Source organism: Dipteris shenzhenensis, chromosome 2 (genome assembly GCF_047967505.1).
Source record: "Dipteris shenzhenensis isolate YYH24624 ecotype China chromosome 2, Dip_SZ_1.0, whole genome shotgun sequence".
In the NCBI taxonomy this organism is placed as follows: Eukaryota; Viridiplantae; Streptophyta; class Polypodiopsida; order Gleicheniales; family Dipteridaceae; genus Dipteris; species Dipteris shenzhenensis.
This window is the reverse complement of record NC_141597.1, coordinates 28,879,282-28,951,370: the sequence shown is the minus strand read 5'-3', so window position 1 is coordinate 28,951,370 and position 72,089 is coordinate 28,879,282. Positions and strand designations below refer to the sequence as shown.

The 72,089-nt window shown below is 43.3% G+C and overlaps 1 protein-coding gene across 6 annotated transcripts; it reads right to left on the bottom strand.

The window, feature by feature from the left end:
- Positions 1 to 17,880: 17,880 nt before the first annotated feature.
- On the bottom strand, positions 17,881 to 66,885 carry LOC147904585 (putative WD repeat-containing protein C2A9.03). Of its 6 annotated transcripts, none has more exons than XM_087387381.1 (11): positions 66,423 to 66,885; positions 65,759 to 65,828; positions 42,875 to 43,058; positions 37,451 to 37,618; positions 37,134 to 37,220; positions 22,802 to 22,939; positions 22,561 to 22,677; positions 22,364 to 22,455; positions 22,155 to 22,260; positions 21,884 to 21,970; positions 17,881 to 18,637 (listed from the first exon to the last, which is right to left on the bottom strand). In XM_087387381.1, the coding sequence occupies exons 3-11, from the start codon at positions 43,016 to 43,018 to the stop codon at positions 18,224 to 18,226; spliced, it is 1,353 nt and encodes a 450-aa protein (XP_087243507.1). In that variant the 5' UTR covers positions 43,019 to 43,058; positions 65,759 to 65,828; positions 66,423 to 66,885; the 3' UTR covers positions 17,881 to 18,223. The 6 variants fall into 6 exon arrangements, with proteins under 6 accessions (XP_087243507.1, XP_087243512.1, XP_087243533.1 ...); XM_087387386.1 differs by having other exon boundaries at positions 65,759 to 65,820; XM_087387394.1 differs by lacking the exon at positions 65,759 to 65,828 and having other exon boundaries at positions 17,882 to 18,637; positions 66,423 to 66,594; positions 66,720 to 66,884.
- Between the last annotated feature and the right edge of the window lie 5,204 nt (positions 66,886 to 72,089).

Genomic DNA, 72,089 nt, shown 5'->3' with positions numbered 1-72,089 from the left:
TAGCATTGCAATGGCAAAATGTGTGGAAACCTAGTATTATGGATCAACATTTCATCACCACTATGTCGAGAGTTGCCTCACTCCATGGAATTCGGTAAGTCCCCTCACAATCAAGTTGGATCTTAAATGACTCCTTCCTATTGTAAATATTTTAAATTCCTCTTGAAGCATTCAAGAAAAAGAGTTTCCTGTTCCTTTTAAACCTAAGATCTTACTACGGTTTATACAAAGATATTGCTAGGAGATTTGAAGTTTAGTATTAAAAAGCTAACGGCTGCTAAAGTTTTTCAGTTGAGATTTGACAAAGATAGATGCAAAGTGCTAAAAGTTGAGAAAATAGCTTTTATGTTTTGACCTTTTGTGGCTAGATAATTAACACCTTGACATGGATTCTAAAAAGAAAAGATACACAATGGTCGTGAGTGTTGAAGATGTTTTGCGATAGATTTTCTTTTAGATAATGTGTACATCACAATATGTGATTCTTTGTTTCAATAAATAATAGGAATCCCTATGGGCACTAATTGTGCTGTCTTTAGCAAACTTTTATATTTTCACTTATGAATTTGAGTTTATGCAACATCCTATTTCTATCAATACCTACCCTATCATTTTACATAAGCTTAGCCAAGTTAGGCGTTTTATAGATGATTTATTTGTACTAGATGTTCTTGACTTTCAAGATTTTATGTACAAAGATGCTTGTGCTTTTGGAGGAGGAATCTATCTTCGTGACTCTTGTAAACTTAACTGTACTTCAAGAGGGGATTCTTGTGTTTTCTTAGATCTTAGACTCTCTCAATATGCCATAGGATTAGAGGTTGATATATCTGATAAACGTGGACAACCTAAATATAGTGTTTTACACATTATAAAAATGCCTCACATTGACTCAACATTTTTTATTTGGCAAAAGATAAAGTCATTTCTTCCCAATTCCATAGATTTTCCCCCCTTTATACAACTAAGGAGTCTTTTACAACTCAATATAGTAATTTATTATACAAGAGGTATAATCCAAGAAAAATAATGAAAAAGGTACGCACAATCTTAGATGACGCTTTAAAAGGTTATTATCACTAGCTTCCCTACCTTGTGATTTTGTGCGATATCCTAAAACCTCACCACAACCAATCATTACCACTATGGAAAAGTAGGCCTCTAGATGACATATATGTTTGGTGGATTATTCACATTAACTAGTGGTTGGCTATATACACCTAGAGTGGAAGGATAAATAAGCACATAATATAATTAGTGAAGTTGGGAGGAGAGTGAATAATGTCTTCTCATGTGCATTGTGCTCTATTCTCCCCAAGCTACTACTACTCTTTGGTTTCGCATAGGACAACCCTTTGATCTTTTGAAAGGCTTGCACTTTTATCTCATAAGAGTAGCATTAGTGATTAGCCAAGTTTTACTCAACTCTAGATAGTATGCTAAACAATCAACTTGAAGATTATATCTTGCACATGATTTTGGCAAGCTAGTGAAGCACTTTTAGAAAGTTTTTGAAGCCATCATGACATCACGTGTGGGGATATTGTTGGAAAGATCACTACTAAGCTTAGGAGGAAAATGACACAATAATAATAAAAATTTAAACATTTATTAATAGAAAAAGGTTTGGGTGTAGCCCTACGAGTAGTTTCCAAGCGTTAGTCTTATGGCATATCATTTGCAACTAGAATCAAACTCATAAAGACCACTTTTCTTGAACTTACCTCCCATAGCCAATGCACAAATCCATAAACCAACCTTAGTCATTGATACAATCTCCTCTACCTCCAACCCTACTAGATTCCTATGCTAAAAAGTTACCAAATTTATGCAACAATTGGCTGAGTGCAAACGTTGCCCTCTAATCAACTGCCATATAAAAGCAAGGGAAGAGAAACCCTACTATATCTCCCAGCCAACAATGATAGAACCAACCCTGCAGAGATAGAACTGGTGCTAGTGTCCAGTAATCCTTATGGCAGCATGTAGCTTGAACCAAACTCTCTTAAAGGGCGAAGGAAGCAGTTTGATTTACAAGACTGTTATAAAAAATTAAGATTCTTTTAAGAGAACTACAAAGGTAAATTTTGACAATATGAGTAGCCTACCAATAGTAAAAAAAAGCCCACTGACTCAAAGCACAATGAGAGGCATTACCACTTCGTGTGAAAAAAATCCCTTAATGATGAAAATGACCTTATTTGCTTTCCAACGCAAGAACATGGGGCATATATTGTTCACAATGCCACTTCTTTTCAACAAATTCTAATACTTGGACAATGGATTGGTCTTTTCCATGTACAACTTAAGAGAGGGAAGTGAAGGTTAAGTTGAACTTGATGTGCTGGTTGCACTCTCGATGTATAGACTCATGCGGACATTATTTTTATATTTTCAAAATTTTCATTTTTAGTTTAGTTGCCATCATAAGAAATAAAAAGTCTATTTCAATAAATGTCTTGTATATTCACCCTCATTGAAATTCAAGCAATGAAGCTTCTTCTTCTTCATTATAATGATATGTGTGCACTCCTCTCTTTTTCTTCTTGCTCACTCCCACCATCTCTGCCCTACCATGGACATTGCGAAAACCATTTGAGGTTCTTTGGGTAAAGGAATCATGATTACAAATCCACTTAATCCATTATATGCATACCATATATGCTCCCCACCATTAGAATCAATGAATCATGGTCTCTAATACAAATCATGGTCCCGCAGTATTGATATCAATGAATTGAAAGGAGAGGTGAGAGTAGCATCTAGCAACTTACAAAGTACCATACATGCTACGTTGTATGTCCTCCTAAAACTATTTAGTGGCCTCGTGAGTCATCCATGCTTCCTCTCCCACCCACCAAGTCATCCTAAGGGGACGAGGGTGACTAAAGTAGATCATGCACATGTAACATGATGTATACATGTGGCGACGTGCATGATAATCTACCATAAGCACTTATAGCACGCTAGATGTGGGTTATCTTTTGGCTATTTTCCTTATTTTCTTTCACCATCGAGTCCATTTAATTTCCCCATCAAGGAATTAACATTAGGGAGGGTCGTTAATCTGGTAGCCTTGAACTTTACATAAGTACATACCCTCACCTGACTAGTTTGAGCACCCATATTTTTCCTAGGATTATGATCATCACATCTTTTTATTTTTCTACTATTGACAAGCCACTACATAGAGCCCCAAAAACCCAATATGCACATGTAGTCCTTGTGAGTACCTTGCAATAGTAATAAATTTTTTTAACAAAGTGATTGCACATTACCATATCTATCTAGAGGGACCAAACTCTTATAACAACATATACCTTCTAGGCTGCTACATGAGCCAACCTACATGTCACCATAGGACCTCCTAGCTTGGTTACTCATGTCTATTCTCTCTTGGATATCCAAATGGGACAAGGGGATGAGAGGAGCTATATGCTACTAGTTGTTACACCTTCTATGTCTTCATCATGATCCATCCCATAACCAAGTTTCTTACCATTCAAAGCCAACATTTGTACATTTTTCATATTTGTCATTCAAAACATATTTTCCATAGGCACTAAAAGGAATAGATTGTTGATTAAATTGGATTCCATAGTTTCCTAATTAGCTCCTTAGTCAAGGATTCTTGTTTCATCATCATCCATGCCATCAGGAAGTCTCATGGTAATATTTCATGTCAAGGGTGCATCTGTAGTGTGGAGGGCTAAATATTTCACTTCAAGGGTACTTGGTGTATAGGAGGGCTAAATATTTTCTAAAGAAGGCTACAGTGATGGAAGGGTACCAAACCATTTATGATGATGGGAAGCATAGTTGTTAGTGCCATTTTAACATTACACTCCATTTTGATCCATGGATGGCCCCCCTTTGGTTACGTTTTAACCACTACTACTCTGGAATCCACATCTAAGAGGCACTATAAAGAGGGTATAAATATTCAAAGTAAGTACTAGACTATCTATATTGGATCTAGCTAAAGCATGGAGATGCTCCACTTCATGCTCGATGCCAACTTAATGTTTCATGCCTTATTGAATAAAGGCTATGTATTTGGAGTGTAAGCAGTGTGACTGCTTTGAAAGAATAGTAAGATAATTGAAGGAGATTTATATATATTTACACATTGATACAAAGTTATTATCAACCTATGGGATATGAAATGTAAGGTTGATTCCATGTCTAATGCATTTTAATACCTTGAGCCATGTTTGACCCTCTAAGATTAAGCATTTTAGAAAGGGGACATGGTGTCAAAGTGAATGGAAAATTTCCTATATTGCATCATCATTGTGCAAGATAAGTTGTATTATATTCTACATCTCACAAGCCCCAAGTGATTTTGGTTGATATTTCCTCATATCTTAGGAGTGGTGATTCCCTTTAAGCATGATATGATGGAAGGTGGTTTTATGGTTCCACCTTGGACTAACACGCATGAATGTGCATGAGTGTGGGCCCTATCATGCTTCATGAATGATGGGACCCACACCCATCATGGAGATGGACCACTTCATGCTCGATGCCAACTTAATGCTTCATGCCTTGTTGAATGAAGGCTATGTATTTGGAGTGTAAGTGGTGTGACTTCTTTGAAAGAATGAAGGAGATTTATATTTATTTCCGCATTGATACAAGGTTATTATCAACCTAGGGAATCTAAAATGTGAGTTTGATTCCATGTCTCATGCATTTTAATCCCTTGAGGCATGTTTGACCCTCCAAGATCAAGCATTTTAGAAAGGGGACATGGAGTCAAATTGAATGGAAAATTTCCTATATTGCATCAACATTGTGCAAGATAAGTTGTATTATATTCTACATCTCACAAGCCCCAAGTGATTTTGGTCGATATTTCGTCATATAGAAGGTGGTTTTATGGTTCCACCTTGGACTAACACGCATGAATGTGCATGGGTGTGGGCCCCATCATGCTTCATGCCATCACCAAGTATTTTTCCATTGGGATCCCTAGTTGTTCTCTTTCACCACCTTTCATCCAAAAATAGCTTTGGAGCATAAGTTCATGTGGAATTGCAAAGTGAGGAGATGGTCAACTTGAGTCTTACCTTGTCCCAGTTGGACTAAAATTGGCTTTAAAGTGCTTTTAATTTAGGCTCCATACCACCCACATTTCATGATTCCTAGATCTCTTACTTCATAGTGCATAAAGGTGCATACAAGAGTGTTGTCTTGAAAAGAAGGGTAAATGATGAGAAGGGGTCACACATGATTCCACCTTGAACTCCATCAACTTTCACATTTCCATCAAGTCTCATACCATTGGCTATAGGGGTCTTTATATAAAACTACCCACCCATCCTCATTCATACAAATGGGTGATTGAAAACCCTTGGTTTTGTAAGTAGATCACTCAAAAACCCCGGGGGCCCCCCCAAAGTTTTCATGGAGTGGGACACATCGATTTCATGCCACCATAAACTTTCAACTATCACTAAAGCCCTCAATGGCGCTTTACACAAATTTTCATCTATAAAAGACATTTAGACCTTCATTGGATACCACTATAAAGAGCCTAGGAAGGTTAGCCAATGTGCTTGCCTAATTCCCTCTAAAGCACATATCACATATTATTCCATGCCATCACTTATTCACGTTTTACTTGAGCTCTTTTCTAAATTCAAGTAAAGGGTAACTAGGGATCATGAGGGGGACGATGCCTTTAAGAAAAGTAGGTTGGGTTTTCACATGGTTCCACCTTGCACCTAGTTCCATCTTGCACGTGATGTTCTTTATGTAGATATGGCCTAATTATACTAGCCATCACTTTTCAATGCATGCTCCTATCATGTGCTTTCAAGGCCTATAACAAAAACCTCTTGATACATTTTTTTGGAAATTTATGAGTCCTGTAATGTGTATAAGATCAATTATATAAATGTTTCATTGTATATATGGACCTATCCTCATAAAATTTAGCAAAGTGTACCTATATAACTAATTCAAATTTCTAATCCTTTTTACCTAATTTATAATTCTATATAATGTATATTAAAGAGATATCACCTTTGTTAACTCACATGATATGATACATATATCAGGAGTAATTGTCTCATTGCATCATATATCATGTCATTGCCAAGTTTCCTGCTAGTTTCACTAGGCCAACTGGTACCTTCATCAATGAAAGACATTCAAAGCTTACATTTAAGAAAGTGAAAGGAGAAGAGAGACATGGGTCCCAATCTAACCTAGAAAAAAGGTAGCTCTTTAGGTCCTTTACACTCATTTGACAACTTTATGGTCTTTACCCACCCACTATGGCCAATTTAGTGAAAAGTGTTCTGAGATGTGTCAAAAAACCTAAAGCAAATCATGGCTGGTTGAATTGGGAGGCCAAATATATTCTAGTACTTGAAAGGCCTTGGTATGATCTCAACACCATCAAGGCATGGGTTTTTGTTGACACTATTTTCCAAACTTCATAGTTTTCACCCAACCCATATGGCCAATTAGTGAAAAATTGGTACAACTGTGTGAAAAATTGCTAACAAATACATGTGGTGGTTGAAATGGATAAGGAGAATGGAAAGTGGTTAATCTACCTTAAGATTCAAATAGATAAAAACCTAAAATATTCGAGTTTTTTGCTCAAATTTATGGTTTTTATCCAGCTAAGTAAATGAAGAATGACCCAATGGTATGGAGAAGGATACAAAAAGGCCATGGAAGGTTTGAATTACCAAACCAATCTAGGAAATTTAGTGAAACATGGCCCCAATAGTGTAAGAAATGCTAAAAACTACCATAATGGGGAGGGAAAATGGATTCTAGTAGTTAAATTGCCTTAGGCCAAGATCAATTCAATAAATAGGGATTTATGCTCTCTTTTCCTAGCTACCATCCTATATGGCTCGGTAACTGAAAAATTTCCCCAATTGTGTGAAAAGTGCTAAGACCATGGTTGGGTTAACTTGGGAGGAAAATGGATTTTGATAATTAAATGGCCTTGGTCCAAGATCAATTACATCACGTTGTAAGCCTTGCACACTCATTGCCTAACTTTATGGTCTTTACATATCCCATATGGCCAATTTATTAAAAATTGGTGTGTGTGGAAAGTGCTAAAACAGACAATGGGTAGTTGAGTTATGAGCTCAAATGGAGGCCATTTGTGAACCTAACTTGGGCTAATATCAATTCTTTGAAGGAATAGACCCTTGTACACTATTTTTTCAACTTTATCATCTTTACCCACATGCCAATTTAATGAAAAGTGGCCCTACTTATGTAAAAAGTGCTAGAAAAGAAAATGGATTGTGGAATTAGGTCGAGTCCATTTTATTAGTGAGGCAACGAGATCAATTCCATGACTTGTTGGTTTCCTTTTCTCCTTTCCTGACTTCATGGTTTCTGCTTGCTCATTTCCCAACTTCATGGCTTTTACCTAACCACATGCAGTCATTTTAGTGAGACATGGACCCCAGTGGTATAAAATTAGTCTAAAAAGACCACAATTGGTTGAATCTATAAGCTTTTGGTCATCATATGTTAGGCTGTTTATACTCCTGGTCCAAAATCAATGCCTTTATATACCACATAAGCGGATTGAATTAAGAAGTGGCCCATTGGTGTGAAAAGTGCTAAAAAGACTATGTTGTTTGAATTGGAGAGGGAAAATGGAATCCACCTATTAAATTTCTTGAGCCAATATTGATTCCATGATGCCTAGGTCCATGCTTACTCGTTTCCTATATTCATGGTATTTACCTAGCCCATATCGCCAATTTAGAAGGAACCCGTTGGAAGGGAGGATTAGGATCTTGTACCAACTCCATATGGCCATTCAAAAAAAATTACTTGAGTGATGTGGAAAATGCTAAAAAAAGGCCATGATTGGTTGGATTAGGAGGAGAGGTCAATTACAATGACTAGATAGCCTTGTTTCAACTCATTTATTTCAAGACATAGGTCATTGCACACCTATTAACCCAACTTCATGGTTTTTCTCCATATTTTATGCCAATTTAGTAAAAAATGGCACTAGTGTTGTGAAAAGTTCCATAAAAGATTATGGTTGCTTGAATGGGGGGGGTGGGGGGTGGGGGAGGCAAATACCATATGGTCAATTTGATGAAAAATGGCCCTATGTGAGCAAAAGGGTGTGAGCAAGAAGGAGAGCAACATAGTCAGTTGTATTGCAAGAGATAGTGAACAACATACAAAACTAGGGGTTTCGTCAAAGTGACAAAACCCTAACCAACCCAACCACTAAATACTAATTGTAGTTGGGTATCCTAAATACGGTTAGGGGGAAAAACCTCTAATGAGGGAAAAGTGCCCCTAACCCACTTATTAGTCATACATTGGTCACTACCATGAATTATGGTGATAATTCCAACACCCTCCTGCAGTGCCAATGTGATGATGTACAAGGAAAAGATCAATCACCAAAAGGAGATAAGTTGAGAGCATTGTGGAATGCCTCAAACTTCTCACATGGAAATGCTTTGGTGAAGATGTCTGCAACATTGTCATGTGTGGAGACATATGATCGTACTGATCTCCCCTGCATGCAACTTCTCTCTAACATAATGATAATGAACCTCAATGTGCTTTGTACGGGCATGAAACGCAGGATTCTTGGCAACTGCAATAGCACTTTGACTATCAGTGAGAATAGGACAAGGACCCTCCAATGCTACATGAAGATCAGAAGATCAACCACTAAACGATGCAACCAAACACACTCAACTATTGCTGTGAAAGCTGCCCTGTACTCAGCTTCACATGAGGATGTAGCCACTGTAGATTGTTTCTTACTCAACCAAGAAATGCAACAACACCCAAAAAGAAACAATTACCACTAGTGGATTGCCTTGTGTCATAATCTCTAGCCCAATCTGAGTTACTCTAAGCACGCATCTGCAAGTCACTCCCCAGGAAACATCAAGCCATAAGCCTTAGTGCCTTGCAAGTAACCGAAAATGCATTTTACAGCTTGCCAATGCATAGTCTTTGGGTTGTGCATATATCTGCTCACTTTTGTGAAACTGCAAACTAAAATATTAGGATGAGTATTACACAGATAAATGAGGCATCCAATAGGCTGGCTGTAAAGTGTGGCATCAACCAGTTCACCTCCATCATACATAGTTAGTTTTAGCCTTGACTCCATGGGAGTGACTATGGGCTTACAATCATGCATCCTGAACTGATCCAAAAGCTTCTGCACATACTTGGATTGAGACATAATGATGCCACATCTCTCTTGTATGAACTGGATCCCCAAATAGAAATGAAGTACATATCAAATGTGGATCTCAACTTAGCCTTGAAATCTATAATTATTCCTTCATTAGAACTGGTGAGCAAAAGCATGCCATCTACATAAAGAATGATGACCAAAATATCTTGATGTAGAGGGTACTTTCAGTTGGACTATTAGTGAGCCTCTTGCTGGTCAGAAAGGCATCAATCTTCGAATACCAAGCTCGTGGAGCTTGTTTCAGCCCATACAAAGCCTTATTCAGCTTGCATACTTTATGGGCTGCACCTGACACCTCAAAATCAAGAGGTTGCTTCACATAAACCTCTTCCAACCAGTATTCATTAAGGAAAGCTATTTTTATATCCAACTAATGTACATGCCAATCAAAATGTGTAGCCATGGCAACTGATAATAGTCATCCTGGAAGTAGGAGCAAAATTCTCCTCATAATCAATGCCCTTTTTTTGAGCATAACCTTTTGCAACCAGCCTTGCTTTGTACCTATCAATAGACCGATCGGGCATCCTTCCCTAGTGGGCAAATCCACAAGATTCCAAGTCTAGTTCTTATCAATGGATTGCAACTCATCCTTCATGGCATTCATCCAATGCACATTATCCTGAGCCTCCTCAAAAGAGTTAGGCTCTTCTTCATCCAAAAGTGCACCAATAAAAATTGAATCCATAAAATGTGATCCCTCTTCATGTCTGGATGCACTACGAGTTCTGCCAGGCAAAGGAGCATTAAGCTTACTCTCGTTGAGAGTTTGGAGCAACCAATGAGGAACTGATTTGGCAGCCTAAATTTATGTCCTTTCCTATCTAGCCACATCTTCCACTGCATGTGGAGGAATGGGATTAGCCTGGGGCTGAATTGGGGCATGTGGAACAGGAGGGGCTAGCTATATATCCTGAATTTTCAGAAGGCATATTAGCAGGAGAACCCAAAGCAAGAGGTAATATATCTTCAAAGACATCATCTAATGTAGAAGAAATGGGCACATTAAATTAAGCTTATGTATGTGCTGAATTTTTTGAAAATATGACATCTCTGCTAACAAAAATCTTGCGTAAAGCAGGATTGTAGAGATGGTAACCTTTGCTCTCTGCACTATACTCAACAAATATGCACTTAATTGCCTTGTCGGATAGCGTATGTCGGAATTCAAAAGGCACATGGGCACAGGCAACACATCCAAAGACACAAAAATTATCACTAAAGTCTTTCTGCCATGCCAAACTTCATAAGGAGCTTTTGTTGACAAAGCCTTAGTGGGAGCCCGATTCAGAACATAGTTGGCATACATGAGACCTTCAAGCCAAAACCGGTGAGGCAAATTTTTGTTTGTAAGCATGCATCTATCCATCTCCATAAGAGTTTGATTTTTCTACTCAGCTTTGCCATTTTGCTGAGGGTTAAGCCTCACTGTAAGCTGATGTGTGATGCCCTTCTCTTTTAAATAAGCTTCAAATTCATGAGACATATACTCCCCCCCTCTATTTGTGTGTAGAATTTGAACTATGAGGCCTGTTTCATTTTCAACCTTGGCAACAAAGTGTCGAAAATGCTTAAACACATCTGGTGTTTTCTTCAAACCATAAACCCAAGTGTAGTTTGAGTATTCATCAATAAATGTGACATAATCGAGATGACTACCTAATGCAAGAGTCCTCATGGGACCACATACATCACTATGAATGAGCTGTAATTTTCGAACATCTCATACTGCACCATCCTTCTTAAAGGGAAGCCTGTGCATCTTCCCAAGTATGCACCCTTCACAAGCATGAGGGGGAAGAGTCTCCAAAGGAGGCAAAGCATTAACCATAGAATGTTTTTGAAGTGTCATCAAGCTGCCATAACTCATATGCCCATATCTAGCATGCCATAACTCCGCGTTCTACATAGCAACAGTGGGAATAGAAACTGCAAGTGCATCATCTAGTCTTTTCTAAAAAACATCAAGCTGAAAAAGAACACAAAACAACGTGCCAGATAGTCTCAAATCATAGTCACCTTCCTTATCTCGGACTGCGCACTTGTCATCTTCAAAGACAACCTGAAATCCCCTTTTATTGAGAGTGGACACTAAAAGCAAATTCTTCTTGATTTCAAGTACAAAAAGCATATCATGAATTTTGAAATTTGTGCCATCTGTGGTTGTAAGTACAATCTCACCAATGCCACGAATGGAATACGAAGATTCATTTGGACAAGAGAACCTTTTTCCAGTGGGTGATGGATGTAGAGAATCAAACAAACACTTCCTGGAAGTGATATGTTTGATGGCACCACTATCAAAGCACCAATTATTCAATGTCTTAGTGACATTGAAAGCACATGAACTCTTAGAAAGATCATAACTGCAAGTCAGAAAAGCATTAGATTCATCCTCAAAAGTGGCTATAATATCTGGAGCAATCACCTGAAAATAAGGACTACTCATCTTCCACTAAGTTGGCTGAAGCATCACAACTATCATGTGCATGAGGAGCTGAATCTGTGTGACAATCATATCAGAATCCTTTTTTTTCCCTTGGCAATTCTTTTCTTGCATTTCTCGATGTAGTGACCCGGCTTCTTGCAATAATGATAAACACCCTTTCTCTTGGGCTTCTCTGCAACATCATTCTTAGCCTTGTGAGAAGGCAGTCTAGAATCATCTTTATGTTGATGTGAAGGATGATTTGCATGCTGCTTATGCTGCCCCTTCCCTTTGGGCTTGAATTTCAAAAGCATCGCATGTTCACTAGCTCGTGAAGCCATGTTCTTTCTGGTTTGTTCTTCCTGCAAAAACAAAAGTCCTATCAACTCATGAAAAGTGAGAGGGTTGCCAACCCCCCTCAATGACAAATTCAATGAGGTGTGAAAGCCAAGATAAGACTTAGGAAGAGAATTCAGAGTGGTAGTGACCATCTTTGAATCTGGAATGATCTCATCAATATTCAACAATTGCTTTCTCAAATCCTAAAGTTTAGTGAGGTGCTCAAACATAGTCACCCTCATCCATATGAGTATGAGTCAACTCTCTCTTCAAGAATGAGACCCTAACATCATTGCGGACTGAAAACACACTCTCAAAGGGTCTTGCATGACCAAATGTGTAATATGATAAACCTTTTGACAGAAAGGGAGGTAGCTGAAAGTGCTAGTGCATCACATGAATCCCACCTTTTCTAATCCTGTGAAGGAGCCACCATTGCAGTAGTTGCTGCACCTAGCACTTGTCTTGCACCTTGAGCCTGTCCTCTACTCCTTCCTCCACCTTGGAGTGGCAGGTGCACCCACATTCTGTGGCCGTGGTTCATCCCCATTGACATAGTCCCATAAGTGTTTGCCAACTAGGATATTGCAAACCATAAAACTCCATATTGTACCATCCAACTTATCCTCCTGTGTGAGAACTCCAAACACTTCATTGGGATTGTTCTGGGCCATATCTGCCAAAGAAAATGTAGCAGATACCAACAAAAAAATGAAGATGCACAACACAAATCCTTGCTAGGATATTGATGCAAACTGCCCACTTCTGAAAAAACAACCAATCAATGGCTCAAAATGCAATAGCGCACAAGCATAAATTCAGTGGATCTCTTTGCAAAACACCTGCAAAAATCCAAAAGCCCCAAATATAGGAAAATGGGTGTCCAAAACCAAAGGACAGCTTGTTGTCTCAACCTATCAAAGGCTCAAAATGCACCCAAATGTCCTGCAAATGCCAAAAACTCCCAAAATGACACTGCAAAAAATGGCATATGTCTACAACTCACTCAATCTGAGTCCAAAACTACCTACAAAGTGTCCAAACTCCTTGTACAATGAGAAATTACAGCCCAATCACAAAAGCCCCAATTTCTATAGGAAATTTGCAATCAAAAGAGGGCAAATTTCCCCAAAGCCCCAAAATTGCAATTCTCCTGCAAAAGGCAAACACTACCCCAAATGCAAATCAATCACTGGCCCAAATGCAAAATTGCTTCTGTGCCAGGCACCTGCATCAATGTGTGAACAAGTTATATGGCTAGCAACTGAACTGGCTGATACGGACGGCAGAGATTTTTGTACGACGTTGTACGATAAGCTGATGCATTACGAAAGATGTGCGACAAGCTATATGTTGAACAAGTACGGATGCCTATACGGACGACAGTAGAGCTCAAGAACGTATGGAGCGACATATGGATGTATGGACGATGATATGTACGGATGATATATGGGAAGCAGCAGTAGTTGTATGGACAACAAGGATGTATGGCGTATAAACGCTTTGCACAAAGGTCACCGTATGCAAATGACGACGGGTTGGCTAGGGACTCGTGGATGCAGGATGTACAACCAGCACGAGAGCGGGTGATTGATTGGCAATGAACAAAACCTGCTGTGATACCAAATGTAAGCAAAAGGGTGTGAGCAGAAAAGAGAGCAACATCAATTGTATTGCAAGAGATAGTGAACAACATACAAAACTAGGGGTTTTTGTCAAAGTTACAAAACCCTAACTAACCCAACCACTAACTACTAACTATAGTTGGGAATCGTAACTACGATTTGGGGAAAAAAGCTCTAATGAGGGAAAAGTGCCCCTAACCCACTTATTAGTCATACATTGGTCACTGCCATGAATTATGGCGATAATTCCAACACCCTAGTGGTGTAAAACTTAGAAAAAAATATCATGCTTGGTTGAAATGGCGATTCCATTGGCCAAAACACTTAGTCAAAGTTTAATTTCATAATGGAGTTAGTCTGTTTGCACTCATTTTCCAAATTCAACATTTTTAACATCAATTTAGTGAAAAAGGCCTTGATAGTGTGACAAAAGCTAAGTAAAGACCTTGATTGTTTGAATTGGGAGGTAGAATGGAATTGAGTGGCTTAAGTTCGTGGACCAAGCTTAATTACATTAAGGATTAGTTCTTGCATGCACATTGCTTGACCAATCTAGTGGAAAATGGCCCAAATAGTATGAAAACAATTACAAAGAAGGACCATTATTGGTCGAAATAGTGGGAGCCATGGGGGAAAGAGGAATTGGATGGTTAAATGGATGCATCCAAGCTCAATTCCATGAACTCTTATGGTGTTGCACACTCTTTGCCCAATGCCATGGCCTTTACCCACCCCATATTGCCAATTTAGTGAAAATGCCCCAATGGTGTGGGAATCATGGAATTGGGAAGCTAAATAGATTACACCGGTTTGCATGGACTTATTTCATGCTCAATTCCATCATACCATAGGACCCTTCACGTTCTTTGCCCAAATGCATGGCATAAGCCACATAGTCAATTAGTGAAAAATGGTGTTAGTGGCGTGAAAAGCGATAAAAAGGATCATGGTGGTGGATTACAATAGTCATATTTTCCTATGCAAGCTCATTCATAAAAAATACTAGGTCCTAACATCATGGCCTTTACTAATGCCATAAGGCCAACTTAGTGAAAACTAGCCTTGAGTGGTGTGAAAAGTGCTTAAAAAGACTATGGTTGGTTGAATTACGTAGGCAAATTAAATGGCATTAGGCCATGCTCACTTCCATGACGTCTTATGGCCTTGCACACTTGCTGTTAAGTTTTATGCCCATACTATCTAGCCAATTTATTAAAAAATGTCTCGAATGATGTTAAAAGTGCTAAAAAAGGAGTTTGTGGATTGAATTGAGGGGAATAAATCAACCCCACTAGTTTAATGGCTTTGGAGCAAGTGCAATTTCTTGCAATTAGGTCCTTGCATCATCATTGCCTAGCTTTATGGTCTTTACCCACCCCATATGACCATTTACAACCCTACATGGTGTGAAAAGTGCTAAGGAAGACCCACTTATTGCCCAATTTCATGGCCTTTATCATTTGATATGACCAAAACAATGAGAAATGGCCCCTATGACGTGATAAGTGCTAAAAAAGACCATGGTTGGTTCAATTGAGGGGATCAATGGGTTCTAGTGGGGTTAAACAACCTCAAACTCAATTCCATCAAGTCTTAAGGCCTTACCTATTCATCCCCAACTTCATTGTCTTTATCCACCGTAAATGGCCAATTTGGCTAACAGTGGCTAGGGTGATGTGAAAAGTGCTTAAAAAGACAGTGGTTAGTTTAATAATTGAAGGAATTGGATTCCATTAGTAAATATCCTTGGTCCAAGCTCAATTCCATCAAGACCTAGGGCCTTGTGTACTCATTGCCTAGCTTCAAAGTCTTACCTTGTATGGCGAATTCAATGAACAACGGCCCTAGTGTGTAAAAAGGATGAAAAAGACCATGGTTGCTTGAAAGGGGACCAATGAGATTTCAAGTGCCTTGGGCCAAGCTCAATGCCATCACGGCCTGGGGCCTTGTGTACTATTTGTACAACTTTGTGGTCTTTACCCATGCCAAATTCCATCAAGGCTTAGAACCTTGTGTGTACTCATTGCCCAACTGCATGGTCTCACCTCATATGATCAACTTAGTAATAATGGTCCTAGTGGTGTGAAAAGTGCTAAACAAGACAATGGTTGCTTGAATTGGGAAACCAACCAGATTTCAATTGAAAAATAAACTTGAGCCAAGAACTTGAGCCAAGCTCAATGCGATCAATGTTTAGGGCCTCGTATACTCTTTGATCCCACTTCATGATCCACACCATATGGGCATCTTAGTGAAAAATGGCTCCCATGGTGTGAAAATTGCTCAAAAAGACCATGATGGATTGAATTGCGAGGAGAGGAGGAAGGGTGGTTGTAACTACTCTAGCTTTGGTTGAACTCTATGTTGGGCCTCATTCACCCATTTTCCAACTCCATGGTCTTTATCCTCCCCATATGGCCAATTTAGTGGAAATAATAATGCATGGTGTGAAAAATAGAACCATGGTTACTAGAATTATTCATTTACAATCTTCATGGTCTTTACCTACCATGTCCAATTTAGTAAAAAATGGCCCCAATGATGTGAAAAGCACACAAAAATACCATGGTTGGGTTCACTAGACAAGTGAGTGGATTCAAATTGTTAACAAACTTGGGGTAGGGCCAATCCCCTCAAGGCCTGCAACCTTCTACACTCAGTGCCAATCTTTACCCACCCCATATGGCAATTTAATGAAAGATGGACCCAATGGATTAATACTTGCTAAAAAGACCATAGTTGGTGGAATTGGAGGAAAAATTTCTTGAAAAGCATAGGACATTGGATACTCGTTCCCACCTTCATGGTATTTATCCTAGTATATGGCTAAATCACTAAAAAATGGCCCCAAGGATATGATAAGTGATAAAAGAAAGCCATGGGTGATTACTTTGGGAGTGCAAATGGATTCCAATGGTTAAAGCTTGAGACAAGACCAATTCCATGAAGACTCAAGTCCTTGCACACTCATCACCTAGCTTTATGCTTTGTCCACCCCATATGGCCAATACGATAAAAAATGGTCGTAGGTGCTTCAAAGTACCATGGGTGATTGAACAGGGGAATCGACAACCTTGGATCAAGCTCAATCCTATAAACGTTTAGGACCTTAAATACACATTTCTCAACTTCATGATCTTTATCCACACCAATGGTCCCAATGGTGTAAATCCCTGGTCAAGCCCAATTCCATCATGGCACACAACCTTGCATGCTTAGCATCGAACTTCAGTCTCTTCCCTCACTATACAACCAATTTAGTACAAATTGATCCCAATGGTGTGTGGAGTGTAAAAAGTACCATGGCTGGTTGAATTGGGCAGGCAAATGGATACCAATTGTTAGACAACGTTGGAGCAAGCTCAATCCCATAAACGTTTAGGACCTTAAAACTCATTCCTTTACCTCATGATCTTTATCCACACCACCCCATAGTGTGAAAAATGCTACAAAAGACAATGAACGTTTAGGGTCTTTATCCACCCTATATAACCAATTCGTTGAAAAATGGTCCCAATGGTATAAAAAGTGCTAAAAAGGCCATGGTTAGTTGAGCCAGCTAGGTAAATGAATTCAACTACTTGAACAGTCTTGGGTTAAGCTTGAAATTGAAGACTGTTTAACCACTTGAATTCATTTAGCACATTTTTAGTCTTTCATGTAGCATGTTCAAGCTCAACTTTATGGTCCGACTTGGATTTAGATATCAGTTGTATCGCCTACATGAAACGACTTGAAACGTGGTCAAAAGGCCACACAAAGTTTATACAATACATTACAAACTCAATAAGAAGTGAGCGCACCAAATTCACCATAAGGCTGCATTCCTCAGCTATTATAGCCTGCTTTTCTTGATTGAATCTTCTCTAGGCTCTAAGAGCTTATTTAAAAGATGTTCGACCATTTTGCGCAATCCCTCCTTAATAAGATCCTCCTTTTAAGCAAAGATGAGCACAAGATATTGTCTTCTGCAATATGGGAAATTTTTTAGTGATAATTAACCACAAAAGAATTGAGTTGCATTATGACTATGGTCTTGTATTTCTTAATGTCGTTCAGGTCCTTGCTTGCTTACGAATTTGCATGCACATAGATGGGCCTAGGAGTCCAAAACGAGTTACTTTAAAGTTGGAAACCTGTGCTTCAGATGAACACCTATACAGGCTCATTTACACATTGAAACCTTATAGATGGTAGCAGTCAAAGCAATACAGAAGTCGACCGTTTCAAAAGCTTTAAAAAGGCAATGCCATTCAGAAATCAGATAAGGCGACTCCTGCAAACATTTTATGGACACTCTAAATCACAGCTCACATTGCCACAGCAGATCAAACACCTTAAAATGTGGATCACAAGCCAAGAAACGGAGCCTTCACTCCAAACTCTTTTTTACATGTTTTATAAAAGCCCTGCAGGCATTGTCCCATTCATTAGATGTTTTCTCTTCCTGCTACTTCCACAGACCTCTTTTAAAGACCTGCTTGGGAACTGCATTTTCCAAGAAAATGAGAGCTGCCCACCAAACCAACATCTTTAAATCCTTCTTTCCTCTGGAACAAAGATATCAGATCCTCAGGCATGCATCTCCCTGCAGTACTTTTAAAACAAGGCATCAAGATATGTATTTACATGACACCGGTTGTACTCAAGTAGGCTTCCATAGATTCCATCAGCTACTCCTACAAAAAGTGCCTCTATATCTGGGCTGAATGAAATTCCAGCAATTTCTCCAAAAATATCGACTTCCTGAGACTGATGGAAGTCTTGCCTGGCATCAAAGATGTGCACAAAATCAGCTGGCTCTGCCATTGCCAAAAATCGCCCATCTGAGCTGAATCGCAACGCGCGAATCGCTCCAATGCGTCCCTTCAAAACTGCCAGAGAAGAGCTCAAGTTTCGGGCATCCCAGATTCTGCATGTTGTATCTTGATTTCCCGTAGCAAAAATATGACCATCAGGATGCCAACCAGAGGCAAAAGAATAGTCTAGATGGCCTTTCAAAGTCGCAATAATCTGAGAATACACATCACTTGAGGTCAAAACCATTTACTGACGAGTTCATGGTTCCGTGAACAGAAAAATAGTGTTCTTTTCCACAACAATTCATAGGTGACATTCGAGAATAGAAATGCAGCAACCTAAAAGAGATCTTTTGGCATGAGTTTGTATCTAACAAACGAAAGGAGAGAGTGAACTTGCATACAAAATCCCTTTCAAATAAATCTTTTCTATTTTGTTCTAAGATGTCTTCCCTTAGCTCTTTTCCGATGCCTTGAAAATCCAAATGGCGCAAGGGATGTTCAAAGGGAAGGCATGGCCTGGTGGAGGAGAAAACCAAAGGCTTCGGCTGATTTTGAACAAATGTTTAGAGAGGAGTTCCTTCAACCTGAGGCTGACTTTGATCTCCTCATAAAGTTCACACACTTCAAATTTAAGGACCTATAGTCCACAGCCTCATACATGGCTCCTACCACCTTGTGTGGATTTTTCATAAATGGATTGGTAAAAGAACACAAACTCCACGTGAAGAACAACCAAAGTAAGAACCTCTGGGATGCAGTTAGATACGCCAAGATCTATGACGATACTATGGCAAAGGGGACCTCTTCACTGAAACCACATGCTACAACATATTCTGAGCCAAAGACTTTTAGGAGGAAGAGAATTTCAACCCCCAAGGGCTACACAGACTTGAGCCATGAATCCTTCGCAGACTCCGGCCGAAGCAGCTGCAAAGCGAGTGAAGAAGGCCGAACAAACCATTCAGTAGCCAACCAGGGTGCTCCCCTCCCATAAATAAGGTGCACTTCTGTCCTCGTTGTATCTTCCAGAAGTGGTCTCTCAGAAGCAAAGCACCATTTTCCCAGCATATCTCTTACATTCATTTGCAGTCTATTGCGCAATACTCTCTCTCTCTCTCTCTCTCCGCATATTTCCACTCCTGCATCCCTGAATGGTATCAGAGCACAAGGAAGCTTGAATCTGTGGACACAAGATAGTGCAGAAAACAGTCACTGTTTGCTGCTGATCGTAGAAGGCGTGGACGGTGCGGGACAAAGAGAAGAAGCGAGAAGGAGGCGCCTCTGAAAGACAGGCACCCGAAGAGCCTGCAGCCTCTTCTTTTGTTTCTTTCCCACCCACCATCCCTTCACAAGAGCAAGATCAACCTCCTGAGACGGTAGATTTGGTTGAGATGGGTGAGACCGTCAGTTGGACGGAAACAACTACAATATTTCAAAGGTTATGATTGACTTAGTATTGCGGTCCTATGACTTGGCTGATTTCATTTTGGTTGGATCAGACCTGTAACCACTGTGGCCAGAAGGGTCACTACTGGAGGAAGTGCCCTCGGCAAAGCCATGAGAAAGGTATCGGTTCCTCAGTTGCAACCGCGACGACTCCAGCTTTAGTGCACTTGGAGATCATGGACACCGGAGCTCCACTATTGGTGATTTTCCAGAATGGATTATGGATAGCGGTGCTTCCAAACACACGACTCCTTTCCACGAGATGTTCCACAACCTTCGGTGGCAATCAAGTATAAGCCAACTATCCCAGTTCGAGGTTAGGGAAGGTTGGAGGTCATTCCTGATGACAGAGGAGAGAAGCATTCCTCCTGGTTCCGTCTCTTAGTTTCCATCTGTTGTCAGTGCATGAGGTTTGCAAGACTGGCAAGCAGATGGAGTCTGAGGAGGATTCTGTGGCTATCAAGAACGGTCATTTGAATATCGATGCACTATGGCAGGCCTTCAGAGACCACATGGTAGATGGCTTGCCAGATGTGGGCAGCAAGCAGGGACGATGCAGTTCTTGCATTCGTGGCAGCAGCATAGGTAAACCATTTCAAAATGGACTACCAGGCAGGCTTCGCCATCACTAGAGTTTGTTCACACTGCTTATGTGGACCTATGCAGAACCCTACCAAACATTATCCCTGTGAGCAAGTTGATGCCTCGTTATATCAGAAGCTTATTGGTTCATTGATTTAGCTGCTACCCACCAAATTGGACCTGCATTTTCCAGTGTGGCAGTGAGCTCATTCATGCAGACACCCTTGAAGATTCATTTAAACGCAAGTTTGCAGATCTTGTAGTACCTGCACGAAACCAACAACTTTGGGTTTTGTTATGATACTAGAGGGGCAGTGAAGACCAGAGTCACGCTTCAAAATTGGAGTGAATCTAGGGGGGGAGATCCAGACACAACAAGAACTATATCAGAATCCCGTTTTACCCTTGGCTTGAGAGCGATCGCATGGAGCAGCAAGAAGCAGCCAACTCTGCCCTTGTTGTCTACTGAGGCTGAGTATTGGACTCTTGTGGTGTTGCGTGCCAGGTGGTGTGGCTGCAGAGGTTACTTTGCTAGAGGGCATGCTTGATGAAGGACAATGCGGCGAAGCTCTTCAGTCTCTACCATGGCAGATGCTTCACAACATTCTAGCTCCCTGGGTTTGGTTCAACATCCAAGAGCTGAAAGGGGGTGTTAGAATTCGGGGGACTGTGCCGAGGCATATTGCCAGGGTATGTAGGCTGGAATCAGACCCTGATTGACTGGACTTGTGTATGCTGTCTATGGGACCAACACGATAAACGACTGAGGAGAGACAAGAGGAGCTCATCTGACAGTAGCTCAGGGTCTGGCGAGGGCTGGAAATTGAGAGGGAACATCAATGAAAGAACGCTGCTGTCGCTCAACCTGTCTAGGTCCATCCCTCCTCCTATGTGGTCTCCATGATGTGGCACGTTGTCTCACAAGTGCTATCATCACTCTAGTGGTCTCTCTCCCCACGTAAAGAGAGAGGATATGTCTGCGGCCCTCGTGTGAGTGTTCACTTGAGGCGGGTCGTGTCCTTTGGCCCTCCTGCGTTTGATCCCTTGCTGTCCATGGCTCGAGTCACCGAAGATAAGTTTGTCCCCCAAAAAAAAGAGAGACAGCATTTTATGTGATAAATGGTAGAATATAGATAGAAGTGGTCTTTGAGAATGTCTTGACAAAATTCCGATTTCTACTTTAAAATTCATTGCTATATAATTGTAAAAATGTATAACAGGTCTCTATATTTTACCATATAAATTTTAAGAATATTCTGAATCAAAAAGGATGTGCAGATCTAGGAACAACACATAGGCTCATGTTCGCTTGCGGCCATAGAATTCATTTTAACGAACGCTAATTGCAAGGTTGTGGTTCTACCCTCATATATTCCAAATTACATCTAGAGATCTAAACAAAACAACAGTTTTCGAAAGCTCCCCATACCTTTCCAGTTTGACTATCAGCAAGAAGGCTGTCTGGATGATCTCCAACTACCACCACAAGCTTTTTATTTGGGCTCACTGAGGTGTGCTGTAAAAAGTGTACCAAAAATAGTAACGCAATCTATTAGATCCAGAAGCAAACAGTTTGCAATTTGCTGTGACAAGTGTACCAAAAATATTGAGCAACCTAATAGGATCTAGAAGCAAAAAATTTACACGCAATTTGCAAAATTGGCTCCTCATCTCAAACATGCATGTGCGAATATCCTTACATTAACAGGCCAAGGGAAACTGAATTGTCCATTCACCACAAACTGCTCTGTATCAAATACTCTCACAACAGAATCATTATTTGAAGTCATCAAATGGGTTGCCCCACTGCATGCAAAGACAAGGGACAATCAAAAGTGAGCTGTGGGACAAACAATAACATCCAATCGAAAAAAGTTTACAAAGAGACAAAATCCAACAAAGGGATCACCTTGAAGTCTCATATACTTCGATGGCATTGGTTATGGCATTCTCATCATAAGTAATCTTTGCACAGTATGAAACTCCAGGACGATCTAAAAACTATTACAAAATATGCATAAAAGAAGAGACCAGCAGATCAGAACTAACCTCACACACCAAAACACCAAGTACACAGTAGAAAACTAAACAGATAGCATTTCATACCTTGCACACCATTTCACCATGGAAACCACCAGCCACAAGAAGATTATCCTTGACACACATGGTACTAACTTGTACACGCCCTAACCCTTGTAGTAGGACCCGTGGGCTCCTATAAGGCTGTTGGGATTCCATGAAATCGTTGAGCCATCAACGTGTAGGTCAAAGGGCAGATTTACTTATGCCAAAATAATCCTCAAGTATTATACACGAAACACATCAGTGTACCACACAAGACACTCACATTAGGTATGGGCACAACTGGGCCAGATACGTCAAGCACCTCTGTAACTCTCCTTGTCAAAGGTGACCAATGCAAAACAAAAGAGTTGTCCATCAAATAAACATCATGTTTTGATGTAGCCCATACCAAATTCCTGAGCTGTTTAACGACAACAACAAAAGGAAACAAAAAGAAGTGTCACATACGTATATTTAATCTAGCCCAGTCAAGCCTTCAACCAAGCAGAAAACTTGTAGAATACAGTCATAATCTAAGAGATTGGAGCAGCAGATATATTCAATAGCTTTCTGCAGCTAGCTTGAAAAAACAAAGCTGCCACAATCATAGAGCCCAGGACAAAAAGAGAAACAGTTGTTTAAATAGTATAGGTACATGTTACAGTGCTTCAACATTGAATCATACACATCTAACAAAGATTGAGCTCTTTTCAATCAACCATGTATACTTTGAAAATTTTATCCCATTTGCTAGCTTTCTGCAGCTAGCTTGACAAAACAAAGCTGTCACAATCATAGAGCCCAGGACAAAAAGAGAAACAGTTGTTTAAATAGTATAGGTACATGTTACAGTGCTTCAACATTGAATCATACATATCTAACAAAGGTTGAGCTCTTTTCAATCAACCATTTATACTTTGAAAATTTTATCCCATTTGCTAGCTTGACAAAATGAAACTGTCACAATCATAGAGAGACCAAGACAAAAGAGAAACTTTTATTTAATGGTATAGGTGCATATTACAATGCTTCAAAAGTGAACCCTACATATCTAAGAAAGATTTAGCTCTTTTCAATCAAGCATGTTTGTTGGAAATTTTATTCCATTTGCTTGCAATGATGTTATTAAAGGGTCGCCATTTTTATATAATTTAGCATAAGCCTAATATCTAGGGGTAGGTGAATTCAGCTTGCTCGAGCAACCATAAGACTGGAGCCTAAGAATCCTACAAACTTTATGAATTCTAGGAAGCCAAGGTCAACCTTGCATAGTTGGTTACAGTACTTGAGACATTAAATGACAGAATCCTCGATACTCTCAATATGACAGGTCCCAAAGGTGTGACTGATTATAGATGGCCTACGGACCCTACGAAGGGAGATACTTCTAGAGACCCTAGTTGAAAGTATCTTCAAGCAGTGGATCAAGGTTTCTGGTCTGCCAAGGCAGCACTAACCTATGTTGCAGACAAGATGGCCACCTAGCCAGGGCTTGCCCAAGGTTCACGAGCCATCCCTCCTTTCGCCCCCAAGCCCTCCAGACCATCAGTGGAGGATGGGGGAGGTAAGATCCGTGATCCTTCTCTCCTCTGTCCTCCCCTCCTAGTTTCCTCCCCCCCCACCTTCAACCCCCCACTTGACATTTTTCCTTCCCTGTGCCCCCTTCCCCCCGATTGCTTTCGCTACCCCTGAAATGGGCATCTCAAGGGGTAGAGGTAGATTCCAGATTGTACTCTAACGCCAAGACCTGCAAAACAACCATAGATCAGGAAGACCAGATAGGGGGAGTTGGTAAACTTACCACCCAACCATAGATCCAGTATAAAGGATCACCCTTCGAGCTTGGTTAGCCAAGCACCGCACCACATCATGACCATAAACCCTCGTGTTCCATAGCACAAGAGTCCACCAGCCCAGGTTTTGGGTTAGAATAGGCATCCCAACAAGTCCATCTCGAGGAATCCCTGTAAGTGAGCCCATGGCTCTCTCTCTCTCTCTCTCACGTACACAAGCATACATGCATGTGCACGAAACATACCAACCACCCAAACCAGACATTAACAAAGTCGTCAATCTGTTGCTATTCCCCAAGGGTGTTTTGCCTCGATGAAGAGCAGCCCCAACACACTCTCCACAAGCGTAGCAGCCCACATCAAAGGGCTTGTATAAATCAGGAACAATGAGGATTAGCTCCATGGTTATCTTCTCCTTGAGAGTGTTAAAAGCTGTCTTTTGCTGTTTTCCCCATCTTAAAACTGCAAACTTCTTGGTCAAATCATGTAACGGGACTGCAATATCAGCAGAGTGTCCAATGAACCTCCTATAGTAGGAACAAAGCCCTAAAAAACTGTGTACTTCATGCACTATTCTCGACTCAAGCCATTTTTGGATGGCTTTGATCTTTGCAGGGTTCATCCATATGCCATCCTTTTTGGAAATGATGTGACCAAGGTAATGGATCTCATCCAGGAAGAATTTGCTTTTCTTTCCGTTAATAAAAAGCATACTGTCTCTGAGTTCCTGAAACACTATGGCTAGATGTCTTTTATGCCCCTCTTCTGACTTAAAGAACACAAGAATGTCATCAAAGAAGGAACTTGTAAGGTGTCCAACCATGAGGTCGGAAAATCCGGTCCATCATCCTATTGTAAGTAGCTACAACATTTGTTAAGCCAAAGGGCATGACCAAGAACTCGTGTAACCCTCGTCTCAAAGGACCTCTTATGGATGTCCTGGGGATGAATCCTGATTCGATGATAGCCACTCTTCAAGTCAATCCTGCTAAAAATGGCGGCTCCTTTTAATCGATCCAACGCATCATCAATGCCTGGAATCAAAAAATTATTCTTGATAGTCATCTTGTTAAGGGCTCTATAGTCCACACACATTCTATAAGACCCATCTTTCTTCTAGACCAAGAACACATGTGGGTAGAAGTAGGTTGAATTAGTCTTTTGAAGGGCAAATCCTGTACTTGTGTCGTGATCTCCTCGATCAAGGCTGCACTCACCTGATAGGGTGGCTGATTAGGAGGCTCACTCCTCCCTGGAATGAGCTCCATGGCATGGTCCTCTGGCAGCTCTAGAGGTAGCTCGCCTAGCAAAGAGTCTCAAAAACAATATTAAAAGCATCTAAAAATTGAAGTTTGTCTTGATCTGGAAAATCCAAATCAACTTCGGCTCATTCTCTTTTCTCTTAACATAAATCATGTAAGCTGAAATTGAAGACACTATTAATTTTCCAACTGAAACACTGGGTACAATGGAAATAGATTCTCCTTTCCCCTTGGCAACAATGTGATGTTCTCTTCCTCTATAAGTGAAAACAAGTGTCTTCTCAAGCATCTTGAGATGCACTTCTTTCCGATAGAACCAAGGCATCAATGAACTACATAACAATGTTCCAAAGGTGAAACCATATGGTCCTAGATATCCACATTATCCTGAATATGGATCCTAGCTTTCCAACGAGAGGTGTCACTAGTACTAACTGTCCCTCGACAAATTGCCGGGCATCAAGAGACTTGCCCAAGCTCTTTGGTCTTAATCCCTAACCACCTGGCTAGACCTTGAGAAATCAAACCACTCTGATCTCTTGCTTTGCCCCATGAAAGGCAAAGTTCTTTGGCATTTGGATCGGCCGCTCTCCCTAGTATGTTAGGGACTCGTCCCACCAAAGTCTTTAGAGGTTCTTTTGGCTTTTTTTGATCCTTTGAGTTCTTAGATCTTTCGAGGCAGTCGGCTCCCAAGTGTCCAAACACTTCCTCTACTTTCAAAGGTCTCGATCTACTTTGGAGTGAATTTAGACTTTCCTTTATAGGGCTTCAGTTCACCCCTCGGCTTCTGTGGTTGAAACTTCTTCCTTTGACTTTGTGCAGGCACCACATTCTTCTTGATGGTTTTTCTTCTTGATGACACTACCAACCGTTGCAAATCTTCTTTTATTAACACGACCACTGAAGCTGAATGCACCAAATCTCAAAGTTTGTCTTGAAATCAATATTGACTTGGGCACGAATACTAAGTTGTAAACCAGCCCTGTTTCTTTTGTTTTGGCTCATGTCCAGATGCACTTCCACTTGCAGTACCACTCACTAAGGCATCCCCCAAATCAGCACATTTGCATCAATCTGAGCTGCAACATTTTTCAAAGCTGCCTTTGCCTACAACCTTCGACATGTTTCTTCCACGTTTTCGGGAGAAGCGGTACATGTATCAACCCCAAAAGCCAACAGCCAAGGAGCAAAAGAGGACTTGAAGCCCTGTTCAAGATCTCCATCAACTAAATTAGAGAACTCAGAAGAGAGCAGCCATAGCTGCTGGAAAATTAGAGAAGAGAGCAGCCATAGCCATAGCCATGGCCCATACCTTGAGGCTTGACGATTGCTCCAACTTCCAACGCGGGCAGCCTAGAAGTCTCGGGTGCTAACACAATCTCCAACGGAGCCTTACAGAAGCAGCTGTACAGAGATGTTTGGAGCAGGCAGAGGCATAACAAGGGCTGTAGTTGCAGGCTGAAAGGCTGAAACTTGAGGGAAACTGCTTGCTGAAGAAAGTGGTAAAGGGCCCTTGAGTCCAGAGGAGTCGAGAGGGCGTCATGCGACGCACATACAACCATACAGAATGTGTACGAAAAAACCTAGTGTATGCGTACGGACCCAACTATGACCGCTAAGTTAAGGAGGAGGGAATGTCACATGCACCCCTGCTGAAACCGGCCTTCAATAAACAAAAGGGCAGTGATCTTCTTCTACTCAGCCATAAACTTCATAAATGGCCACAATGCATAAATGTGCTTAGGAGAGACTGGATGTACCCCACTGTCCTGCTGGTCATCACCCCTGCTGGTACTGTGCTCCTCTTCAAAACTCTCTGATGCTCTGTCTTCGTCCTGCCCCTCCTACTTTGAAATGGTCAATGACCTCTCGCGGTGTGACATACTTGCTAAGATTGATGGCTATAGCAATAATTGCACTGAAGGTGTCCTTCACCCAACACTACCAGGGCTCACCTCTGTAGGAAGATGGTGACGATCCCGGCAATAGAACCACTGAAACCGGCCTTCAATAAACAAAAGGGCAGTGATCTTCTTCTACTCAGTCATAAACTTCATAAATGGCCACAATGCAAGCTTCAGTCACTTCAATCACTTAGCACAACTTAGAAACAAGCTTCAACAACAACAAAGGTGAGGCTAGAATGCCCCTGCTCAATGAAAATAGTACACATTGCACCCATTGGCCCCAAATGCCTTGGCGCCCCTTACGGTATTTATTTAATGCTTCTGAATGGAAATTCTTTACAACAAGGGTTCAACCCTGCACTGCTCCTCTCTACAAATCCTCTACTAGAATTCTCACTGGCAAGGCATACTCAGGCATTCAATTCTGATCTGACACAACTTAGAGGCATTCAGGCATCCAAACCATTGGCAAACTGAGCTCAAGGCAGCCTCAAGGCTATCACATGCATCCACACTGTCCTTAGGCCTTTCACAAGATCACCCTTGCCTCTGGGTGCTTGCTAGAACCTGTAGGAGTCCTGAAAGCATTGCAAACCATAAGCATGCACTGCAAAAAGCTGCAAAGCAAGAAAGAACAAGGAAAAATAGAACCCGAAACCAACTCCCGTTGTCTATGGCAGAGTAGCGAGCTCTTTCCTCGCACCTATCCTCTGTCCAGGCTCCCCGCAGGGTGCAGGTGTCTTCCAGCAATCAGGAGAAAAGAGAAATGAAGGTAGAGAGCGGAGGGTGAACAAGAAAGAGCTGTAGAGGAAAGATGGTTCACAAATCTGCCCCGAAATGATTGCCTCGGAACCTGTGCCTGAGTCCTCTTAGGAGAGGGTGCCAAAAGTAGCAGGGAAAAAAACTGCAGCCTGCACTGGTCCAAAACAGCTCCAGAAGCCACCACACAGCCAGAAACATGTGCACAAAGATCCAACACAGCTAAAGATAACCCTGAGCACCTGCTGGAGGCAGCTGAACATGTCTGTATGGATTCCGTACAGCCATACGAACGTCCGTACAGCCGTATGAACGTCCGTACAGCCGTATGAGCGTCCGTACAGTCCGAACAAAAATTTTCAGAAAGTTCAAAAATGACTTTTGGCACTTCCTAGAAGTGCGTAGTAGCCTTGGAACAGTCAAAACAGACTTAAAACGGCTGAAAACAGGCTTGAAACAACTCAAACAGCTCAAAAACTGCACAAGAACAACTGAAAACGTCCAACACCTTTGGGAGAGTGAGGGGAGAGAGATGGAAGGTGGGAGAACGGCATGCATACAAATGCATGACAAATGGCACCTCCTCCTTGCCATTTGCCCCTTCATTAAAGTCCTAACCCCCATACCAAGGACAACCTTGGTTGTCCTTGGGCCTAACTTTTAGACCCCTCTTTTAAAGCCTTTGCCTTGCCCCTAGGACCTAGTGGTGCACCTAGACTTTGCCATTAGGAACTTCTCGGAAGTGTGCACTTCCTCTAGCCAGTCCCTCACAGCCAAACCATTACAACACTTAACCATGGTTAACCCTGGGTTAAGCGTAGGTTGAGTTACGAAGATACTTTACATCATTTTTCATGTCCTCGTGACATACCCTCCTCTTAAAGCAGCAAACTACCTAGGTTGCTGCTGAAAAAGTACAAATAGACAGAAATAGCCCACACCAGAATATACATCATCTGTAAGATACAACCTGTAATGATAATATGGGCTAGGAAAGCTCGAGAGTCCATCCATACATCAATGCATCCTCTATGTCGAGTGTCGCGAACAGCCATCATGGAGACCTCACGGCAAAAATACTGTCAGTAGGCAGCATCTCGGGTGAGACAATCGGTGCCACCAAGCGATCTTTAGATATATGAGCAGTCTGAATCAAGGGGAGGTGCTACCCTCCTCTTGAGCGCCGGGCAATGCTCCAAATCTTTGCTTTGTTGAACCTGTAGGAGCCTGTACCGTAGTTGGCGCAAGCTGAAACGCGTCGAGGTAAAGCTGCAAAATCTAAGGTGAGTCCTCTAGGTCACCCTCCTCCATCCACCTCGCATCCAGTGCAGAATAATTCCTGAACTTCACCACGTAGCAACGGGAAACTCTATCTTTCACTTTTCTTTCCATATGTGTCAAAATCTGTTCCGGAACCAAGATTTCATCCAACTCTTCCACCCTCGGGCTGATCCTCATGCAGCAGGTCAACAAGCACATCACCCTGGAAAGGCTTCAATAAACTCACATGAAAGGCATTGTGTATGGTCCAAGTGGCAGGTAGCTTCAGCCTGTAAGCTACATCATTAATGCATTTAAAAACCTAAAAAGGACCATAATACCACATCTTCAGCTTTGTGTACATTTTCGTCTTGCCTTTCATCTTCCTGAGTCATGCTTTTTGAAAACGCAGCAGCACCCAATCGCCCTCTTTCAAGAGTAACTCGCAGCGATGCTTATCGGCTGCCCGTTTGTGCTTCTCTTGGCTTTTCTGGAGGGCTGTTTTGACCTTCTGGTAAGCAACATCCAAACTTTCCACAAATCTGTCCGCTTCAAAAATCTTCTCTTTCGTATGCAGAATGGGAGGTACCTTCCGTTCTCCTGCCACAATTTCAAAGGGGGCTTTCCCCATGGATGAGTGTACAGTGTTGTTGTACGCGAACTCAACAAGTGGCAAAAATTGCTCCCATTTCGATTGCTGATCCGAAACATAGCATTTGAGAAGATCAAGGGCAGTGGAATCGGCTTCTTCGGGCAGCCCATCAGATTCAGGATGGAAAGAGGATGAGAAATTCAACGTGGTACCCATATTCTCAAAGATACCTCTCCAGAAAAGACTTGTCATCCGCGGGTCTCTATCACTGACAATTGATTGAGGCATCCTGTGATGTTTAAACACATGAGACATAAAGAGTATCGCCATCTGGTCTGCTGTAATTTTCTTTTTGATGGGAATGAAGTGGGTCTGCTTGCTGAATCTGCAAATAATGGTCCATATCCCATCATGTCCAGATGGTGTACGAGGAAGATCAAAGATAAAATCCATGGCAATGCTCTGCCAAGGTCGGTCGAGAATAGGTAGAGGCTGCAGTAGTCCAGCCGGCTTTTGCCTGTCATATTTCACCTTTTGGCAGGTGATGCATGTCCTGACATATGCCTCGACATCTTTCCTCAATGATGGCCAAAAGAAATAGTGCTCCATAGCTTTGATGGTGGCATCAATCCCTCTGTGTCCTGCATAGGGTGGAGCATGACTCTCTGTCAACACTTTGGGCCTCAACTGTTTCGTGACACACAATCTGCCATGCATCATCAGAAATCCGTCTTTGAGAGTATAGTGCTCATGCCTCTGTGCATCGACCAACTTATCATAAATCCGTGAAAAATCAGCATCATTGGCATATTGATCCTTCACAGCATCAAGCTCATCATGATATGCAATGGTCACTGCTGAAACTTGTGGCTCAACAGGCACTGCATCTAGAGTGGTGGGCTTGCATGAGAGTGCATCTACAACATTCTTCTTCTCTGCAACAACATTCTTCTTCCCAAGCACATGCACAATCTGAAAATGAAACATAGAAAGAAAATTTGACCACCTCATATGCTTCTCAGACAACTTTCTTTGAGTGAGAAAGTACCGCAGTGATTGATGATCGATCTGAACATGAAAATCAGCACCCAAAAGATAATGCTTCCAGGTTGAAAGAGCATGGATGACAGGCAACATCTCTTTCTCATAGATGCCAAAATTCATTTCAGCATCCTGGAGCACTCTACTCTTGTATGCCACGACTCTTCTATCCTACATAAGTACCCCTCCTACGCTGTTCCCACAAGTATCTGCTTGGACAGCGAAGGGTTTGCAGAGATCTGGCAAAATAATCATAGGATCTGAGCAGTCGCTCCTTCAGTAGGTCAAAAGCTGCAATTTCTTTGGAACCCCATCTAAAAGTGACCCCTTTCTTCTGTAAGGCATGTAAAGGAGATGCAATCTCTGCAAAATACCGAATGAACCTCCTGTAGTACGAGCACAAGCCCAGAAAGCTGCGTACTTCATGGATGTTCTTCAGGTGTGGCCAATTCCTGATGGCCTCTACCTTGGCAGGGTCCATCCTAACTCCATCCTTGGAAACAATGTGCCCGAGAAAATGGATCTCAAGCATGAAGAATTCACTTGTCTTGGCATTGACAAGCAGCTTATGCTTCCATAGCTCCTCGAGAACAATTGCCAGGTGCTTCCTATGTTCAGCCTCATCTTGAAAGAACACGATGATGTCATCGGAAGAAAGTGCCAACAAAGGCTCGGTGCTCTCTAAAAATCCTGTCCATCATTCTGTTGAAGGTGGCAGGTGCATTGGTTAACCCAAATGGCATGACAAGAAACTTGTACAAACCAAATGTGATACAAAATGTTGTTTTGTGAACATCCTCTGGCTGAATTCTGATCTGGTGATAACCACTCTTCATATCAATGCAGCTGAACATTCCAGACCCCTGTAACCTATCCAAAATATCATCTATCCGAGGTATAGGGAATCTGTTCTTAATGGTAATCTTATTGAGGGCTCTATAGTCAATGCACATCCGCCGAGATCCATCCTTCTTCTGGACCAAGAGCACGGGTGAGCAGTAAGGTGAAGAGCTGGGCTGAATCAGCCCCTTCTCCAGCAGGTCCTTGACCTGGTTCCTAATTTTCTCTTGCTGGGCTGCACTGATCCTGTAAGGAGGTCGGTTAGGAGGACTGCTACCAGGGATTATATCTATCGTGTGATCTTCTGGCCTTTCAGGGGGCAACTCTTGTGGAAGTGAGTCAGAAAAACAGTCCCTAAACGGAAAAAGAAAATCTGTTCGCTGTTTTTCCACCTTAGAAAAATGACTCTTCTTCTACTGACTTCTTTTCAGATGCAAACACTAAGTACGCTGAAAGATGCTTTTTCATTACGTTGCCAATGGCAGAAGCAGATACAATAGGGATGGATTCTCCCTTCAATTTAGCATCTAGAGCGTGGGTCTTGCCACAGTGAGTGATTGTGATTGTTTTATTCTTTGGATCCAAAACAGCCCCAACACGAAAGTGCCAAGGTATCCCCAGTAACACATCACAACCATTCAACGGCATAATATAGAACTCTTCTTTGTCCACAAGCTCTGAATATGCATCCGCAGCTTGCCTACTATCACCGGAGTAACTGACTGGCTGAGTCCCGGACAAGCCATATCTACATCACACAAAGGACCCATCTCTTCTGCCCTTATTCCTAACTTTCCAGCCAGCTCTGGAGAGATGAAATTGGCCTTGGCTCCCGGATCGAAAAACATCAGAGCTGTCTGGTCTCTTATCTTGCCCCATGCCCGGCATAACTCTGTAGCATCTGTATTTTGAATAGCCCCAATCAAGTCTGGCAAAAGACCAGCAGTGGGCTTGGGCTTTTATTCTTTTGATCAGTGCTCTTTTCCTCCTTGTGCTCACCCTGCTCAGAAGGAGGGAACTTCCGCTTCTTATGTGGGCATTCAAAAGACCTGTGGCCTTCCTCCTTGCAAATATAACACTTGTTGGCATCATAAAGAATTTGCTTTTCCTCATCAGACATGCGGGTCGGTACTCGCCTCTGTCCTCCAACAAACTTTGCCTTCGTGGGCTGTGAAAACTTTGTAAACTTCTTAGGGGATTCCGTCTTGCTGCCTTTTGACCTTGATGTCTCCTATGAGCTTCCTTTGAACCCAGAAACTTTCCCTTGCATTAGTGCATAAGCTGTAGTGTGGCATTCTCAACCAACTGAGACATATTGGAAACCCTTGTCTTCGTGCAGTAGTCCCGAATCTCCTTTGGCAACCCGCAGCACTATCTTTTCAATTTGCTCGGACAGCGGTACAGGTCTGTAAGAATTCACTGACAGTAGGGCTTCCCAAAACTTCTTATTGTAGTCTTCCAAATTTCTGCAATTTGCAGCATCCAACCTGTACCAGGTGGTCATGATATCCACCTCAAAAGTGGTAGTGAGCCATGCTACTGAGAAGACTTACTTGAATTCGACCCAGTGGTAGGTGCTCTGCCTTGCAAGAGGAGGTTGGTCCACCATTGCAGTGCATTGCCCTTCAAAAAGGTGGTTGCCTTTCGGACTTTTGAGGATTCTGTGAAGTGTCCACCTGAGTAGGCAGCATCAAACTGTTGCACGAATGTCAAAGCCTTCAATCTGTCCTGCATCCCATTGAAAGTCTTAAACTTGACAGTTGCCCCTCCCTCCTTGTAATCTTTCAATTTGCCTTTAGGGGTGAGATTGTCATAAACAGGGAGCTGTAAAAACCGTGGGGGCATCACTACTCCCGCATTCTGAGCCATTCCAACCGTACCCATGGTGGGTTTGGCATTCCAGGTCCCACTCCCTGCATCTGTGGCATATTCCAAGTATTGCCCATTGTCCCAGGCATTCCTGTTTGCATTCCAGACTGCATCCCAATGTTTGAGTACATCATATTGGCATTTGCAGGGGGCATTCCACCCATCATAGGTTGCTGGAAATTCTGCATTCCTGGCTGCGTGCTGCCCATAAAGCTACCTGGCATTCCGGGTGCCTCTGCGGATGGTGCTACCATTGCCTGAAAAACTGATCCCCCTCCAAAATATCATGGATGCATCGTGGGCTAAGGAAGGGCTTGCTGTCCCTGGTTGACTGAATGAAAGTTATTGGCATTACCCGCTACAGGGGTGATCGAGGGCATCTCTAACGGCTGTCCACTGAAAGAAACATGCCTAGGAGTCTTCTTATGCTTCTTATGTTTCTTCTGAGATGACTTTTTGCTTCCAGGGGAAGCAACCATAGGGGGAGGAGCTTGCATAATCTCCGTGACAAAATGTTGCAACTGCGACAAGGATCCCGCTACACTTAGCATTCGTAGCTGAAAAAGTGCAGTGGGATCAAGCTTCTCTGCCTCATCTACCTCATCCTGTGAGTCCTCCGTGGCATGCTCAGGAGACACTGGATGTGCCCCACTGTCCTACTGGTCATCACCCCCACCGGTACTGTGCTCCTCTTCAAAGCTCTCTGATGCTCTATCTTCGTCCTGCCCCTCCTGCTCTGAAATGGTCAATGACCTCTCACAGTGTGACATGCTTGCTAAGATTGATGGCTATAGCAACAATTGCACTAAAGGTGTCCTTCACCCAACACTACCAGGGCTCACCTCTGTAGGAAGATGGTGACGATCCCGGCAATGGAACCACTAAATTAACCCTGGGTTAAGCGTAGGTTGAGTTACGAAGATACTTTACATCACTTTTCATGTCCTCGTGACACCTGCACTTGGGTGCAAGGTGGCAACTAGCTACATCAACAAGTGCGAATAGATCCCTGATATAGGAGATTTATCCCTTGTCTAGGGACAGTCAGGCACGAGCTACGTAGGTTAGTCTCTCAGCCTTAGGTCAAGTCAAGAATCAAGTCCATGTTCACTAGTATCCACTGGAGAGCAATAGGTTAGTGTTTCCATCTTTAGCTAGGTCTAGGTCTCAGCCTAGAGTAGGAGCCCAGAAGGGCCCCCAAGGGCTGGACCAAGTAAAGGGGACAAGAGCAGCCAAGGTAGGAGCCTAGAAGGCTCCTGGAGGCAGATCCAAGAAAAGGAAATGGGCTGGGGGAAGGCAGCTTTCATATGCTGCCTTCTGCCCCTCCCTAGGCAGCCTGGAGGGGTCGATTTAAGGGCCAACCAGCCAGCCAACCAAATGACTGGCTGATTGGCTATTTTTGGCTGGTTGGACCAGCCAACCAACTCCCTATGTAAAGGGGGTCTTGCTGCCTTCATTTCCCATCCAGCTCCCCCTCAGTTCAGCCTCCTACACCAGCCCCATAGGAGCTCTAGCCCCTCCAAAAATCCCCTGCAGGACAGCAGCAAAGTCAACAGGCCTTTGGTGATTCCGTTTTTGGGAGGGGTAATCCAGGAGGGTGCCTACGCAGCACCATAGCCCAAGCTCAGAGTAGAAGTTCGGGGTTCTGTTTCAGCAGCTTTCTTTTCAAGTTTTCAGCTCTTTTCTTAGCTCTTTATCAGCTCTCTTTAGCTCTGCATCTCTCATCTTTCACTCCATAGCTCTCAGATTTCTGTCCTCTCTCACTCATGCAGCAGAGCTGCATGCCCGGGGACAACACACGCCTCTTCTATAGCCTTACACGGTGGTCTACATTGACGGTGTGGGCAGCGTTGGCCTTGGTCGAGATCGGGTTGTTTCTCAGGCATTCGTGGGCCAGCTCTTAGTGTCGAAGGGTGATCCTTGGAGTTGCATTCCGTGCTATCTGAAGGAGTGTTATTCGTATTTTGCAGTTCTCCAAGTACAAAGCAAATTCTTCCCTACTTGGGAAAGGGGCCCTCAGTTGGTATAGGGACCCAATCTGGTGTCGTCTACATTCCCTCTAACCCTAAAAATCTCTCTCTCTCTTCCTATCTATGGTGCATACGCATACACCTCACCCTCTCCGTGGTGCATACGCATACACCTCACAAAACGGTTTAAAGGTCTTGCTGCGACTACACAAACATTGTGAAGGCTGCCCTGTACTCAGCCTCACATGAGGAGGTGGCCATAGTGGGTTGCTTCTTGTTCAAACAAGATATGCATGAGCTGCCAAGAAAGAAACAATTTGCACTTGTGGACTGCCTATCATCATTGTCACCAGCCCAGTCCGAATCATTGAATATGAGCGAAGTAAAAGTCAACTGCCCCCTCCCCCCTCGGGGCATAGAACAATCCAAGATGCTTGGTGCCCTGCAAGTATCTAAAAATGTGATTAACTGCATACCATTGCACGGTCTTAGGACTGTGCATATATCTCCTCACCTATGACACCCAATACTGAATGTAAAGATGTGTGTTGCATAGTGTAAATTCATTCTTACGTCTCTTTTTAATTTTGTTTTGTAAACTTGGTAAGATTGGATACATTCTAGTCTTATGAAGGTAACCCTATGCTCATTTGTATGCTTGATTTTGGGAAGCCTCTGTATCACATGAATTTGTGATGGCAGTATTTTTTTACTGGGCTTCTTTTTAAATCCCTAGATATGCGACATTCGGAAGTCAGTGCACATGCTTTTGAATTGCAGAGTATTATAAATGTGTGTATTTATGTTTGCCAAATGTAAAGAAAACCAATGGCGCTAAATACTTAAAACCTAAGCTTGATCTCCTCCTTCAGCTCAATCTGACATTATTAATTAGAGAGCAGATTGATTTGACCAAACTTTTGAAGTGAGGCTAGATGACTTTCAGGAGAAGCTTTTTAGTGAGGCAGTTTAAAGCAATTTTTAACAAGTTGGAAAAAGGTATTTCTAAAACCATTTTTCATCTTGTAGGGGGACCTTAGCTCTTTCAATTGGGAGACTCAAAGGAAGGCATATCTGTAATAAAGAGGAGTGCTAGTGCAACCAGATAAGCTCCCAAATCCTGGCACCCCTAACCCACTGACAACATGAGAAGGGAATTGCCTACAATAGATATTTAAACCAGAGAGAGAAAAAGAGTGTACTAGATTTTTGCACAAACCATATATCCTCCCACAGAAATTCAAAACTATTAAGGATTTGCAGCACAGTTTCCGACCCACCCCAAACAACAGAACAAAACAAGAGTGACACTCTTCCCACACCTGAAAATGCATAACTGTAGACTTCACAGCCCTTGTGTTGTATTGAAACTCAAAAAACTTGCCTCCCTTCGTGACTTCCATGCACTCCTGTATACAAAAGCCAGTAAAGAAATGAATATCTCAAAAAATAATATCCCTGGATATTTCTACATCCTCTATACACTTTTGTCAAAGAGCCTGCACTATGAGTGGGGAAATTTTGCTTAGGATATTTCTTTGTCCCGACTCCCTACACAATTTTTTAGACAGGTATGGCACCATCTTTGATAAAAAACCCGAGCCAAGGACAGCCAAGTAAAAGCAACTTGCAATCTCACCTTATTTAGCTCTTCATGGGGGCGGTTCAAGTTCTCATAGTTCTTGTATTGTCGCAGTCTTGTCTCCCTGTAGATTTCCCGAGTGAACTGCAACCTTTCCCAAGGTATGCCCTGTATATCCTTTCCTCGCCTTGCTTGTGATGCTGTAGTATCAGTCAATTTCCCCTCCTAAAATAAGAAACCAGACATACCATGAGTAAGTTAAAAGCATGCCGTGTCACCTCAGCTCAAGCTACACCTTGAAGTATGATACACCATTCATACAAAAAGAAGACCAAAAATTACCCATACAGATTCAGTCTCGTTCTTTCATCTCTCATCTCATTGATTCTTCTTCTCAAAAGAAAAAGGTTACAATCATCCCAAACTTGATTATATAAGAAACAAAAACAAAGCAGAAACTGGCTCCGTATAATGAGATTTTATTGGTGAAACCTCAAATCACATGAGAATAATCTTTACTATCATATACATTCCTCAAGCTGTGTGTAGGTCTACAAGAGTTAGACAGTGAAGTCATTCAGCCAAAGACAAATCCAATGATTCATTGGACCCTCATGCTATCATTTTCAATGCCTAAATGCAAACACTCAATTTTGGAGACACACACTAAAACTTAGAAAACCACACACCTTCATAAGACTAGAATAAATCCAATATTACAAATTAAATTTTTTTCTATCACAAGCGAAAGAGAAAAGAAAAGAAGAAAGTTTGTAAGAGACTTTAGACAAAATTAAGAGCAAATGAGAGAAAAAACATTTCCCACTTTCTTGCTATGGCAATTTGATAGCCAGAGGAGGACTGAGACAACAACATTCTTCTGCAACGAAGCCACTACTCTTTGTTAATTGGAGGCAAGGGGAGCTTTGAGGCCTCGTGTGCCATTGAGGACTATCTACATGGAACGACGATCCTTTTTTTTTTCAAAACCTTTCAGCTCAGGTTCTGAAGGTGTGACGCTGTTTTGGGTTTGCATTGCTTTTTTTTATTTTTAGTATGGGACGCTAGAGTGGAGCTTACCTGAGGCATTGAAGTCGAAGCATAATTTCCAATTTCTTGATCAGTTTTGTTTTCTGCAGCCCGCTTCGTTGACACTTTGTTCACGCTTCCCCTTTGCACCGAATGAGTCTACTGTGTCAAGAGCTAGCTGCTCATCTGAACTCGTCGATGCCAGTGCCATTCTGATCGCGAGCGACGAGCATAGTGCAAAAATGAGATCCTTACAACAATATAAATAGATGCATGCAATGTACCACCTCACTGCATCAACAGCACAGCCACTGTTACTAACCTTGCCGTGGCGGCGTTAGGCTAGGGTCCTTGGAGTCTCATATTATGCTTGTCACTGGCTAGGGTCCTTGGAGTCTCATATTATGCTTGTCACTTACTATCCCTAGCGATGGAGCATCTGTGGAAGCGGGGTATTTGACACTTTTGGGCCGACTTCAGCGCTCAAATCATCCAGTTCAAAGAGGAGATGCACACTGTTGGCTTGAAGCAACAAGTAGTTACCAACTCACTCGCTCTCTTCAGCTATGCCGAGAATGACTACACCAAATATATCATAGACCCTGGAGTATCATGATTGGTAAGTTGTCTCAAAAGAGTCTAAACTCGTGAGTCGTCATTGCAGCCACATATATGCATATCATTACGAGATTGGAGATCCCTTCTTTCGTTCCGTAAGTGATCATTGAAATCGTGAGAAATTTGAGAAGCCTCTACTAGCTCGGTTTCCAGGGTTTCGTTGTGACCAACCTTGATGCTGAATCTTGATTGTCGTTGTTGCAGGTTGAATCCATTGTGACCGATCCAAATTTTAAGGAAGGTGCATTCTGTGATGCTATCCGCAATGGATCCTGTGAGGGCATTGTCGAATAGGTAAAGACTCTGGATCTGCGTCAAATTTCTAATCCCAAGGGAGATGGGTCCTATGAGAGCATTATCTACGACTAGGAGCATTGTTAAAAAGTGGAGGTGGCCTAAAGCCAAGTGCAAACTTCCTGTGAAGTTGTTGACCTCAAAGTTCAGATAATTCAGCAAGTGCAGCTGGGTTAAGGTGTCCGGGATAAGAGCACAGTGCAGTTTCCCAGCGCTGGAGGTAGCATTCTTGTGAGCAAATTGGTTGCCAGGCTCAATTGCTGCAAGCCAGCACAAAGCGCACCTAACTCCGGAGAACAGATTGAAAGAGCTGATTGTTGTCCATCAGCAGAGTTTTCAGATTAGAGCAGTTCCCTAAAGTTGGCGGTAACGCATCACTGAGATGAATCAATTGCAAGTTCAGATTTTGGAGCTTGGTAAGCTCCCCCAGCCCATCTTGAATCACGCCCCCCACCTCGTTCCTCTCGAGCATAATGTCTGTAAGCAACGTACAGTTGCCGAGAGCGGTAGGGATGTCTTTTGTAAATTGGTCGCTCATAATACGATTTTCTGGAGCCAGGCTAGCAAACCGATCTGCGGTGGAAGGATTCCCGTAGAGATCGATCATACGTAAAGACGTCCAATTGCTTATCAGAGACAATTTATATTCCCTTCCTTCGCAAGTATACAAACATTTTTTCTCATTCTCTTGCGCTTCAAGTGCTTTTGAATCAGCTCGCTCATTGGTAATTAGGCCGGGGGTTGCATTGCTCGCTTTCGGTTTGGGTAGCTTTTTACTAAGGTCCATCTCCACCTTTTGGAGAGCTAACTGAAGGGCAGATTGAGCTACCAGATCGTCATGCTGGCCAAAAGTGGCAACACCGTCGAGGCTTTTTGCCATACCCAGTAGCTACGGCACGCTCGCCATCGCAATAGCCAGCACCAAGATCGAGCTCCAAGATCCAGCTCCAAGCTCAGCTTCGCCATTATCAAGCTCCTCCCCTGCGGAGATGTTAGGCCCTCACCACCATGCCCTGCCTTGACCTCCACTGCTCCCTCTGTCCCCGACGATGGCAAGAATCCAAATCCACCGCCATTGCCCTCCTCTTCTCCTATGCCCTGCCCCTCGCTCCTCGCGCTTGGATCTCCCCAGTCTTCTCCCTCTAAAACGCATGAACAATACTAAGAAGCACAAGGACTTGGAAAAGAGCCTAGATCTACAAGCTGGTAGCGAATGAAGCAACGATGCCTCCAAGAGTGACATAACACCTAACAAGATTGATTATGACAAGCTAGAAGAGTACACTCTACAACCTAGCGCCAGGAGATTAGGCGTCAACAAGAATAGCTCCAAAAGTCCACAATAAATTCCCCCAAAAATGGTTCCTTCTAGCAAGGTCTTTTTTTTTAGTTTAATAGCAAACGTATCCTCTAAGTTTTGGCAATGATCCACCTACTAATTTATATCTAAAAGCTAGGTTTTGCAAGTCTCTGCCAAATTTGAATTTTAGCAAAAGCCTCGGATTATCACTCTTAGGGGAAGGAAGCACGTCACCTCCCCGCCCACACTACGTATGGTTATAATTATTATATATTATATATTATCCTACAAATATATATTCTCAATTGCTCGTCCGTTCATAATTGCTTGTTTTCAATCTGGATTCTTACAACATTCCTCTCTTTTGATGCATGTTCTCGATGCGAGGGAGCAAGGAAAGCCAAGCTGGATGCGACATCGCAAGATATCGACACCTTTATTCATATGATTGTAGTCCATGTGACAATATTGTATACTGTGCAATGCGGATCAGTTATGAGCTCTTGTGAGCGTCGCCTATATATATATGTGTGTGTGTGTGTGTATAAATATTCTCACAAAAAAAAAAAGTGTGTGTGTAAATATATATTTAAATATATTTGTTAGGCTTCAACTCTCAAAACACACAAACAATATGGACATCGCCAAGTCAATAATAAATCACCACCCCTAACATTTGCAAGGAGGATCAGGTCCTAATGGACTCTGTGTCATGTCTTATGTCCAAATTTTTACCCGTTCGCTCTTTTCCTTTTAACTTTTGATAAAATTCTAGGATTCAGATTCAATTTGGAGTTAGTAGTTACTGCTCCACGCCGGAAAGGCTGCCTGCCGCAAATCTAGTTTACCTCTTTCCATTGTGTGGACATGGGACTCAGGTTCCATGATTCTTGTCCCTTTCTCCTCGAGAGGATCTACTTGTCAGAGTATGAATGGCTTCTTTGCATAATTCTTCCTATCCCTCATTGTCATGCAACTACTATGCCATTAACTGTTGAAGGCGTGCTCTAGATTTTCAATCCTAGCATTCAATGTGTGCCATGGGACGCGATACAATATTGTATTGGCTGAACTCCAGATTCTACGGTGTTAGTGAGAAGTATCATCCTCTACTTCCATTTCTAGGTGGTCATTCCTTTCCATATCCTTTCATTGGTTTGCTTGTTTGTTCCTGCTAAAACAAAACCAGATCTTTTTTTCCTATACTAGGAAACCACTGCAAATTTACAAAGCTGAAAAATGCCACAATTCCAATAAACTAAAAAACTAGTGCACCTTTCCTATACTAGGGAAAGAACTGCAACCCCAAAACAAAGCAAACTAAAATTCAACCAAAACTGAATTCACATGAAAAAGAAAACTAACTAGTCATATAGTCGTGCACAGCTTCAGTGGTCTTCGTCTTTTCCTGATTTTACGTGCTGTAATCTTCTTCTGATACACCAGTGACCTTACGTGATCTTGAATCTATTTTTGTAATCCTATATTTTAATTATTTAATCTACCACACCTGATGCCACTTGCCGGACTGCCAGCCTATCTCAAGATATCCCAAAACACTGGGAATTTCCAGCGCACATGGGAATTCTCCTACAATATATACCACCTAAAAATAATCGCAACTCAGCCTTATGATGCACTGCTCGAATTGGAAACCTCCAATTGATGCAAGGTCTTCTTCCTATAAATGGCTATTAACCTCGCTATTTTTCATCCAAGGAAAATATGCTGAGCCTCACCGTTAAGGATCACACTGTGTCTTCACCATTCACAGGTCCTTAACTTTCTAACCACTGTGTTAGAAAAGGCTCCTACAACAAAAGATTCTAGCCAAAAACCAGTCCTGATCAGTATTAAAAAATGGTACATATCCGCAATTGTGACCTTGTCCGCCTCAGGCCTGAGATATGTTCCTTCACGGCAAATCAAGGCACCAACATAACTAAACCAACCAATGAGATATTCAGGTTCCTAACCACAGCTTAAAGTTCCTTGAGCAGGATATTTAATGTAGTATTAACAAGTTTCTGGATAAAAAGGACTGCAAAACACCACATGCAAGTTACAACCACTATCACAGATCGGCCAAAATTTTGCCACATGATATAAGCAATCCAGCTACATCACTAAATAATAATAAGCCATCCATACTCTTAAAATGCCTGCCTGAAAGAGGTCAATTTTTGAAACAGTCACAAGATTTGTCAATATAAGATTTGATCCTGGTTGAAGGCACTCACCCCATCAAAATCATCATCTGAATCTGTCTCCAATAAATCCTCTCTTTCATTGGCTGGAAACATGTCAACTTCTTCATCAAAATCCATGAAATCATACTCTTCTGCCATAGCATACTCATATTCATCTGGTTGAACTTGTGCCATCAGTCCCTTAAACAAAAGGTTCCTTAATTCTCAGAACCACCTGTCAAGTCCAGAGAAATAAACGAGACTGTGAAATGCAACCACACTGTGTTTGACAGATCAAAAGTGCATTAAGTATTGCCTGCACTTTATAGTATACTTTTGAACTCACAAACCCTTAGTTTAGTGGCCCCACCCCTTAGCTTTTACCAGCCCTATCCCTAGTCTCATAGATCCTTCGATGTTTCAAAGACGTTACTGATCTCTCTCTCTCTCTCTCTCTCTCTCTCTCTCTCTCTCTCTCCTTCCTTTCCAGACCAGAGATGCTTAACCACCTTCATTCACGAGGCAGTCAGACACTACGAGCATCTACTTCGATCACGGAGACAAGAGCAGACCTCCCTAATAGACTCTTCTCAGAGCTTGATCACTGAGTTCTTCTGGCCAGACCATGCGGGCTCCCACACCGCGAGGCCCTGCCATGATCATGATCCACCCACAAAGCTTGTTTGTATCAGGATTTTTCAGTCTCATAGACATCGGTCTTACGAAGACTTTAATAAACTTTCATTCTCTCTCTCTCTCTCTCTCTCTCTCTCTCTCCACTCAGGGTGATGGAAGCTACGCAAAGCTCAGGATGGCACAGGGAGGGCATGAAATGGATGGAATCATGGGGTATAGAACCCGCTGATATACCGGAGGATGCATGTGAAATCAGGGAGATAGTGACACAGAAAATACTACATAAGATATGGCAAAACCCGGGGACAAAAATGCAGTTCTACAAACAGGAAAATAACTCAATGGACAGCTACGGGATGCAAAAATACCTCGGGGAAGGCATATCAATATTTAAAAGGTATCTAGCCTGCAAAATCAGAACCAGTTCACGTGGCAAGTCCAAGAATGACCAGAGAAAAAAGGATCTGCACAATCTGCCCTCAGGGGAGGTAGAAAATGAGCAGCAATTAGTTAATAGTGATCGCCAGTCCCATAGATTCTGAAGGGTCTCACAGGACTTTAATAGAGTCATATCATCTTATCTCTCTCTCTCTCTCTCTCTCTCTCTCTCTCATTCTCATGACCAGGTCTGCGTTGGCCTCTATTTGATGAAGATGAGGTGACATCCGGAGACACTATTGCAGCAAATTAGACACGAGGAGGTGATAGTGCCACAAGAGACTGACCGTGCGTAACGACATGTCACCGACTTCTATGCTTTCGAGTCAGCCCCAAGACATAGGACAGCATGGATCAGCAGGAAGAGACCATGCGGGGAGGAGGAGCCAGGGATACAGAGACAGAGACCACACACAATGTAGAGGTTGGCTAGAGCACGCACGATGGAGGTCCAGCCCATCCCAACTCTACTCAGAGGGGACCATCTGAGCCGAGGCGTCACTCTTGATATGACCCATTGGATACAAAGATCACGGAGACAACACCCCCCGCCACAGTCAGAGACGACCCGACAGACATAGATACGAGACATCTTCGCAGTCCACAGGAGAGCCACCATGGCACTTGGCTATGTATTTTGAATTGTATTTTGAGTACAAGTTTCGAGTACTTGTTTTTAAGCTTTGAGTTTTCATAGCATAGCACTCAGCAAGGGCCTTAGTGAGCCCTTTGCTTCAGCCCCACGTGGCTTGTATGAGTTACCCTTGGACCGTACTTTGTCTCATAGGCCCGCGAGGCCTTCCAAAGACAAACATCTCTCTCTCTCTCTCTCTCTCTCTCTCTCTCTCTGGCGAAGGGACTTCCAACCCTACTAGTTGGAGATGTTGTAGACCTCGTCCACGCCTCAAACACCCTTGCCACAATAGTCATGGACGCAGCCATCAGGTCTTTCCCAAGACTCGATCTGCACGTGCCTCAATAGGGAAAATGCCACCGAATCCATGATATGATGATGAGTGCAGAGAGATGAGAGCTCACCTCACACGTGAGCGAGCCCTTGGCCACTTGACATTACCAGAGGCACAGCGGATCTCACGACGACTGACACGCTGTAAGTGGCGGGCCTTCCTCACCCATATAATGGACGAGGTGATCAGTTCATTTCGAGGGGGGGATCCCACCATTGGCTAGGGGCTTCTATCACCACCTATACCCATCACAGACCCAGGTGTTTGGCACACTTATGCATGCTCTCTTTATGATGTCCCGATGCAGGCGCCGCCTTATGTCAAGTATGCCCAAGCCCACCACTTACCACTTGTTCACTGCACAAAATGTGCGGGCTACACTCAGCCGGCTTCATAACTGGAGAGCACAGGACCATGAGGCATGCCATGTCACGGCTTCCCACCTTCATGGAGTACCACCACCATACTAGCGATACACAAGGTAGGTGACCCCATGGATACTCGGAACTATCGCACTCTCATGATTGGCCACATGCTGGCCAAGATCTATGGATCGATACTGGAGAGGGAGATCAGTAGCCATACAGAGGCACATGGGCAGCGTACTCTAGGACAGGCAAGTTTCTGAAGACAGCACTCCACTCTAGACCACATCTTCACCCTGAGGACTATAATTGAGGAGGCGAGGTCGAGACGCCAAAAAGTCTACACTTGTTTTGTAGACTTTCGGAAGGCCTTCGACATTGTCCCGCGATCCCGCATGCTCAGGAGACTACAGGATATGCATATTCCAGAGGTTCTGATCTGGAGAGTGGTGAGCCTATACAAGTCCGTCAGAGGGAGAGTTTGTGTCCCAGGAGGCCTATCAGACTAGGTTGAGAGCACGATCAAAGTAAAGCAGGGATGCCCTCCCGCTTAGCCCTCCGCTCAGCCTCTCCATCCCCATCCTCTCTCTCCCGCTAGCCTCTCCACCTCAGCCTCACTCACCCACCTCAGCCTCCCTCATCCGCTCAGCTATAGGCCATCTTCTCCCGGTCATATTGATGCCCTCTGGGCCTTGGTATGTGCCATGTAGCTTTAGTTATTGGCATTTAGGTCACCTAGTACTTTTAGTATCTTATGACACCTAGTACTATTGGTACCACTAGGACACTAGGTCCTAGGGTTCTCTTTTATAGTACTTTGTACTTTCATTTTCACTCTAGTTGATGTGACGGCTTCCACTCCTTGGTCCACTCTTTGCATCCTTTTGCTTCTATGAGCCTACAGTGGTATCACAGCACTTCCTTCCCGGACCTGCTCCCTACTCCTAGCTTCCTGCTCCCACACTTCAGCTTCATCGTCAAGCGTTTGCTACCGAACGTCCCACACAACTCCGACGCGACTTGATGTCCGTACAATTCCGTACAGTCATACGGATTTCCATACTGCGCATCAGCTCGTCAGCACAATCGTACGGATTTTTCATACTGCGCATCAGAATCTGTCCGTACAGTTCCGTACTGCCGTCCGTTCAATCCATACTTCTGCGTCAGATTTGACCATACAATTCTGTCCGTACAGTCGTACGGATTTCCATACAGTTCCATCAGATTTGGCCGTACAGCTCCGTCCGTACTATTTTGTACTTATAGGATTCATTTGCAGGCTCAACTGTGCATTATTCAGCCATTGTTTGGCTTCGATTTTTGAAGCAAACATTACAGACATTGTAGTAAATCTGCAACTTTTTTGTGACATTTGGGGCTTTTGCATTTGGGCTATGACTTTGCAGGCAGATTGCACGATACTTTCAGATTTGCAGTGAAATTGGCAAGAAATTACAGGCCATTTGATCACATTTGCAAATTACAGCTTAATTTGGGGCTTTTCCAGATTTGGACAGCAAGTCCTATTTTTTTGCAGTTGCAAGCCTTGAGACTATCTTTTGGGTCACTTCGTCAGTGCATTAACTTGTCCTAATTGCAATGGTTGGCAACAATCATGATTTATTTGGCATTCTTCGTGAAGATGATAAGTTGGATGGCACCAACTATCTGATGTGGTTTTATCTCATGAAACTGTGAGGGAAAGAGAGAAGGTGGAACGTTAGGAGAGGGAGACACAAGAAGTGTGGGTGTGTAAAAAAAGTGTTGAGCCACACCACAAACTCAAAGGTTTTATTAGGATTAGGGATTCACCCTATGACTGTCTTAAGGGTCATAACTTTTAAAGGGTGGCAATGTGCCTTTACCCCAACAACCTCCCACCTAAAGGCCAATGTGCCTAAAGGGGAGAAAAGAATAAAAATTACAGCAATATACAGTTACTGTATACAAGACCATAAAATAAGAATGGTCTCATCCTAATCACATGATGTGGCGACAATGTGCAAACCGCTTTGTAGGCAAGCTCTTAGTGAGCAAATCTGCAGGATTATCATCAATATGCACCTTCACAAGCTCAAGCCGCTTGTCTTCCAGTACCTCCCTGATGAAATGGTATTTCACATCTATGTGCTTGGTCTTCTGATGAAAGACCGGATTCTTTGCCAACATGATAGCACTCTGACTATCACAATGCAAAACTGGCATATCTCTTGTAATGCCCAAATCTCCCACCAGCCGAGTAAGCCATATTGCTTCCTTGCAAGCCTCAGTGGCTGCAACATATTCAGCTTCAGTGGTTGACAGTGCAATGCATTTCTGCAACCGAGACACCCATGATATAGCACCTCCTGCAAATGTAAAAATATAACCGGTAGTAGACTTCCGGTTATCTGCATTCCCTGCATAGTCTGAATCTGTAAAACCATGCACCAATGCATCCTGCCTACCATAGCATATGCACAAGTCTTTGGTACCCTTGAGATACCTCAAGACGCCTTTCACTGCTTCCCAGTGCCGCTTGCCTGGATTTGCCATATACCTGCTGATGACTCCCACCGCAAAAGCAATATCCGGACGAGTAGCAACCATGGCATACATCAAAGAACCAACTGCAGATGCATACGGAACCTTGGCCATCTCAGCCTTATCATCATCTGATCTGGGGCTGTCCTTACTGCTGAGTTTTAAATGAGGAGGCAACGGGGTACTAATAGACTTCCCCCCCTCCATTTTAAACCTCTGCAGTACTTTGTCAATGTACTCCTTCTGTGACAGAAACAAAAGTCCCTTGGACCTGTCACGAATAATCCGCATACCAAGAATATGGTTTGCATCACCCAAGTCTTTCATGTCAAAAGACTTATGCAGTTGCTTCTTCAAAGCACTAATCTCCTGCTGAGATTTGCTGGCAATCAGCATGTCATCCACATATAGAATGAGTAGCATCAAACTGCCATCCTTTGCCCGTTTGGTGTACAAGCAGTGATCGGTCTCACACCTATGATACCCTTGGGACTGCATGAAGGCATCAAACTTCTTGTACCATTCTCTTGGCGCCTGCTTGAGTCCATACAAGCTCCTCTTGAGCTTACACACAAGCTGCTCTTTCCCTTTAACAACATATCCCTCTGGCCGACTCATGTAGATCTCATCATGGAGATCTCCGTGAAGAAAAGCAGTCTTCACATCCATCTGACATAAATCCATGTCCTCATGAGCAACAAGAGCTAACACTGCTCTCAAAGTAGTCATCTTGACTACAGGGGAAAAGATCTCATCAAAGTCAATGCCCTTCTCCTGCTTAAATCCCTTGGCAACCAATCTGGCCTTATACCTCGGTAAAGCATTTGAATCCACTTTGACTTTGTAAACCCACTTGCACGGCAAAACCTTTCTGCCTGCAAGTAGCTGCACCAAGTCCCATGAATCATTTTGAAGTAGGGAGTCCATTTCTGACTGCATGGCTTTCTCCCACTTCCTTTTCTCTGTTCTTCCCATAGCTTCCCTGAAGCTGGAAGGCTCACCACAATCTGTCAGCATGATAAAATCAGCCACATTATTGGCTCCTGGAACAAACCTGTCAGGAGGCCGTTGTACACGGGTGCTCCTCCTAACAAAATGTTCCGAATTAGGCTGCTGTCTAGCCTGTTCGTCATGCATGACGGGTGGCTGTACCACCATATTTGGCTGTTCTACAGCGCCATTTGCTGGCATATCCAGTGGTGCATCATTGGCAAAATTGTCTGGCTGATTTTCAGCCTGTATACCCTCTTGAACAGGGTTATTTACAGCAGCCTGCTGCTACATATTAATGGGCATTCTTTGCTGTCCGACATCATCATAGACAACCCTCCTGTATTCCGCAGGTTGCACGGGTTCTCTGTGTACACAATCCTCTTTAAAGATGACGTCATTGCTGCGTATAATCTTCCGTTTGACAGGATCCCATAACCGGTACCCCATTCACCTTCGTCATTGTAACCCATGAAGATGCATCTGAAAGACTTTGGCTCCAGTTTGGTGCGCAGTTCTTTGCATACATGAGCAAAGCACTCGCAGCCAAACACACGTAAGTGCTTATATGAAGGTGGCTTGCCAGACCACACCTCCTCTGGCACTTTCAACTCCAAAGCCTTGTTCGGCGACCTGTTAATTAGGTGAACTGCTGTTTGCACGGCTTCTGCCCAAAAGCCATGGGGCAATGCAGCATAAGACAACATACATCGAACTTTCTCCTGATTCGATTCATCCGCTCACTCACACCATTTTGAGATGCATTATGAGGGGCTGTGAGTTCCTGTTTAATGCCCTTAGCTTCGCATAACTGTACAAAAGCATGTGACACATACTCACCCCCATTATCGGATCTGAGGCATTTCAGCCTACGTCCTGTCCGATTCTCAACCTGAGCGACAAACTTCTTGAAAGCATCTAAGGCATCGCTCTTATGCTTCAAGAAATAGACCCACACTTTGCGTGTGGCATCATCAATAAAAGTAATGAAATACTTTGCACCCCCTAGTGATAGCTGTGGCATCTCACACAAATCAGTGAGCACTATCAGTGAGCACTAGATCAAGCGGTGCTCTATTCTGGGGAGTTCTCCTCTTATGAGGAGTCATAGAATGCTTTCCAAAAATGCAATGATCACAAGTAGGCAAATCTGAAAATGAAAGAGACGGCAGATAACCCAAACGTGACAATTCTTGCATTCCTTTAACGGACATGTGTCCCAACCGGCTATGCCACAATGAAACCTTTGGCAGCTCGGTTATGGCAACAACATGATTACCTACACTGGAAACATAAAGAGGGTACAAGGTATCACTCTTATAACCCTCAGCCACTACAACCTGGCCATCAGTAATTACCCATTTGGAATCCCCAAATGTGGTGTGATAACCACTGTCATCCAACAAGCCAGTGCTACAGTAAAAGCATTCAATATCCTTTTTGCCACGGGAATAACTGCGGGATTTGGACTTGCCAGCAGATCTCCCCTTCTGCTGAGTCCTACCTCTTTCCTGTACCTGCAAAGCATTGGAAGACTTGCTGCCCATATTATTCTTCCTGCTCATCTCCTCCATAAGGAGAGAGCTCTCCACATCAGCATACATAAGAGTGACATTTGAATTTGACAGGGTGGTCTTGAAAGTGTCCCAACTCTCAGGGAGGGTACACAACAAGAAAGTAGCCTTGAACTCCTCATCAAGGTTCAATCCCTGTGCGATAAGCTGTGTAAAGATGGCATTGAACTCACTCAAGTGTGAGGTCATAGCTGTACCTTCCTTCATGCGAAGGTCGACAAGCTTCTTCAACCAATAAACCTTACTGGCTGAACTCTTTTGGGCATACAACTCTTCTAGCCTCTGCCATAGGCCATAAGAGGTCTTTTCTACCTGAACATTGAACACAAGAGAATCAGTGAGAGTAAGCATGATAGCCACCCTTGCGGACAAATGAAGCTCCTCCCACTCATCATCTGCCATCCCAGATGACTTGACACCCTTCACCCTTATGGGCTTAGAAATCTTCTTTAGCAGAAGTACATTCAAACACTGTTCTGCCCATAATGCATAATTGTGTGCCTCTTCCAATTTCTTTATGTTCAGTATTGAGGATTCACTTCCCCCTGATGCCATATATGATAAGGAAAGTGCCTGACTCCCTGTAAGTCAAAAAATGACTAAATAAAATTCTGATTTCTCAGAAAACCTGCTCTATCAAGAGCCAGGAGCACTCACAATAGTGCTGTTTTTTACTGTCAAAAAACCTGCAGCAAAACAGAAAATTTTCCCTCCAGTCACTGTACCTTTTGACACACTGTACCGTGCTCAAATAGGCATAAAACAGTAACTACAGAATGCTGCAGCTGTTCCACAAGTGCTTTACAAGTGCATCATCATCTGACGAAACACAAAACACTGATGTCCTGATCACTTCTCCCACCTCAAATGAGGTATTGCACTGATTTTATATGCATAAACCACTTGTCATACACTGTTTTGTCCACTAAAAAAGGCTCCAAACACCTCAGCCTGTCACAAACCTGCAACAAAGTATGGGACAAATCCCAAACAATCACCCTTCTGCCAAGGGGATAAAAGGCATCTGAAGTTCTCAAACAGTAACTCAAGTGCTCACAAGCAAAATCTGGGCAAAAGCCCCTTGATTTGACACCTGTACCAAGTGAAAAACACCTCAACACTGAGGTAGCATACAAAATACAGCGCTCTCCTGGCACTTTCACCTGACAAAGTAATGCATAAACTGCCTGTGTGCACAGTGGCAACACAAATCCCAACGTACAAACACCGAAAAAGAAGATCTTTTGAGCACTATCAACGATGGACAGTTAGGGACCGAGTAAACTCGATGCGCCCTGGCCAAGCGTGGCTCAACTGAGATTTTCTAAGTGCCGTACACAAAATGTGACCTGCAAAGAAATGTCACTGATACACTGCGAAAAACGAGACCAATGTGGGCACCCTGGCTCCACACTGCCCCAAGGCATACACTGCATTCACTGTCAGGCAAAAGCCCTATGAAATTGTCACCCGAAAACTGAGATTTGCACTCAGCAAAAGCATAAAAGCCCTCTGCAAAATCAAGGCATCTGACCTTCCCGAAAAATGACTGTGCAACCACCACACACTGTGGCACTAGTCACCTCAAGCACGAGGGACACGAGTGTACTTGCTGTACCTCAAACACACAGTTTTAGAACTGAAAAAATTCCAGGAATGCATCAAGAAAAAAAAACCTCGTTGTACTTCTGTACCTGCGTGTACTTGCAAGTATCACGCAAAAGGGCAGAGTGCTCTCACTCTTTTCCTTCTTCCCCAAAACAAAATCTGTGCCTGCTGTACCTTCTGTACCTACGCAGGGTACCTGCTGTACCCTATACCTGCGAGGGCACGGATCCCCAAAAAAAATCGTCGAAATTCTGGCTGAGGGTACAACCGGTACGGCTGCCTGTACGTGCACGCGTCCGTACAGCCGGTACGGCTTCCGTACAGCCGGTACGGCTAGCTGTACGGCTGGTCGCGGCTGCTTCCTTGCAGCCGGTCGACTGGCTGCGCGCAGCCGGTGCTGCGCGCGCTGGCTGCGGCCGCAGGGTAGTGGGTAGCAGCTAGCAGCAGCTAGCTGCTGCTGCAGCTATGGGTGCTCGCGCACCTGCTGCGCGCGACGGGTGCCCTGGCTTGCTGCTGCCCTGCTTGCTGCTGCCGCGCCCTGCTCGCTGTTGAGGGCACGAGGCCCGAGGGGAGAGGAAGGGGTAGAGGGAGGGGTAGACCGGAGTGAGAGAGTGGCTCTGATACCACTTGTGAGGGAAAGAGAGGAGGTGGAACGTTAGGAGAGGGAGACACAAGAAGTGTGGGTGTGTAAAAAAAGTGTTGAGCCACACCACAAACTCAAAGGTTTTATTAGGATTAGGGATTCACCCTATGACTGTCTTAAGACAGTCATAGGGGTCATAACTTTTAAAGGGTGGCAATGTGCCTTTACCCCAATAGAAACATATTCTTGTTGCAAGACATTTTTGGAACATTGTTTCTGGGATTGATTTGAGGCCAGCCAATGCTACAGTGGCTGCCCTTAATGCTGGTCCCTCTGCAGAGGGGACTCCTCCTGATGCTTTATCCTCTAGCACTCCCGTTGCTGCTCCTCCAACTCAGGAACAAACAAGATGGGATGCAAGAGATGCAAATGCACATTCCTGTATTGCTTTAGTCCTTTGATCAGTTAGTCACTTTGCTTTTGCAGGAAGAGCAAAGTCGTGCTAATAGGCAAGCTACTATTCCTAATCATGCATTTGCTTCACAGCAGCAAGAAAAAGGCAAGGCTTCTAAGCCTATGGGCAAGCCTAAATATGCGCCTAACAGTGGCAATTCCTCCAATATATCCCAAAATATAGCAGATAAGTGAGAGAAGAAAAGATGCAACTATTCTTGCAAGCCAGGTCATGAAATTTCAGAATGCAGGAAGCACATTGCTTCGGAGAAGAAGAAAGCAAGATTGACAATAAATGCCTCACATGCAATTGAATCCCATGAGCCAGCAGATGCCTCACATGCAATGCTCTCCAAGGTGATTGGGCATGGGCTGTCCATTGCTCCTTTGATCCCTCCAAAGTTGATGCATTCTTTACTGCTAATGATGCTCAGTCTTGGTAATTTGATAGTGGTGCTTCCAAGCACATCACCTCTTGCAGATAGTTGTTTCATTCCTTAGCTAATGCACCTCGTGGGAGGACTGTCACATGTGCTAATCATGCTTCATATGCTATAAAAGGAATTGGAGATGTGCAGCTCAAATCCATTTCAAGCCATCTTGTCACTTTGACAAATGTTCTTTTTGTGCCTGGAATTGAAGTCAACTTGATTTCAATTTTAGCAATTGCCACTTCAGGTTTCAGAGTGATATTTGATGGATACAGATGCTTAGTATATGATCTTCGTGATGACAATGCCATAGTTCTCACTGGCACTTTGCAAAAGGGGCTTTATCACCTTGATTATCACTCAGCTGCACTTTCTATTGAAGCATTTGCTATTTCAGGTTCACAACTTGCTGAAACTCATCTTTGGCATGAGAGAAAGGGTCATCTCAATTATAGAGCTCTTGCCAAGTTACATTCACAGAGCATGTACCTTAAACTCACACAGTTTCCAAACATGTGTGTTAGGGTTTTTCTTTTGGGTAAGATGCATCGGTTTCCTTTTCAAAAGAATTGTCCAAAATTCTCACAAAGGAAATTGCAGCTAGTGCACAGTGATATCTGTGGCCCAATGAGAACAAATGCCATTGGAGGGTAACAAATATTTCATGAATCTAATTGATGACTTCACAAGATATTGCTGGGTATATGCTTTAAAAGCCAAATCTGAAGTGTTCTCATGCTTTCAGAGGTGGCTGAATATGGTTGAGAATGAATCACGATGCAAGCTTGTCACCCTCAACACAGATAGGGGGGGAGAGTATATGTCAAAGGAGTTTGATGCATTTTTGTCTTCACGGGGCATTGTTCACTCATGCACTACTCCTTACACTCCTCAGCATAATCCTGTTCTTGAAAGGAAGAACACGTCCACTATGGAGATGGCCAGATGCATGCTTAAGACCAAGTCCTTGCCCAATAAATTTTGGCTTGATGCAGTGATGTGTGCCAACTATGCGCTGATTAGATCACCTACAAGGTCATTGAGGACGGTTACACCTTATGAAGCATGGAAAGACAGGAAGCCTTCACTTTCACACATGAGAGTTTTTGAATCTCTTGCAAATGTCCATGTACCATCTCAGCTGAGACATAAGCTTGATGATAAGGCAATCAAATGCATATTTATTCGTTACAGCCAAGAGAGCAGAGGGTATCGGTTGTACCAACCATATACTGGGAAGATTATTGTCAATAGAGATGTAACCTTTGCTGAACATTCAGCTTCTCCTCTTGTGGACTGCAAAGCTAAGCTAGAAGTTGACATGTTTGATGCCTTTGACTCCTGGTTACCTCTTCTTCCCTCAGGGGGGGACTTTGACCAGCAACATGAGCCTCCTGTTTAGAATAGCCCCACAGAGCCCACTCTTTATGTCCGTGGGAGTGGATCTGATTTTTTAGTGCTGATTTTATATGTGGATGACATGCTAATCACGGGCCCTGATACTCAGCATATTGCAGCTTTCAAGGCTGATTTGCAGCAAGCTTTTGAAATGTCAGACATGGGACAAATGCACTATTATTTGGGCATTCAGTTTGCTCATGTTGAGGGGGGTATTATGATGTCACACAGTCCAAGTATATTGCATAGCTCCTTGATCGTTTTCAGTTTGAGGATTGCAAGCCAATCTCTACTCCAGTGGACCCTAGCTTCAAATTTTCAGCTCATGATGGGAGCCCACCAGGTGATATCACTCTTTACCAGCAGGCAATGAAGAGAGTCTTCACATATCTCAGAGGCACTCAGGATTTAGCCCTCTTCTATGGTGATCAGGGTTCACTTACCATGCATGCTTACATGGATAGTGACTGGGCAGATTGTTCCGACACCAGAGTGTCACATACCGGCAAATGTTTTTTGCTTGGCAGTTCATGTATCTCTTGGCTCAGCAAGAAGCAACCAACAGTTGCCACATCCAGCTGTGAGGCTGAGTACAGGGCAGCCTTCATCACTACAGTAGAGTGTGTCTGGCTTCGACAATTACTTACAGATCTTGGTATTCGCTAGACATCCTCCACTATGGTCTACACTGACAGCCAGATTGCTTTGGCCATTGCGCGTAATCCAGTGTTTCATGCACGTACCAAGCACATTGAAGTTCACTATCATTATGTTCGAGAGCGGTTGTCAGTAGGAGACATAGAGTTGTCCTACCTTCCCACAGAGAACAACATAGCAGATATGTTTACAAAGGCACTTCCTCGTCCCAAGTTCGAAGTCTTTCAACAGGCTTTACACTTGGTTCCCTTTGTTACATGATCTAGCATACCTTGTACATTCATAGGTGGCTATATCCTTTTGGATGAGCATGTGCCACCATGACCAGAAAATACCAGGTATTCTGAGACGATTCCAGAATACTTCAGCCCATGCCATGGCGGGGGGTTTGTAGGCCATCTTCTCCCGGTCGTATTGATGCCCTCTGGGCCCTGGTATGTGCCATGTAGCTTTAGTTATTGGCACTTAGGTCACCTAGTACTTTTAGTGTCTTATGACACCTAATACTAGTGGTACCACTAGGACACTAGGTCCTAGGGTTCTCTTTTATAGTACTTTGTACTTTCATTTTCATTCTAGTTGATGTGACGGCTTCCACTCCTTGCTCCACTCTTTGCATCCTTTTGCTTCCGTGAGCCTACATCAGCCACCAGCAAGCTGCCGCCAACAGCAGTGCCGCCACAACAGTAGCTAGCAGTCACTGCCTCCAGAAGTCACTGTCCGCCTCAGCAAGGGACACGTAACCCCAGGGTTTGGGCTGAGCCCCAAAACCCAACCTTGGGGGTTAGTTAAAGCAAGGGGGACCTGAATACATGCAGGCCACTATGGATGGGGATGCCAAGACACTTGTGTCCTTCCCCAAGATCAAGACACTTGTCTCGACCCCGAAAAAAGCACTATATACCTCCGTTGCAGCTCTCCCCTCGCCTTCCCCCCTATGTGTTTGCAAAGACACCGTCCCCATATGCAAAGAACTATCTACAGTAGAAGAGAATGTAGAAGAGAATGGTAAGCATGATAGACCCACAAGAGCATATTTGTTACTTACAGCAGGAAATCCGAGGGTTCAAGCTCAAACTTGCAGCTTTAGAGAGGAAAACAGATGCATGGGAAGCACAAGGAAAACATGAAATTATTCATGAGGTACTGCAGATACACAATACAGCAGCACCCACACCACAGATGGTGACTAAAGTCCAAGACCTGGTCACAAGTCAGCTCCAATCAGTAAAACAGGAAATCACACAAACACTGGACACTAAAGTTAACACATCGGATGTGTATGAAGAAGTACAAGAACAGGAAAAGAGGGTGGTTAATACACGACTCGTATGCATAGGGGGGCTACCAGAGGGCTGGTTTGAAGGAACTCAAAAGGAAAAAGTAGAAAATATCATGGAAAGAACCCCACAACTAGAATGGGATGCTGAAGACGTAACAGTTGTCTTACAAGAGGGGAGACAAGCCAAAGTATGTGTCACAGGGACGTGGTGGTCATGGTGAAGTGTCTAAACTGACTGTCACTAAATTTAGCCTAGGGTACCAGGCTAGGGGCCTTAGTTAATGCCCAAAAGGTACCTATGATTTCATGTGCAATAAGTGCAACTCTTGGTGCTATTAGAGTGGTTCCAATTTCTAAGGCCATTGGTTTGGTTCAGTGGGGTCATTCTTTAAAAACTGACCCCCTAGAGATCCTACAAACTAGGGTCATTGGTTACATTGCATTAGGGTCATGGTGTGCCATTTGACCCCCTAGGGGCATTAAAATCCCATGCCTCATTTTGTACATGTGTCTGCATGTGGCTTCTCTGCTTGCCTTGTGGCCCCTAGGTGTCACCCCTGGAAGCCCCTAGAACCCTTCCTTGCTGATTTGAGACTTCTCCCCTACTAGAGCAGCTTCATTCTCTAGATGGCAAATTTCTGCAGCTCTCCTCTTGCTGGCTGAAGTGGAATTTCAAGCTTTCTTTGCGACAGTTCTTCTCCCCTTGGTGCCCTCTGTTGTTGGCATGCTTCTTGGACCTGGAAGCCTTCATTCTAGGCCACTTTTGAAGCTTTTCCAGACTTTCTTCGCGACAGAAGTTCTTCTTTCCTACCTCTGAAGCCATATTCTTGGGCGCCTTTCTTCCTACTCCTGCCTGGTGCAAGGCGCTCTGAAAACGGGGGTGTTTGTGGGCTGAAAACTCCATTCTTGTGGATGCATTCATGGCTGATTTGCTACAGCTTGCTGGACGCTCTCTTTTCTAATCTTTTCTGGTGCTAGAAGACACTCATAGGCAGCTCCCTCCTACCAGAGTTTGCTGCCTGCTTTTCATCCTACTTCTGGAGCTGTTTCGGGCTGAAACAGGCTCTTTCTATTGGTTGAATTCTCATCTTCCCTTTCTACTCTTTGCTACAGCCATTCCTATTGAGTTCCCGCTAGGTTGGATGCCCTGCCGTTGGCCCAAGAGAGGATTGGGGCACTCGTTGTGATACTCTCTTCCTGGGGATGCAGTGGCTAGCCTTGGGCTCAATAATGGCTTGGTTATGTGTGAATGCATTGCTTGGCATGCTGTCAGATTGGTCTATTTGTGATTATGCATGACTACTGAAAGTAACCAAAGGAATAGCACTGGGAGTTGGTCACTAGCACAGCCACAGGTTGGAGTTGGTTGCACCTGCGGGTGAGCTCTTAAAGGGAGTCCCTTTGTGTTTTTGAGCTAACCAGTAATTAAATAAATACCGCAAGGGGCACCAAGTGTTGGGGCCAACAGGTGTCACTCTTCATGCCTCTGAGTAGGGGCTTCTAGCCTCCCTTTGTTAAATGGTTCAATGATGCTATACAGTGAAGTTTTATGCTCTGAGATTTGTTTGTGGACAATGGCAATATTTTGAGTTGGCTATTTTTTTCAGTTTTGTGAGATAGTAGAGACAGTTACACCGCCCTTTGTGATCTAAGGCCGGTTACAGTGGTTCCATTGCCGGGACCCTCATCAAATCATCCAGAGGAGTCCCTGGGCAGCTTGAGTAGAGAAAGCAGTTGCTGATTTTGGTACAGCCATCCATTGCTTTTGGATATGGAGCATATTAGGCTCGGTTATGATGCACACTCAAAGTCCGAGCCAGAGCCACAGATAAGGGGAGCACACCCCGGAATAAGAGTGCAAGATGCAGCCCATGAAGGGCAGAATGTTCAAGTTTATGCATTGGGGCAGCCAGCTCCACAAGTGCAAAATCATGTGGGTACAGTTGCATTGGGTGTTGACGCAAGTGTACAGGCAAATGCTATGGCAGTAATGCAAACACAGATGGCTTCTGTGTTGCAAGTTTTTGCTGAGATTGTGCATAATCCAGCTTTGATGCCGAGGGCAGAGGCACAACTCATTCAGGGTCCACAGATGCATGTGGGACAGCCACTAGCAGAGCCACCGACACCCGTGGTACAACCACTATTAGAGCCACTGACGCCAATGGTACAGCCACTTGCATTGCCACAGAGGCAGGGACCAAATGGGAATGAGCATGGTAGCAATGCTCAAAATGTGCAGCAAGGGCAGCAAGCCCAACCACAGTATGTGGTTCAGCCTACACTCTTTGGAGAAGGAACCATATTTCAGGCCAAGACCTTACAGCCAGCCCCCAATTCTTTGTATGCTGATGTGGGGATACAACCTAGATTGCAGGGAGGCAGCCCCATGATGTCACTTACTCAGCCAGTACCACCTATGCCTCCAAACCCAACTGTGGGGGGTGTTCTTCAAGCTCCAGAAGGACCCCAAGGACAGCAGCCTCTTTATTTGCAGCCCCCTGGCTATGATCAGTTGGAGCCCAGGCTCAAGATGAAGGATTACAAGGAAGGGGGGGCAGCAGTGAAGTTTGAGACCTTCAATGGTCATGCAGATAGGATGAAGGCTCTTACTTTCTTGCAGCAATTTGACTTGGCTTTTGCTGGAGTATATTTGGCTTTAAGCAAACTCACCTCTATGACAACATACAAGCTACTACAGCTCATGCCTTGGATACACTTATGCAAATCATTTATGGCATATGCAAAAAGCCCTCTCTTGGTGGTCAAGGAACTTGAGTATTTTATGGAAGGCCAAGTTGCCTCTCAAACAAAGATTATCTCTTTGGCATTGCATTACTGGAACATTGCCAGTTGGAACTACTTTGATTAAGAGGAGGATAGATACTGCCACAGCTACATGTTTATGATGCTAGGCACATGCAGAGACGGTACCACACTTATTATGGTTTTGTCGATGCTCCAGGCTCTTGACTCAAAAGATCTCCAGGTTTTTATGCCTTAGATTCCCAAATAACAGGTTTGGGAAATTTTTTTGGCTTTTTGGCAGATGTCCTAATCCATTGAGACCCTATTCTCTACTCCTTCACTGGATTAGATATTGGGCTCTATGGACCTTCTAGACTGAACATAATATGGCATACATGCATAAACACTTCAATTAGCCCTATGAATTCTTCAGAGCTTCCTTAAGGCAATCCGTTTATGATGCCTGTAAGGAAGGTGATCTAGACAAGTCCTATATGGAGATAGTTTCTATGTGTTTTTGATTTGGCCTCTCCGCTTTTATGAGACTCTTTGTACAATATTAATCTTATAATATAAGCCCCAAGAATTACCAAAAAAAAAGTGTGCGTGCGTGCGTGCGTGCGTGCACGTGTGTGTGTGTCCCTTGGAGTTCGCCCTCACATCCCATGGGATGTGCACAGATCATGCTAAGGTTGATGCACGCTGGTACCTGGGTTCAAACGCAAGCTTGATCGAATCGCATTTTCCACTTACCATCTCCTTTCAAGCGGGAAGGACATAGGACAACAACTCCATTCGAGCAGTTGGCACCAAGTCTGTCAAGATCTCACTGCCATCAGGTGAACTTTGCATTCTTTGTAATGTCCTACATGCACTGCAACTCACAAAAAAATTATGTATGTGAATGCTCTCAACTCTCATGGCTTGGAAGTTCACTTCAAAGATGGCCACTGCATGCTCATCTACAAGGATACACTCTAGGCTGGCGGTACCCGGTGTAATGGTCTATACTTTCTCAATATTACAACTACCTACCCCTCCACCCCATCACGTGCATTTGCTGCTATTGCAAAGGCCCACAATGTTTGGCCACGTCAACTCCAATGAATTAGAGACCATGGTGACACATACAACAAAGGTACCGACCTCCATCTCTATGCGGGCTGTGTCTATGGAAAGAACCACAAGAAGCCTTTCTCTCGCCAAAGGAGTCATCGCGCAACTACTCTACTCGAATTAGTTCTCACAGATGTTTGCAGACCTATTCAAATCTCCTCTCTCGGCCAATCCAGCTATTATACTACATTCATTGATGATCACTCCCGTTTCACATTCATCTACTTTGTCAAAAGCAAGGATGAAGTCTTCTCTCGGTTCAAAGAATTTAAGGCTATGATCGAAAACCAAACAGGATGCAAAATAAAGCGCCTCAAATCCGACAACAGCGGCAACTATAGGAGCCATAGCATTCGAAGCTTTATGTCGAGGCCGGCATTCATCGAGAATATACAATCACCCACACTCCTAAACAGAAGGGCGTAGCAGAAAACAAGGACACGGTGATCGTGGAAAAGTCTAGATGCATGATCCATCATGAAGCCTTGCCCAAATTCTTGTGGGCAGAAGCGGCCTCCATGGCGGTTTACCTCCTCAACCGGATCCCCATGGCCTCGATCGACATCTCCACTCCCTATCAACTTTGGCATGGGCGTCAGCCATGTGTCTCACACCTCCATGTTTTCGGATGCAAGGTGTTCGTCCATGTACCCGCCAATCAGCGCCAAAAATTAGATGCACATGGCGAAGCAGGCCTCTTTGTGGGCTATGCAACACAAGGTTATGGCCACAAAATTTACAAACCGACCACATGCACTACGATGTACTCCTGAAACGTACCTTTTGTGCAAGATGCTACCCCTCCTCCTGCCTCTTCACCAGATGCTGCCCCACTGCCCTCTTTGCTGGAACCACCCCCCTCTTGCCACATGCCCATACTCTCTCTTCCATCTGTTGCACCTGTAGCCCCGCTCCCTCTTGTCCCAACAAGTCTCTCGGTGCCACCTGGGACAATCCAGCCACACCCTCCACTTTCCCCTATTTCTCCACCTGTCCCATCTCCTGCAACAACAGCCCTGTTGACACCCGTGCCTTCCATGTTTGAAATCAGTGAGAGATTTGGATCTCCCCCACGAGTCAACTGCCACCACACATATGCCTTCTCCCATGCCTCAATCTCCACCACCCCTCCGTCGGTCTTCCTGCGAACGTCACCCTCCTCGCTTCTATGAGAGAAGCTTCCAAGTTCACACCTCCACTCCCCATGAACCAAACACCTTCCATGAAGCTCAGGCATTCGCACAATGGTCGCAATGGGAACACACCATGGGCACTGAACTCTTATCCCCACTTCTTGGGCAAGTACAAAACAACACTGCACTTTCATCCACCAAAGCAGAATACATTCCCCTATGTCAAGCTGCTATAGAGCACGTTTGGTTGAGTGCTCCAGTGACAAAATTTGGCATACAGTTCACTGATACCATCCTCTACAACGACAATCAAGGGTGTATCTATCTCGGTAAAAACCAATGCAAGCATAAACATACAAAACACGTTGACATACAATTCCATTATGTCCGTGAGCTCGTTCAGCGCGGGGCATTGCACGTCCAATACTGCCCTACTTATGAGCAGCTTGCTCAATGTAGAAAGGCTATTCTGTACCCTTTGGAAGATTGGTAAAGGCTATTCTCAATGTAGAAAGGCTATTTTGCACCCTTTGGAAGATTGGCCTCCGGGATTGTATAGGCTATTCTGCACCGTTTGGAAGATTGGTCTCTGCTGTTATTTAGAAACACTATTCACATACAGCCTCTCAGAGCTCCTAAGTGGAAAAACTTTCCTCTTCTTTCTGCCCTTTGCTCCTCAGAACCCTGCACCACACCCTTATGGAGGTCTCTGTGGTCTGCCTTTAAGCAAATAAAAAGCTTCATTTTGTTTACAGGAAAGGGTGCTTTTATGGCTCTTAATGTCTACTAATGGGTCTACTAATTCAAAAAATTCAATAACTTTGCACTTGAGCATCAGATTTGCATCAAAATTTTTACACCTGGTTTGTAATTTTCTATTTCAATTGTCTCGGCATGGGGAAATCGCATTTGGATTAACAAAACTTAAAATATTTGCACCATTCTTTGGAAAAATTAATTGTTCATCCAATTAACTGATTAGCCTAAATTAAAACCCCCTAATCTAATCTAATTAATCTAATCTTAACTAACCCTCCCTTCCCCCCACCTCGCCGCCCTCCGCTCAGCTCACCCTACCCGTCCCCCTCGCCTACCCCCTTCCCACAACTGTTCCCTCTCCTCCGCCTCGCCCTGCCCCCCTGCCCTCTCATGCCTCCTCTTAGCCCACCCTACAAACTAATAGCCTTCCTAAAATTCCAGGACGAACAGAGGATGCAATACCTTGGATAAATGCCCAAGGGAAGCCCCTCATCTAGTGTTGCATAAAGCCTTTTGTGAACGGCTCTCCATTGACGGAAATTTTGCCATCATGAATAACCTCAGCTTTCTTTGGCAAGCTAGGGACAACATCCACTGTGGAAGAGGACGAGGCCATGGCTGCTTTGGGGTGGTGGGTATGGGAGATGCGTTTCTCAGTTTGGGAATCATTCGTGAGCTCAGGAAAGTGGCAAAGATAATTGTGAAAGCAAGAGTACAAGACTTCGTACAAGAGGAAAGGCTCCTCCATGAATTCGAGGGGGATCTCTTAGACCTGGAGGCAGAGGGAGAGTTCTACGATTGATGAGCTTCCGTTCTACTTTCGTCACTCAATCTATGATTCTACGAACCTCCTAGCTTCTGTGTTTCTGTCAACTAGGGGTCCTGTAGCTACTTCCCTAGATCATCATCCGCCATCAATCTTCACTTTTTGCTTGACAAAATCCTCTCCCATCGCTATTTTTTTGGCTCCATCCTGCATGAAGCTCAACAAGCCAGAAATAAGAGTAGATCTTGTAGCTGCCATGCTCAAGAGGAGCATCGATTCAAGCTCTTCCCCTCGCTCTGCGCCCAGCGGCCTCCATCAATTGCTCCCTCACCACTTCTCTCGAGGTTTTGAAGCTCCTCTCTAAACTACTTACACAACACTGCCTTCTCCTGCTCCGTTTGTAAGGGATTCACCGCCTTAATTCAGGTACCAGTAAGCTTAGGTTAATTGGCCCTCAATCCAACACTCTCCCCCGGCCCACCCTCTAATGGTATTTTTCACCAACTGGGGGTCCCTATTGGCTCTTGATTCAATTTGGGTCTCATTGATCTTCAAGGACAAGTCGATGACTGATGAAGATTTAGTTAGAGCCAGCTGGTTATTCAAAAAAGGCCTTCAATGCTGGGGTCAACTATGGGATCAACGAAACCTCAGGTGGAAGTGCTGGCAAGAAATAAGGAGAAAGTACTCTCTCACTAACAATCAGTGGCACTTAGTCAATGATAGAATCGCACTCTGGCAAGGAGATACTCAATGGACTCTCAACTAGTCTACAAAAAAGAATTCAGTTGGGTAGGTTGTTCCCAATTTTTCCCCATACCTATGCCAACCTCCTCTATTGACGAAGTTTATAAGGAACTAAACAAAGGTGGAAGTTTGGTGACATTGCTACCACTTGGAAGAATCGTTTTGAGGCCATCTGGGACAAACACTCCAGAGAAAATCTCAACTCTGCTCCGGATGATTCTCCATATGGCCGTCTAGACAAATAGCAGAAGTCTGAAAATTCGGAAGGGTGATGGGTGCTGCAAACGATGCCCAGGAGTTCGAGAGGACGTTTTTCACCTTTTCATGGCCTGTCCTCATGCAAGGAAGTTTGGAAGCTTGTACACATGGCTACGGGGGAACCGTTAAATTGGAAGGCAATTCTAATAGGGGCTGCCAAAACTAAGAAAGACGTGTGGCACCCGATAAGGGCACAGGCTGTCTGGCTCATATGGATCCCCTTCTTGATGCGCACGGGCCTGGCCACATTGAGCATGCGCATACAGATATAGGTACTGTACCTGGCCCAAGCCGCATGGATCCTATAAAATGCACGTCTTCAATGAGTCCAGCTGAACGTTGTAAAGGCTCAGTAAACCTGATGGTGGTGAAGGATGAAGAGGCCTGAGTGCCTGTTATCTTTTGAACTCTGCAAGTCACCTTAAGTGAATCTCTTTTTGATTCAAGTGAATGTAATCTGAGTATGTAAATAATACATAAACCTCTTTTATGCACAAAGATACGCGGAATGGATTTTAAGCTTCCAACTTATTCATCTCTGATTATCGCGGCTGCAGGAACGTGAGCCGAGTTGTTTGTATATACTTCTTGTTTTGGGTTGTGCTGGATCTACTAAGATTTTGGGCTTCGGAGGATTAGACTTGCTGTTATGCTGTTCTTCAAATTGCTTGATCATGAGCTATGACATAAGGTAATAGTTGGCAGTATATGCTTGGAGCTTGGGAAAATAAAGGCTACTCTTTTGCGGTGGGAAGCACTAAAAATTACAGCAGATACAGTGATAGAGAAGAGGTGCAAGCAGGGAGTCATTCCATGGGATATAAGATCCGAGAGTCCACCCAGCCAAATGCTTGCAGACTTGTTCACAAAGGCATTTGACAAAGACCGTTTCATCTTCCTATGTACATGAATTGGTCTCAACTCTATCCCCTGCACTCTGAATTGAGGGGGATTGTGTGTCAGCATTTACTCATCCACTCCAAAGGTTCGGGAGATCTGAGGAGCCCTCAAACAGATAGTCATAAGTGGCGACTGGTGGGTTTGTTAGACCCACTATTTCTTGGCTTTGTATTCACGTTCTTGGTTTGTATGTCTCTTTGATTATATATTCAGAAATGAGTGCCTTCATTCTGCACTCACCTTCCTGCATTCAGTAGCTTTTTGTCCGATTCATTTAATGCTTTCTTCATTGCACACGTCAAGATTCACATGCAATTAATTATTCAGCTTTGTGACACTCTTATAGATCCGTATGATCAACTTGCCAACAGTAGTTAGGAATAAAGAAAAGATAAGAGGGCTAAAACAGGGTAAAAAGAACGGGTAGAATGTACAGATGAACAGCTCCTTTGATCATAAGCTTTGACCATAATGATCCTATGTTTTTTGGGTGTTGTATGTGGTAGGGTCGGTGCTCCAGACATGGATAGCAAAAACAACAATACCCAGTGCATGCTTGGATATTGACTCAAGGCCCTTATAATTGTCCTTTTAACAACCTTTTGGGATGATAGCACGCTTGATCCATTTTCAATTGCCGTCACTCCTTGTGGGAATCTATCTAAAAAGCTATGAAAAGAAAGGTCAAAGTTAGACAAGAGAAATAAGAAGTCTAAGGACACACGTGCTGTGATTATATTATAGGCACCTAAAGAATAAGACGATACAGCCAAGCAGAAAAGACAGCATTAGACATAGACAAAATGCTTTCCTCAATACGTGTATTAAGCAAAAAAAGGACTTGGGAGAAAGTGTCACGAGTACTATAAGAAATAGAATGCCTTTTGAAGAATGAACAGGTAAAGCTATGTCAAAGACCCGAGTAGTTCACCATGAAATGTCAATCAACAACAGCTCCTACTAATAAGCAGGTTGGGAATACTAAGGTAAAACTCTTGGAAAAGAAGCCAAGGGCAAAGCCACACTCTATATTCCCTGCGCATGCTCATTACCATCAAAAGCATTGCCTATACACCCTTCACCACGGTGTATTTATACAGAACTAACTGAAGCATATTTTTCTCTTGCTCAAAACATTAGCAATATAAAGGGGAGAAACTGCCTCTGCGCAGCACATATCAATAGAAAAAAAGTTTTAACCTCATTCGAATGAATTATATTTTAATTGTTGTAATTCATTGGAGAAGAAGCGGAGTGGCAAACCTGTACGTAGCCTATTGGATATCTCAAACGTATGCAAACGATCTGTTGGACCTGATCGGAAGAGGTTGCTTGCTGAGGGGAGACTTAAGTACAAGTCACCTCGCTGCCGTCTTTTGAAAAGTGCCAGATCTCAAACGTTCCAAGACCAGAGTCACGGCGCTTTTCTGTACTTCTAGATGTGAAAGAGAGGATGTTCGTGAGAGATTCACAATCTTTGTTGGAATTGGACCGATTCAACTGGGAAAATTCTACGGCGAAAACTCGAATTTTTGTTGTGCCCCGGGCATATTAGGATACGCGAACCAATAATAAGTCACTTGATGTTGATGAAGGGACAGGCGAACGATTGCTGGAGGCGAGGCATTGGGGAGAAGGAAGTTGAATTATAAATCGATTGAGCTCTCTCTGGCTGACGAAAGTCTGATGCCAAATCCGCTTTTGGAAATGCCCAAAAACCACCTTTCACACAAATCCGCTTTCTGCTACTATTCAATTAATATATTTGTTTAGGCCTACAGATTCTCACGTTTACTTTCGAATTTCTCCTCAATAATCTATTATTGTCCTACTAAAATATTTCTTTACTCTTTTTTTAAACTTTTTTCCCCTTTCTTCCCTTTTTCTCCTATTAAAACATTTTTAGAAAATTATATCCTTGCACATCTCTCTCTCTCTCTCTCTCTCTCTCTCTCTCTAGTGATTTATGATTCTCTCCTACTTGAGAGCACTCATAAAGGTATGTCATTGGATCCACGAGCTAAATGCTACCCCATCTTCATCTATCCACCTATATGTATATCGGCAAGTTAGATTGCCTCATGTTACTTGTCTCCATACATCCACATTTTATATGCATATGTCTTTCCCCCTTTAAGAGTGACGTTAGTGATGTCTAATAGTTTTGAACTCAATGGCACAATATTCTTATGTTCTCGAATTATTTTTGAGGTACACTAGATTGAAAACTACATGACTTTAGTATCTCTTCTTGTCATGTAGCTTTTTAATATAAGTATCACGGATAACATCTTAATCCATATCATAGCTTCATAATCAAATTGCTCCATAGGCCTCATTAGTGCAACTCCTTTTGAATTAAATCTTATTATCGCACCATTTGAAGGTATTAGCTTTTTGTGTTTCATTGAAGTTTTTATTCCTTCTATAAAATAATCCATAGCCATCTTGAGAGTTGTCATAGGGGAGTTCCTAGCCAATATGGGTGCTTCCACCTAAGTTAGGCATACTATCGACTCCACTTTGATAGATAAGAGTGGAACAGGACTACTTGTGCATGCATGCGGTGAGATGTGCTTCAGGCTTTGCTCTAGGGCATGGAGTGAACAGAAAGAGCAATGATCATGGTGGTGAAGAGCTTTTAAGGGCCTTGATATCGGACAAGAAGAGATCTGGGAGTTGGGATATCTAGAGGAAGCTCGACATGTAGGTCTTTCTGTTCTTGCGGAACCCCCTCGAGAGATGAACAAGGTTCAGGAGCAACTAGATTCAAAGAGCAATGATCGGGAGGAAATGGAGCAGGGGAGTCAGAATCATATGCACAAAAGGCAGCAAAATGTTTCAGGGGAGGATTTTCAAAGATCTCTGATGAAGAAGCTCAAAAGTTGGTGCAAATGGATGTTCAGCATAGTACACGGGAGTCAGAAAGAAAAGATTGGAGAGAATTTGGAAACAAAATTTTGGGGCTTTGTCAAGTTTTGATTGAGTAGGTTAAGCTGGAATTGGAGAGGCTTCATCGAGGTGCGGTGTACCTTTTTTTCACAGGTTGAGTGCCAACAGCAAAGGAGCTTCAGTAGTTTTTGGAATACGAATGTGACCTTCCTGCATGTGGTTACTCAACAAAGTTCCTTGGATGAAATTTTTTCTGGTTAGGTGTGTTTTGAAATTGGTTAGGAATGAACTAATGGGGCGATCCTTTTAATGGGGTGATAGTGCTGGTTATACCTAGGTCTCCAATGTTTAGCATTGATACATTCTAATATCATGAATGTCCGGTCTGGGTGGAACTTTCATACGTTCCCTATGGCTCGAGGAGTCCCTGGAATGGATTTCACGTGCTCTAGGATGGGCCTTGCTTCTCCTAGCTACTACGAAGACTATTTCGATCCCAAAAGCACGTGGATTCTCTGAGATAGAGCAGTGGACGTCCCAAACTTTATGCAAATCAGACTAGTAGAGGATGTGGGGCATTTTCAACAAATCCGTTTTGGACTGTTTCTGGATTTGTGCTTCGTTTGCAAAAGAGCTGGTCATTTTGCTAGGGTGTGCCCACAAAGAATTAGGAAAGAGATCGACGAAGGAGTTTCTCAGCCTGATTAAAGCAACGAGAATATTAAGATGGATAAATAGGAGATGTTTAGCATGCAAAAGACCTCGGCAGCAAATTTGCCCTCGAAGGAGATTGAAGCCAAGAAGGTCAGCGATGAGCAAGAATGCTTAAAGAAAGCATTGTCGACAGTGTAGAGGTCCCAAAGCTAGATCAAGGTTCGTAGAGGGTGGTTAATATAGAGGATGCTACTGTTTCGTTCGTCAACGATGAAAGGGGCAATTGAAGGCATTGCTTCGATCGTGGAAGCAAGGTGACCCACTTCGCACTTTACACACCCTGGTCCTCCACATCTGAGATGGTAATACATTTGTGGGCCAATTCTCTGGCAAGTCCTACAAAACCCAACCCAACATATACTTTTCGTGGTTCTTCAACTTGAGCTGATCACCTTCCAATCTACCTTACCACTGTCCCAAATGTCTATCTCCCTCCACTCCCTTCCTATGCACGAAGATATGGCCCGAGGCAAATCTAATTGTGCCAATGGTTTACCTTCCCTCGTATGAGCATGGAACCACCAAATACACTCCAACAGGCTACCATCATGACGGAGCCCCCTCCTTCTGTTCCAAGATAGCAAAGACACACAGGATTTCTAGGCCTCAATAAGACCTTTCCCTATCTCCATGCCCACAACCTTCAAGGGAAACTCTAAAATTAATTTATCATAATAGGATAAGCCATTCCATACCCCCACTTGTCTACCTTTTGCATTATTCACAAACCATCTGATGCAGTGACACTATGGAGCATTACCTTCCAATGCAAATGACAACCACTTACCCATCAATGCAATGTTACATATACAAACATTAGGAATTCCAAGTCCACACTTGGCATTCGGTGCTTTCATCAAATCCCAAGCAACAGGGCCCGACTGACCCATTTCTAACTAAGCTTGTGGTGGAAACTGATCATGCTTTGAGAGAATGGGAATTGACCAACGCAGAACATGCTAGAATCCTAAGTAGATAGCTATGGCTAAAGGTGGGAGATAGCCCATCACATGTATTCTTTAAGGTGTTGAAATGCAAACAACAAAGAGAGCAAATAGATAAGGTTATGGCTGCTGAGGGGAATGAGATCTCTGGTTTTTAGAAAATAGCCAAAACATTTAAAAGGAATTATCTGTCATTGGTGGGATGCCTAGTGTAGTGGATCGAAAGTGGTCTCAAGAGGTCACTAAGATGCTTGATGCTATGGGTAGCAGAGTTTCAAATGCATGAAGATTGTAGGCCTTTTACTATGAAAGAATTGAGGGATGCCCTAGATGACATGGAAAATGAAAAATTGCCAAGACCGAATGGTCTAACTAAGGAATTTTATGTGGAGTTTTGGGATATGTTGAAGAGGACTTTGTCCTAATGGCAAATTCTGCTAGTAGAAATGGATCTCTCTCTGAAGATGGAAATGTAGGCTTAGTAAAACTATTTACCAAAAGGAAGAATAGAGTAAAGGTTAGTGATTGGAGACCAATCTCCATGTTAAACACCTACTACAAGGTTGCTAAGGCTATTGCTTTGAGAATACAGGAAATTTGTATGGATGTGGTAGATAAGGAACAATCTAGTTTTATTAAAGGAAGGGTTATATTTTAGAATGTCTTGAAATGTGTCTATGGGGATGGATTTAGTAGGTGCTCACTGCAAAAGTGTGTTCTTTTCGGGTTTGACTTGGATAAGGCATATGGCATCATAAGATGAGATTTTATTCTACTGGCATTGATGAAGTTAGGCTTTCATAAAGGGTTTGTAAGGTTGGGCAATATGCTCTTTGGGAATGCTTCAGCTATTTTGTGTATTAATGGTGGTGTGGTGGGGCACTATAAAGTGAACAGATATGTGAGATAGGGCTGTCCCTTGCCCCCACTTTTGTTTGCTTTATGTATAGTTCCCTTAATTGCAATGGTAAAGAAGGGTATGGAGAAGGGGGTAATTGTTGGATTATGTCTGCCTACTACTGGAGATCAAATTTGTCTGCAGATTTTGCAGATGACATGATTGCTTTTCTTAGGAGAATCAACAATAGGTGGAGAATCTCTTTAATGTTTTGAGTTCATTTTGCTTAGCATCCAGATCCAGCTGTAGTTGGGTGAAATATTTTGGATTGCAGCTTGGTACAAGTCTGAAACTGGATTTGGAAGCAGCTTTGCCAAAGATGTGTTAAGAGGGGTTGCATAATTTGGTACTGGGGGGGCCAATTGGCTTGGATGTGAGTACTAAACAGAGTTTTGAATGGTTCCTAAATAAGTTAAGGGAGAAATTGAGGGGATGGTCTGGTCTAACTATAGGATGGGATGCAAGATGTATTGTGGTAAAACATGTGCTCACAGCTGCTTCAGTGTACAATGCATCCCTTTGGCATTTTTGTAAGTTTCAATCTCAACACCATCAATCAAATCCCAATCCAAATACAATGACTCCTAAAGCTCCTTTTTTACCAACTCGTATGAATGGTCATCTACATTCAGTGTCATATTCCAATCCTCGTCTATGAACCAATTGGATCCCTTAAGACTTTGTCGAATACTCTCCCAACACAAGTTTCTCTCCTTGGACCCATTAGGACCATAGACACACAAAAATTTAAATACCAGATTCCTACATTCCACCTCCACTGCCAAGAACCGAGCCTCACAGTCCCTAAAAAGCTCGCTAGTCCTCCACGAGTTCCTAACTGCTATGGTACTATGCCCTCCACCTCTCAAAGGAGCATTCACCAACACCGGATAGCCTGAAGACTTCAACATCAGCAACAACAGAAAATATGACTCTCCACATTTACATTCTTGAAGAAGGATTATGGATGGCGGCTCCTAATGGCGGCTCCTAAGTATACTCAGACAAGCCCCGTGTTTCTCCCTACTACAATAGTCTCTCACATTCCACATAATCAGAGAAATGGAATTGAGAGCAGTTCCTATCCTACCTGAACCACTCCTCCCCCCGACCTTACTACCATATGATCAATCTGTATGCATCGCAAAGAAAATGGAAGCGATTTTCCTTACTAACGTTGAACTACCGAGCCATATCCTTGACCTGCTGCCTGGGTTGATGTACCCCTAGCATCTGATTCTCGGAATTGGAGAGGCTTCCTAGCCAAATAATCCTCCAGACCTCTCTTCTTTTCGTTAGCTTTGGGAAGTACCTTATCCGAATCTAGTGCCATGCACACTACGACTTGATACCTCGAGGAATGGCTGATCACACATACACATAAGTCTTCCAAGTTCCCCAATGAAGCGTTTCCTTGGTGTGTGAGTATATGATAGAAGGTAACATATGTGATTACCTACATATGTAAGTACGTAATACAAA

Excerpts from the sequence above, each read along its gene's own strand:
- LOC147904585 (XM_087387381.1), bottom strand. The coding sequence starts at position 43,018 with ATGGCACAAGTTCAACCAGATGAATATGAGTATGCTATGGCAGAAGAG. Across the intron at positions 37,221-37,450 it reads CCCATGAAGAGCTAAATAAG|GAGTGCATGGAAGTCACGAA; the intron begins GTGAGATTGCAA and ends TTTTGTATACAG. Across the intron at positions 22,261-22,363 it reads GAAGTATATGAGACTTCAAG|TGGGGCAACCCATTTGATGA; the intron begins GTGATCCCTTTG and ends CTTTGCATGCAG.